This window comes from Pinus tabuliformis, chromosome 7, assembly GCF_031772625.1.
Source record: "Pinus tabuliformis cultivar Carrire ecotype Pingquan chromosome 7, CPIR1, whole genome shotgun sequence".
Classification (NCBI taxonomy): Eukaryota; Viridiplantae; Streptophyta; class Pinopsida; order Pinales; family Pinaceae; genus Pinus; species Pinus tabuliformis.
In genome coordinates this window covers 1318527516-1318599604 of record NC_142293.1, presented here as the reverse complement: position 1 = coordinate 1318599604, position 72089 = coordinate 1318527516, and the positions used below count along the sequence as shown (strand labels likewise).

The window sequence follows — 72089 nt, the reverse complement described above, 5'->3', positions numbered from 1 at the left end:
ATGAAAAGCATCTGATGAACCCGTTGAACAGTTTTACACACGCTTTTGTAATCTTGCATATCGATTCCTCGAAGATGATATTGATTGGGAATTTCTTGATGGAAGATTTGAGTATCTTCTTCACATATCCAAACCCTACTTAGCACACTTCGGTGATGGAGCTGCTCAATCACAGGCAGGCATAGTTGTTAACACAAGTGATTGTTCGCCTTCACCTCATCAAATAGCTACACCACCGCGCAGTGATTTGGGAGATCATGCACACACCTCTATTGAACTGTCACATCCTCCCACCCCACCTACTCTTGATATCTGCATAGATTTGGCTTGAAAGCCTATTGCTTGTCACATGGATTCATTCCCTCAACCTCCATCCTTGTGTTCTGTTGATCCTCTGATTGTACTGTCTTGTGTTCTACCATTCTGGACTCCTCACCTGCTTTGAACGACGATCAAGTTGTCCACAAAGTTGGTGTTATGCAGCCAACTTGTGCCATCATTCATGATGAGTGTGTGTGGGAATCTACAGAATAACTCGTGATGAAGGACGACTCCCCAACAGCCGTGCCTCATCTGCTTGATCCTGACATCCCTTTTGATTCTGTCTATGTTGATTTCCCCTATGAAAACCCATTTCCAGATGTTTCTACTTCCGATCATTCACAGGACACGTCGGATGTCAGTATGTCATTACAATGAGGAGAGGACAGATCTTCCTCAAAAAATCCGTCCAATCTGTCATCTATCTTTCCTGAAAACACAGAGGGTGAACATATTTGCTTCCCATCTACCCCTCTGCCTGATTCATCAAATCATGAAAATGCCGACAAACATCCTGAATTTTCTAATATTGGTTGTTGTGATCTATCCACTTCCTCATCCAATCACGATGTTGATTCAATCATTGTTAAGTTGTCCAAGACATTGGTCTACGATGATCTATTTGTCAATGAAGTTGAAACCCCGCAGGCTGTCAAGGCGCTTCAGCCCGAGCTAATGGTTATGTCAAGCCCTCGCTGTCCTGAGGTTGGTTTCACTTCCAGTCAAGAAATTGTTGAAACATTTAAGGCTCCTCATCACTCTCTACTTTGCATTGAAGGTCAACAAAACACCTAGATTTCGCTTCCTCCACTCGAACTACACGATCCGATCGCTCATGCATTGGAGGAATCTTACACAGCAAGCACACATGCACAACGTAAGTGGTCTACCTTTCTCACGTTTGCTTGCTTGTAATAGTCATGAGAATGCATACCCTCGACATATGCACGCAGTGTAGCACAGCACCATGGCAAGTCCATAGAGTGCATGTCATGCACTTTCACTCATTTTTGTTTTGTGGATGCTTTTAAACTCGAAGTTTTTTTTTCTTCACTATTATATCTTTCTTGTTTGCTAGTTCATGTAGCTATCTTGTTCGCGAACCAAGCCTTCACTAACATGGGTCAACCAATGCGCGGGTGGCTGCATTGGAAATATCACTTCACATGATCAAGCCCATGCATCTTTAGCTTAGGAGTAGGAGTAGTGTTTGCCTTCAAACGGTTTGCTTCTTACTTGCTTTGTTTGTTTGTTTGTCTTCTTGCTTGTTTTCTTACTCGCTTTACTTTCTCTTTCGATTTTGCTTCTGCTTTTCTTTGTTGTTTGTTTGTTTCATTCATAGGTTAGTTTTGCGTGAAACCAGCTGGGTAAAGTACAAGAGGCCTTGAGAAGCTACCAGTACTTGGTTATCTGTCATCCTACCTCTGTATGAATAACTTGTTATTTTTAGTCCATGATACGTCGATGGAAAATACGTACTGTTTGAAGTGAACCTTGGTGAAAACACCATGCTTGCACGCTAACTAGTGTCACCTACTCTAGTCGGTTGGTTCTAGGTTAACCCTTGTCAGCTTAGTCAAGCAAAGTAAGGTGAGGGGGAAAACCTTAACAAGCACGTCAGAGGTATAATAAAATACTTCTTTGCAGGAACAACCTATTCTGATCTCAATAAGTCAGGATCCCTCTTCCGCCTCTGAAATCAATAAGTGATATGCACAATTATGAAAAGATGAAAAAAAATTGAAAATGAATAAGGTGAAATAAGAGAAAGGCTTCCTGCATAGAGAGGTGATACAAGTAACTCCTCCAAGGTACTGACCAAGCTCGCAGGCAGCGGAGCCATGCTTGTGTTCCTATGTGACTCCACCAGGGTACTATCCAGGCCTGCTGGCAGCGGAGCAACACCAAAGATGAAACTAAGACTCTGATGACTATACTACTTGTGCACCAATATACCCCTCAACCCCAATCGAAACAATTGTGTTGACTTGGCTTGGAATGTGTGTCAATCGACCAAGAGCTTGGTAGATGCTACATCTTACAATCAAGCAAGTGTGGAAACCAAGACAAACTGAGAACTGAACAATACTTTTGGAGGTGTTAGACTTGCTTTTCATGAACAAGGTCCATTCAGAGAGCTGGATTTCTACCAGTGTGTCGCCAAGTGTTGTAGTGGCTACAACCACCCTCCAAAATTTTGCCTTAGCTTCGTTTTGGAGCCTCCCTACCAACCTTTCACAGTAGCATGTCTTGCTTCGTCAAGTACACAAGCTTCATTGGTTTTCTTGCAGAATGACAGCCTGTCCATCAGAGCTTGTTGCATTCCCCTCACAGGTTGTTCCTCTGGACTTGGTCCAACTGCAGGCTAAGCAGCTCCCTCAAGAAATTGCACAATTCTGGAGGGCAACCAGCCTTCCCTCTAGAATGTGTGCAATTTTGTCTGGCAGCCTGTTGGGCTCCAGAATTGCACAATTCTACCAATCAAGCTTCATCCAGGAAATTGTGCAATTCTTCCCAGCAAGGTTGCTCATCCCAGGAATTGTGCGATCCTGGGCAGCAGTCATCTGCTCTGCCCAAAAATTGCACAAATATCCTGGGAAGCCAGCGCAGCTCCCTCCCAAAAATGCACATTTTTTTGCTCCCAACTGAGCAGACTATTGCATGTGCAGTTGAGTTGACCGGTTCCCTCCGAGACCAAGAAAAACTGACTTGCATGCATGGGTTGCTTCTCCCAAGGCAGCATGCAAAGGAATCCCTTATTTCAAGGATCTATGTTTAGTAGTTGGAGGTTACATGCAAGGATCATTTCAGAAACCTCCCACCAAGTGTCGCTTTCCCTAGATTTGTGGCATGCACATCGCAACTTTGATTTTATCAAATCTCATGAGCCAGACGCTTCAGAGCTCATTCCTACCATCAACCTTGCAGCTCTGACATACCACATTGCATCTATGAGTCGTTGGCACATTAAACTCAGCTATTTTGGGGTAAGCCCGCTTTCCATGTCTTGTGTTGCATTTTTGGCACTTTTTGTGTTTCGCTTTGTATGCATGTTGTCTGCTTGATTTCAATGAGTGATTTCAATCATTTTGATACATGCTAGCTTGTACTAGCACCGTGTCAGTTTTCGTTAACATCTCACTGTTGTCGCATGCATGAAACTGTTTTTCACAAACCCTCGCCGATTCGACGACTCGCCTCACCCACATGCACGTTGTTATGTTTTTTGAATCTGTCATTAACAGTTTGCATGCACGATTATTGACTTATGCTTACACTCAGTATCACCATGCATTCCCATTCACATTCACTTTCAGTTGGCTGTCGACAAGTCTGGGCAGCCTTGGCCCGGACTCTGCCTCACCAAGAGAGCATTACGCAATCCTGAGAGGGAAGGCTTTGTCTTCCTCTCAGGAAATGCACATTTCTTCCCAATGACTGTCCTCTAGTCTTGCATTGCGCAATTATGAGGGACAGTGACTACTGGCCTAGAAAATTGCACAATGCAGTCACTGAGCCTACAACCATTTCCAGTTGAGATTGTGCATTGCTTAATTCCAACAGTCATCAGCCAAACTGGACTGTACATTGTGCAGTCCCAGCATTCAGTCAGCCTCCCAGCAGCCAGACTGTGCCTTGCGTAGTCTTAGCAGTCAGTCTCCCGACCTCCCAGTGGAAATTGTGCAACCTTCATGATCAGTCACACAGGTAATTGGAAGTCATTTCTCAAGTTCATTTTGGTTTTCGACTGACAGATTGCTTGCCATGAGTGTTGCCATGTCTCCAGGTATCGCAGGTGTTCATCTTCCTCTTAGCAACACAGGTACAATGGTTTCTAGGAGAGCAGAATCAAAGACATCATTCAGAGCACACTTGGGGATGCAATCGATCAAGTGTCTATGGACTTGCCTACCCACGAAGACATCAAGTTGTTCGTAGACAGCACCAACATCACAACAAGCAACACAATGAACAACAGCTGAAGGCATCATACCGGATACAACGAACGCAAGAGGAAGGTTGTTGACAACACAGAGGCGAAACAAAGTTGCAAGCTCAAGTAGATCCACTTGTGATGAAAGCAACTTTGGAGACTCAAGCTATGAGGTGACGACGTGACATGAAGATTGCGCGAAGACAGAGAACGGAATGGAGAAAGAGTTCCATGTGTTGAAGCAACATCTCAAGGAAGAATAGGAGTTACATAGATGAGAGAACGAGTTGCAGCATGAACAAGTATAGCAGCAGGCGCAACATGCACTCACAGATGAAACTACGCCCGTACAAGTTAAAGATCCATCCCAATAGTTGGCATGGATGATCTGAAATCGATAAAAGGTATTACAGACTTATGTGTGGAGTTGTCTATATTACTTAGTGTAATGGATCGATAAGATTGTGAATAACACAGACACTTAAACAATTATAAAAACACAATCAGACACATCAACACAAGAAAAATTGATAAAGGAGTTCACCAGACTTCCTGGCTACATCTCCTGGTCCTAGCTTCCAGTGCTGACCTCTTTATTATGTCTTCAAATGGTTGTTACAGGTGTGAGTTCAAAAACAGAGTCTCAACACAGAAATGGAACTCACCACCATGTTCCGCTCGAAACTTTGAGTCAAAATGAGTATACACATGACCGTACTGGTCACCTTGACCTCCAAACCGCCTGGAACGGTTCACAATACACTCTGAACACTCCCTCTCAACTTTTCTGTGTTATGGCGTTTATATAACACGTACAGTTACAAATTATGCAATAAACATGGAACAATATGTTTATAATAGAAATAGGCTATAAACGAAAGGACTAGTGGATGCGGGTGGACCCCGACCGTCCAGCCTTTCCCTGGGACTGATCTCGAGAACAAACCATCCAAAAAACCTGCACCGTTGATCTGTCCTTTACCATCCAACAGCTGTCGCGTGGTTTCACGCTCCAACTAGCACGTTCGCTATTTCTCTGAAGGCACGTGAAAAGGTGGTTTTCGGGAGGCTACATGTCACTCACTGAGTGGAATCGCGTGCTCCCTGTCCAAAACCACTTCCTGCCTTGAGGGCACGCGATAAACCATTTACCGCCCTCCTGTCGGAACTCAAAGAGTTTAATTCTTTTTGTATAAATATATCGTGTCTGTTTTTCCAGATAACTTGCCTGCATGTTTCGACGCGATATGTGTTGATCTCCTTTGATTGGACGATCTCCGCTCTTGACCACTATTCCTCATCACCTAAGGTCTGAACCAATCGTAAACTACCACATCATCTGCTGCACTGACATCATCAGGTACCTACGACTCTTTCCCGGGTTGCCACATGTCCTGCTGATGTAGGCTTTGACTCTTTGACCTAAATCTTTGATTAGCTCTAGTTTTCTTATCCGAACTCGGATTTGCATGCGGTTTGCACCATTAGCGTTGTTTTCACAAGCACTTCAACCTTATTCCACTTTCACCTGTATTTGAATAATTTATATCTAGAGGCCATGTTGGATCCATTTTGGATCAATGAAGCAGACATGGTGAGCAGTGTTGTTGATCGCATGCAAGGGAATTCAGCAACATGCATGTCATCATGCGCACACATGCGATCCCACCTGTCATGCCCCTACACTTGCGGTAGTCTTCCAATCGCTTGTAGCAAGGTGTGGCACCACCGAACGCTTTCTTTTCACCAATACTAACATTCGTGGAATACGCCTACTTCCACTTTAACATTACTTAGTTTGTGTTTCGCAACCAAGTAAACATGCAATTATCCTTTATACTTAATGAAGCCCATACTCATTCATTATCCATAGCAATTATAACAAGAACATCAACAATTGCAACAAGTATAAAGGGGAGGGGCAACTCCCCGTAATGTGAGTCTGCCCGACAATATATTAAGAATATCAGTTTACAATATACAAGTGTGTCTTGGCCAAACCAAGTCTCACACTTAGCCAAATTTACAAAGAGAGGCAACCCTGCCTTTTTACAACATTGTGCACCTCTTGCACGAAGGGCGGTGCTCACCTGAGCCACCTAACACCCTTGCCAAGTCCTACACAAAATCTGCACCTCAGAACCAACCCCGGGCACACCTTGCCCAACCTTCGTCTAAACCATCAAGTGCGAAGTACCTCTGTGCGTTCTACAAGCCTAGCGCATGAGCTATGCGCTTTACCCCTGTAAATCTGCGCACTCTAGACTTGCTCACTACCTTAGAACGAAGTAGCTTGAGATGAATTGATGCAAATGAGCTCCAACGCTCACTTATATATACACATTATAACATGGGGCCATATTGGGCGGTGGCACTCCAGGCGACCCCCAAACCATGGCAAACGCACCCATAAAACACTCCTTTTACAGTTGGCCATGCCTCAACGCAAGCCTCCTCCAAGTCGTAGTATAAAAGCTCCATTCGTTCCACGCATTTCCTAAGTGTCGCAAGTCACCACTTCTTTCGTCGCATAGAACTCGCACAAACGTCGCATTTGTCCGTTCAGCGCGCGTCCGCGCCCTCGTGCATGGCGACTTTGCCCGACGCCCATCACAAAATCGCCCGGAGGCCTTACATCCTCCTCCACCTGAAATCGTTGTCGTCCTCGACAACATACCATCCCGATAGCCATCCACCGAGATCATCACTATCCATGATGTCGACTTCTCCACATAAGGCAAACATCTCTACAACATATGTAGACCCTTATCTCCATCATGCCTCGACTTAGTGACCAACTGCCACCAAGCTCACCATACCAAGGTATGCACCTCAACAGTATGCTCTCCATCAGATGTCATCTCGATCCATGATTACCTGACCCTTTTGTCTTCATCATGTGTCCCCATGTGAACCTCTGTCATGATACTCCAACACAATGCTAACACATCTATGTACACTTCCAGACCCCATGTCTGAACTAGTCGGGTGATCAGTCCAACTATCACGCTCAAACAATGAGAGTGAACATCCTCATGCCATCATTAGTTTTTCCTCAAACATCTGCCACATCCTCGACTCATCAAGAATCTATCTCCATAATCCATGCTCAGGTCCATGGAACTCCATCCACCTCATCTGCAACATGTTGTCCATGATGTTTGGTGTCAATGTGCTATATGAAATCAACCACATCTATCCCAACATCATCATCTATGTGTGTGTCTCCTTCATATGAAGAGACCTTCTCCTCAAATATCGACTCTCGATGTGCCACATCCAGGCCCATGAAGCAACCTCCATCATATCTGCAATGTGCCATCCCTCAAGTCTTCCATAGAAACAAGTATGCACTTGTCTCATCTATCCATGTGCCAAAAGTAGTTGAGTCTCGGCTCAACCCATGCCCAAGTCAAGGCATCATCATCATCATTGTAACTCCATCACTCCAAAGTGTCTCATATCGATCCTCCACATCAAGTCACTCTTCCAAGCCATGCCCATACATGTACTTTGAAAGTATGCATCCCATACTGCATCAAAGTCTCTTGACCTCAGCTCCTCAATGCATCAAATCCTCCAAGTCCACCATGTATGAAGTCCCTAAAAGTCACAACAATCTCATGTCATCATGAGCTCCATAATCAGCTCACAAATCCATCCAAGTCCATGGCCTTGTTGTACATAAGTGCACAACCTCTCCATCGGCTCATAAGTAATAAGTCTCCATGTCACACTAGCAAATCCATCTGCACAACATTCCTACCTTGGCACTCCTCATTGGATGTCCATGACACCTCTACAAGTGCTCCCACATAATGTCCCTGCATAAGACTGCCATGCTCCATGCCTCCAACCTGATGTCCATGACTAAGTTTCCCATGTAGTCCAACCAAGTAGACCCATCACAACAATCGGTCATCCTCATCCAAGTCTACAATCTTCAGTCTAGTGAACTCGGTCACCCAACCATATCATCATCATTATGAGTCCCTTCCATCATAGCTCCTCCACCTAAGGTACCACCAAGACTATCTCTTGGTCTTGGCCATGAGAAGTCCACCCAAGCATCATCATACCTCAAGTGTGTGCCCTCCTCAATCTGTCCATGAGTCATGCCGGGCACTTAGCCAATCTTCCATGTGGCTAAAGCATGACCCAATCATCCACAACGATCATCATGTTCCTCCCTTGTCAAGGGCTACCATAAGGTCACAAACAACCCCAACAAGTCCTGCAACAATCAACAATCCCTGCTTCTCCATACAAGGTCTCATCCTAGTCATCCATGGCAAGATCCTCCATAGCATAGGCAAACTGGCTTTGCCTCTCCCTGCATACAGTCCATCTACCAAATGCTCAAATGAAACACAAGTATCAATACTTACTTCATCATGAGGCTCCTCCAAATGAGTATCCTCATTCATCCATGTCCGCAAACTGCACGATCCTGGTCCAACTTGATCATCCTCAAGTTCATCCTCCATCATGGTCATGTCTGCAACATCTTCAACTATCACGGCTTCCTCTTCCTTGTTAGCACAATCTGCAACTTCATCTTGCTCCATTGTCCAACCAAGTTGAAGAAGCTCTTCTTCAATATTCCTTTCCAAGACTTCAAGTTCCTTTCGGATCCGGGGCTTCTCTTCCTTTAACCTCTTCAACCCGTATAAGGTAAGCAAGAGCTTCCTTTCACCTTCTCCCAAACTTGCCATGCCTTTTCGTTCAGCTTGGTCCAAGTACTAGCTTCACCTCTGCTAAACCTGCTTCCACTGTCATCAACTTCCAAGTGTATGCACACTTGCTTCACCCAGCTTCCTGCAAGACTTCTCCAAGTCTTCAGACCTGCTCTGATACCACCTGTCACGAAGTGCAGGTGTGTATCAGCTTCAACGCTTCAACACCAGCACCAACTCCCCGGAACCTGGCTCTGATACCACCTGTCACGCCCCTACACCTGCGGTATTCTTCCAACTGCTTGTAGCAAGGTGCGGCACCACCGAACGCTTTCTTTTCACCAATACTAACATTCATGGACTACGCCTACTTCCACTTTAACATTACTTAGTTTGTGTTTCGCAACCAAGTAAACATGCAATTATCCTTTATACTTAATGAAGCCCATACTCATTCATTATCCATAGCAATTATAACAAGAACATCAACAATTGCAACAAGTATAAAGGGGAGGGGCAACTCCCCGTAATGTGAGTCTGCCCGACAATATATTAAGAATATCAGTTTACAATATACAAGTGTGTCTTGGCCAAACCAAGTCTCACACTTAACCAAATTTACAAAGAGAGGCAACCCTGCCTTTTTACAACATTGTGCACCTCTTACACGAAGGGCGGTGCTCACCTAAGCCACCTAACACCCTTGCCAATTCCTACACAAAATCTGCACCTCAGAACCAACCCCGGGCACACCTTGCCCAACCTTCGTCTAAACCATCAAGTGCGAAGTACCTCTATGCATTCTACAAGCCTAGAGCATGAGCTATGCGCTTTACCCCTATAAATTTGCGCACTCTAGACTTGCGCACTACCTTAGAGCGAAGTAGCTTGAGATGAATTGATGCAAATGAGCTCCAACGCTCACTTATATATACACATTATAACGTGGGGCCATATTGGGCGGTGGCACTCCAGCCGACCCCCAAACCATGGAAAACGCACCCATAAAACACTCCTTTTACAGTTGGCCATGCCTCAACGCAAGCCTCCTCCAAGTCGTAGTATAAAAGCTCCATTCGTTCCACGCATTTCCTAAGTGTCGCAAGTCGCCACTTCTTTCGTCGCATAGAACTCGTACAAACGTCGCATTCGTCCGTTCAGCGCGCGCCCGTCGTGCGCCCGCGCGCTCGCCTGCGCCCTCGTGCACGGCGACTTCGCCCGGCGCCCGTCGCACCATCGCTCAGAGGCCTTACACCACCAATTCAACACACTCACTAAGGCAAAGACAAGAAGCAAATCCAACTGGAGTTGAACATGCAGCTGACAACTGATGCACATGACCACCAACACACACTAGAAGATCAACACAGACACTATGCATTAGTGTGTTGCCGATTCGGCCACACCCAAGAAGACCATGTGCATGTTAGCAGACGAGTTGGATGGAGGAGCCACACCAATGCACCGGATGCAATGGAGGCAAGAGTTCGCTTCAGCAAGATGTCACCATGGAGCGCATGCACACCATCACGGATGGCCAAGCTTGGCATCAGCTCACCACCTTCACCATCACAAGCATGTCAAAGAGTTGGTCTCACCACAATGGACCGAGTGCCAATGATGTCTTGCATGGCTTTCTCAAGCCATTTTGTCTCACATGGGCACATGTGCATTGTAATGTAATGTCTTGTCAAGTGGAAGTTCAAGTGTCGATTGTTGGATGTAACAGCCATAGAGTAGATGAAGAGTCATGAGGGTAGATGAACTGTCACAAAGGGAAATGTCAATGGTCACCCCACCCTTTGCTATAAATAGAACCTCATAACTCATTGTAAAGGTTTTTGGTCAGCCAAGCTTCTGATAAGACTATCTTGGAGAGAGCTTGGACAGTATTGTAACGAACGTTGGCTTCTCCACTATGCAGAACTAGTATATCTCTTTGGAGGAGCAGGCAGTTATGACTGTAATGTTCCGATATCGGAACTAGTTGTTGGACATGGATGTATTGTATGACTGGAACTTACACTTCTTAATATAACAGAGCCAGCACATTTCATGCATATGTTGTATTGTATTCTATGCTATCTAGTTTACTCTAAATGATATATGTATTTGTTTGCTTATGCATGCATGTATGGACTATTTTGTATAAGTATGTATGAATCTTTCTGAAATGTGTTGTTGGTTTAACCATCACTTTGGATTGCTCGCTAACTTGATTTCTAGCTTGTGATGCATCTTCGCTCGTGTGTTCCCTTCCAAGCTGCGTACTATTACAGGTTTCCAAGGGGCACACTCACCTCACCCTCAGTGTGTTAGAACCTCTCATGCACCTTCCTTGACTTACTGCAGTTGTCACACCCTTGCTACCAATAGGGACATCTTACTTGCCTATGTGCGAAATTGCGGTCAAGGCATTACCATACGACCCACTGTTGGGACTCCTACACCAAACGGTTTGAGGTCTAATTGGGACTTGTTACCAGGGAGATCCCCTTACATGTTGGCGGGTCCAGCACCATCAAAAGGTTGATTCAAAGAGGGCCAAAGCCCACGAGGACACAATTCCACCATGTATATAACTCCTACTTGGTGGAACTATTATTCATGTCTTGGTTTCTCATCAAAGTTTTCGTTGGGGGGGTGGGGTGTGGTGTCATTAGAGTGCCCTTATTCCCATGGCAACATATAATGTGCATGGGAATACTACACTCAAAATGTCTCATTTTAAGTGATCTATACTAAAATACAACAAAATACTAAGGTAAAAAATTCTAATCAATATGGTGAATTTTAGGGAGTGAAAACCCATGGGGCCATATTTCCATCATGGGCGTACCATTCACAATGGTGGAACTATAATCCATCTTGAAATTTTGACTAGAGCCTCATCATAATTTTCATTAGAAATAGAGCGATTTGAGTTACCATTGTCCCATGCCAACACAAAATGGTGTAGGATAACTAGCTCTCAAAATGTCTCGTTTTCATTCATCTATATTGAAATCCAATGAAATGCTACAATGGAAGTTCTATTTGATCCAACCATTTTATTTTTTTTAACAATTTGAATAGATTCAAAGTAAGATAAAACCATTGGAACTATAGTGCCATGGACATAATTCTCACTCTAGTGAAACTATGATTTATTTTTAAAAAATGATTATATTCTCAACAAAATTCCCATCAAAGAATAAAGATATTTTAACGCATTCCCCCTATCCCATGCCTACACTCAGTGGCATAACATAATTAGTCTTAAAATGTTTGATTCCAATAATCTATATTAAAATGCAAGGAAATATCAAAATTAAATTAATTTGATAATTTTTAATCAATTCAAAAACGACCAAAACCCCTAAAACCGCCGTGAATAGAACTCCAACTATAATGGAACTATGTCGGATTCAAAGTATTGAGAGGCGGGGGATTTGAGTGCATCTTATCCTATACCATTATAAAATAGCATAAAAGAACAATCACTTAAAAATGCTTATTTTAATAATTTATTTCAAAATAAATCTAAGTATTAAAGTTATGGTTATACTCAATGTTATTATTTAAAAAATAATAATTACATTCACCGAAAGAAAACTAATGTCACTTGAAAAAAACCCCTGGTAATATAATTAATATTACAATTTTGACAAAACTCTTATCAAAAATAAATAAATCATGTAACTTTTATATAATTGTGGTTCATGTAAATCTATAAAAGGAAAATAATTTATATACCCATTGTGATACTATGATTCAATTTAAAATATGACTCTATTATTATTAAAATATTTAATAAATAAATTCCCAATTTTATTATTATTAAAATATTTAAAAATAAAATTCCCTTACCCTAAAAATTATCTTCAACCTTATTTCAATGAATTATATCCATCCAAAAAAGCAATTAAAAAAATAAATAACTAACATAAATTGATTAAAAACACAAAACCCCATATGTTGGAAAAAGAAACCATACAACACCACTACCATCTTAATTTCTCTAAAATCGGATAAGAATTTATTGAAATTACAAGTTTGATGGGTAACCCTGCACAATCGAAGTGCCCTAGAGATTTTTTTGTCAGAGGTCGCATTTAGACAGTGTGCCAAAGTCTTTTAAATTAGTATTGGTTTTATCCGCGCTTCAAAATAGCTGACATGCTCTTAACGAAACAGATTCTTCTTCCCCTGCTCATGGAACCCATTTTAAGGTCTCCCTAGACAAGCAAATTCGGGCTGCCTTGTTAAGAAGCCGTTTTGCTGAAACAATTTTGAAAGTTAAAAATATGTTATATTAAATATCAAATTAGGTAACTTAATTGGTTTTCTCATTTCTGCATACACCAGAGTGGCTGTAATCTCACTATGGGACTGTGTGCAACCTCAGGAACCTGTTCTGCGTGAGCCTCAAGGGTTGTCATTAATTATGAACCTGTATATGTATTTTTGCACAGCGTACACCACAAATCAAAACTGAAATGCTATTCTGGTGGACTGATATTTTATATATATGTTCATTATCATTGATTTCCTTTACCACCAGGTCTCTGTTAGCCGTTATATTGTCGTATTTATCATGACTCCATTGACAGAAAAGTTGGACTCCTCTGGAAACTTCTCGCAGAATGCAGGCCGCAGCTTTCACATTATAATTAGAGGAATAATTTATGGAGGATTTGGCAGTCGATTTAGCACATGACTGAATTTGGAGGAGCAGCTGGGTTTGAATTGGCTGGAGGTTTTTGTCCAACCATTGAGCAGCGTGGTGAGCAGTGTGGTCAGCAGTATGAGTAGAGCAGAGTAGTGTGAGCAGTGTGGGCAGCAGTGAGAGCAGCGAGCAGTGAACAGTGAGCAGTGAGTAGTGTGAGAGCAAGGAGTTTTTATGCAGCAGAAGTATCAAGCAGCGAGCAAGCAGCAGCAAATGCATTCAAACATGACAAAGGAACCAGAAATTTCAGAACATGTGGAGACAAATGATTTAGGACAAGTGAAAATTGCCTCATCTGCCAAAGCTGGGAAGTGGGTTTGGGTCAATGTCAAACAATATCGAGGCATTTTAAAATGAAGAATAGCCCATCTAAAATGGGAGCAAGCAAAGAAGAAACGGTCTCAAAAGAAAAGTAATCGAGCCCTTCGCAAAAAGCACTCAAACAAGTCTCCTCCACAAGCACGTGGCAACAAGAAGTCCAAAGGAAAAGTCATTGATGATTTTGCCTTATATAGTCCCACATCCACACCTCTCACCTAGTCATCTGATCTTTATGTGAAAGAATTGTTAAATGCAAAACAAAGGTTGGAGGTTTTAGAAGCTAAAGGGCAGGAAAGAGATCATAAAATTCATATAATAACGGCTGAGAACAATGTGTTAGCAGAAAGCAATAAAATTTTAAAAGAACAAGTGGCATTGCTACAGGAATCTCTCTTGATAGGGAAGATAGAATGGCAACACATGAAGGCAGATGTGCAAAACATAAATAAATATATAGTGGAAAGTATAGAGGTGGTGAATGTGAAATCATCCCAGGATAAAGGGAAAACGATTGCCCAAATAAACAACCATGAAGAGAACACGAGAGAAGAAACAAAAGGAGATTCCACCAAAGTTTCCAAAACTTGGGCTCAAGTTATTAGCAATTCTGCTAATAAGGAAGGAGAAACAAATATTCAGGTTGACAACATGCAAGATAGTGAAGGCAAGGAAAGACAAAATAGGGCAGCAAACATAATTATTAAAGGGGTGAAAAACTATGGGAAAAATGAATGTACTCTTGACCTTGCAAAAGACTTCTTGAAAGACAAGTTGCTATGGCAAGGACAAATATGCCAAGCATGGAGGGTGCGTAAGTTTAACGGGGAGAGAGCCAGGCCCATAAAAGTCATTATGCCTAGCTTGCGTGATAAATATATTATTCTAAGCAAGAAACATCTCTTGAGGGGTTCTCGTTTTTTCCTAGAAGAAGATTTAACTGTAAAACAACAGGAGGAAAGAAGGGAGGAAATTTTAAAGGTTAGGGCAGTGAAAGATGAAGGAAAGAGAGAATGGATTTATAAAGGCAAAGTTGTGATAGCGCAATTTGGACCTCCTTCCATAACAGAGCAACGAGATGGTAATAAAGAAGAGGCAACAAACTCTTCAACGGGAAATCAAAAAGCAAGGTCGGTATGGGAAAATAGGGACAAAGACTCAAATGTGAATCTTGCATGTCAAAATAAATAGCAATCAAGTCATACCCAGGTTTCCTTAAGATTAGTTTGTTGGAACTCCAGAGGTTACCCATGGAGACGAGGACCTGGGTTAGGGCCTATTACAGAAAATAGAGACATAATTTGCCTCATAAAAACACATGAGCATGAAGGGTGCAAGACACCTTTGTTTGAAGGATACTGGAACAAGGCAGCAAGGAATGGCAAAGGGCACAGGGGTATCATGGTTTTAGTAAGGGAGAAAGCAGGTCGTCTTATTCAATTAGAAAAAGAAGACTCAAATAAGTAATTCATTTGGTTTAAAATATCAGAAAATGGAAACCACATCAGAATTGCAGCGTGCTATTTTGCGCCATAGGTTTCAAAAATCTACAAAGGTAGAGGGCTTGACCACAAAGATCCATTTGCAGCTTTAAAAGCAGATATTGCAACATATTCGTAGCTAGGTGAAGTCCTTATAATGGGTGATTTCAATGTTAGGACTGCAAGTTAGCAAGCTAGCATTCTTTGTTGTAAAGATGATTGTGACCCTATTTGGCTTACAGAAGAAAGTAATCATCAGTGGGAAAGAATTTCAGAGGACAAGGGCTGCAATCTCTTTGGTGAACAATTGCTTACTCTATGTGGGGCCTTTGATTTAGTCATTTGTAATGGCTTGACTAGATGGGAAAAGATTGGTAATTTCACTTGCAGGACTTACAATGGAGCAAGTGTGGTAGATTATGTAATTTTCTTACATGGTTTGTGTGAGAAAATGGAAGAAGTTTTGGTTGGAGATCAGCTGTGGGATTTGAAATCAGATCACAAGCCAATTTATTTATGTTTCTCTTGGATTGGAAAAAAACAATTAGAGTAAAAAATTCAGCATGTCCAACAAAATCTCCCACAGGGCAGAATTCTTTTGATGCCAGAAAATTGTAATACCTTCAAAATGACGCTAGAGAGGCTCTTTGAGAATGAGAAAATTACAATTCACAGCCTTCATAGTCATGAATTAACACATTTAATTCAATGCGCACTTGCAAAGTGCAAAAGAACAAACTTTAAGAAGGCTTAAACAAATTTCTTTCTGGTTAATGCTTGGTTTGACGAGGAATGAAAAAGGCAAGGAGAATGTGGAAAGAGTCAAACAAGGATAACATAAAGCTCAAATCGTACAAGCAGTGATTAAGCAAGAAAAAGGTTGATTTCATGGTTTCAAAGAAGGAAGAACTAATCTTCCTTGGGAAAAATAATCCCAAATTATTTTGGAAGGAGCTCCAACCGAAAAAGATACAAATTGGAAATAATATTATAGCTTCTAAATGGTTTGACTATGCAAGGCAACTCTATGAGCAGGTTCCCAAGGTTGACCCTCCCCCTTGGTCAACACTGATACTGAACTCTTCACGGTACAAGAGGTAGAGATGGGTATCAAGAAGTTGGGTGTTGGAAAAGCAAAAGACTTAGCTAAACTCCAAGCAAAATATCTAAAGTGGGGCTCAAAGATTCTTGCACCTCACATTACAAAAATCTTCAACAACATCATACAACAAGGGCTCCCCACATATCGGTCAACTAGTCTGGCAATACCTCTTTTCAAGAGCGGTGACGTCAATAATCCCTCCAATTATAGGACCATCATGATAAACCCTTTGTTTGCAAAGCTATTTGGAAGCATGCTAGAAAACAAAATTAGCAAGTGGGTAGAAGAAAGAGATAAGCGTGCTAAAGGGCAAGCAAGTTTTAGACCTAAAGATTCCACAGTTGATCATTGCATAACTTTAAGGCACATCATTGAAAAAGTTTGGGAGAAAAAGGAAGAAGTCTGTTGTTGCTTTGTTGACTTCAAAAAAGCGTTTGACTCGGTTCCTAGGGATAAACTTTGCCAGAGAATGGAGGAACTTGGGGTTCCTAAACATTTGAGAGCAGTTGTGCATAGGTTGTATGAAGATGTGAAAGTCAAAATTAGAACTTCAGCAGGCATTTCTGAAAGTTTTAGAAGCGATATCGGGATCAAGCAAGGTTGCCCACTGTCTCCTACCCTTTTTGGTTTATATACCGACAAGCTTGAGGAGTGGTTAAATTCGCAAGGGGGTGATGGTATCTATTTGTGCAAGTTTGTTATAAGGCTTCTTTTGTATGCAGATGACCTTATTCTGATTGCTAAATCGGCTCTTGGTTTGCAAGAGCACTTACTATCCCTTGAGCATTTTTGTAGAAGTGTGGGGATGCAAGTTAATATCAGCAAAACGAAAGTAGTGGTCTTCTCTAAGAAAAGAAAACATACCCAGAATCAGTTCTACTTTGAAGGCAACATTCTGGAAGAAGTTGCAGATTACAAATACCTCGGGATTGACTTCAACAAAAATCTAAGCTGAAATGGTTGTAGAAAGAAAATAACTTTGGGGGGTTGGAAAGCATGTTATGCTTTTCAAAATAGGTGTAGAGAGGCAGAGTTATGGGACTGGAAGACCACTCAAACTCTTTTTGGGCTTCTAGTGATTCTCTATGGTTGTGAACTGTGGGCTAGCAGTACCTCCAACATGTAGTGGAGACAAATTGAGAAAATTCAGAAGCGTTTGATTACAAACAAATTTAAGATTAAAAGTGCAGTTCCTTATGATATCTTGTTAAGTGAAACAGGGACCGCTCCTATTGAAGCAATTGCTATGGTGCGAGTCATAAGGTATTTAAAAAAAATTGAGCAAATGAAAGAGGGTAGATGGCCTAAGGTTGTCTTTAATGATAGATTGTGCGAGAGCAAAAAAACTTCGATGTAGCAAAATAACAAATGGTTTAGTAAATGGGATATTTGCTTGAACGCATGTCCCATAAACAACAAAGAGATAAAAGCTTTTGTTATGGAAAAGTTCCACAAACGTACTTGGGATAAGGAGCTAGGAAGAAAGAAAAATTACTATATTGAAGTGTTTAATCCCACTCATAATCATCAACCAAAAGCATACATAGAGGCCAATATCTCTTGGAGAGCCAAAATTCTTATTGCTCAATTAAGGACTAATTCTCATCAACTTCGTTGTGAAACAGGGCGCTGGAAAAGGCCAAAGGAAGTGTGGGAGGAAAGGGTATGCATTTTTTGTTCTTCCAGAAAAGTGGAAACAGAAAAACATTTCATTTTAGAATGTGAGGCCTTCAAAGACAACAGGGAAAGTTATGCAGATATGCTGGCAGCTAGCTCTTGGGATAATCTATTTAGCGAGGGGTTTGTCAAGAAGTTGGGAGCATTTATTGTGAAGCTTCACAGAAAAAGGGCCGAATACATCAAGCAGATGAAGAAGCAATTTGTCCCATAGGCTATCTTTAGCCTCGTGGACGTTAAAATAATTTCTTTCTTTCTAATAATAATATAATATTTATTTTTAAGGTCACGGCCAAGCCAAACACCAAATTGGTGTATGAGACCCCCTTGTTTGTGGGACAAGGGACCCACCTCCACGCAGCGATTTGACTACTAAGTCTATGAAGGCATACATACATACACCCCCTTGTTTGTGGGACAAGGAACCCACCTCCACGGAGCGATTTGACTACTAAGTCTACGAAGGCATACATACTCTACCCCCTCTGGTTTTGAACTTGTGACCTTTTAGAAGGAAACACATGTTCTTAACCATTAGGCCCACTCAAACTATATACCATCAAAAAATTAGTTTAAATAACACAAATCAAAATTTCCACCTAATTCCAAAAAAATCTAAAAAATCACATTAAAAACAACTCCCAAAATTTTGCCCCTACCCTATTTAAGTGAGGAGACCTCCACAAACTGTAAATATCATCTCTTCGGCAATGGATACGGAGTTTGACGCTCATATCTATGGCCCTCGCGCGAAATTTGAGGGTTACAGTGCTTTCATTCCCATGGAGGACGAAGAAAAAGAAGAACATCCCCAATCTCGCTCTCACCGCAGAGAATTGGTGGAAAAAATGTCGTCATACACAGCGCCCAAGCATCTCATCTCAGAATTACAGGCCGTCCATAGAGAAGAAGACGAAGAAAACGACAACAGCGGCCAGATTAATAAAGCTTTTGGAAAACGCGAGCGTATAATTGACAGAGAAAACGATTACAGAAGACGCAGGCTTAACAGGAAACTATCCCCTCCCAGGCACGACCCCTTTGCTGCGGGCGAACGATCTCCCTGCGCTGACGTTTCGACTTATGCCGATGTTATGCGAGAACAGGCCCTAATCAGACTCGAACACGAAACCCAGCGGCTTATTTCCCAGAAGCGAAAACAAGAGGGTTCTGAATTTAGGGGAAAACAATCCGAGACCAAATTTAAGAGCCACGAGAATAAATCAGGCGATGTAAAGGAAATTAAATACAGTCAGGAGAAGAGGAGCACGCACTCTTCCAGAAGAAGGCATAAACTCTCCCATTCATCTAAAGACAAGTGCTCTTGAAGAGATTTTGTATTGCATTTGACGAATACCTTCTGGGTAATTCCAGTTCCTGTTCTATCGGATGTTGAAATATGTATTTCCAATGTAACCCAGGATTGTTTTTCGGGTCGGGTCTAGGGTTTTTCGGAAGTGCTACCAGAGAGTTGTCATTATAGTGACAATCGTGTTTTGTCCACAGGGTCTATATCTACACCTGTAATAATTTATTTTGTATCTTAGGTTGCTATTGCACAATAGCTTGATCTGGTTCAGTATGCAGTTTCTGTAATTGTAATTTTAGGGTTAGGTCGATAAAAAAAGGGCTTCACACCCGGATGTATACAAAGGAGATGACATTCAACACCACCAAAAAGTAGATGCAAGCAATGCCAATAACTAACATATTCCAGATTGGCCTCTGTGGCGCTCAACTACACTAAGTTCTTTGTGTACAAAATATCTCGTTTTATTGTTTCTATCGCACTGCTCTTTGTAGGCGGAACACGACTTCTCCACTACAGCCCTACTCTTCCCAAAAATAGAATGTTCTGCAGCCTTTTCAATTTTAGCCTTTTACTGGCAAGCATTTCACAAACAAATCACAATATTCTCCTTATTTGGTTCTTCACATACAAGAGCCTCTTTTGGTTAGCCGGATTTCTTCAAATCTGGTTTTCATAGAAGCAGCAATGTCTTTTCTGAAGTGCAACGGAAGTCTCTTCCCAACAGTTTTCAGCTGCTCTTCACAGTGAAAATTGTTACAGAAAAAATTGCTGCGGCACATCATAAAAGTTCTTCCGAAAACTAATAATAAAACATTTGCAGCTACTCTACAGTACACAGATATTTATCATAGTGTTTTCATTTCAGGTGTGCGATCACAGGCACAGCTCTCATTTACCTCCGATGGCTTTTGCTTTTGCTTGGGCCATAAAATAGTCCTCCAAATAAACACTACAGCAGTAAAATACACTAACACTGCTTTGGTCATGATTGGGTGAATTTGGTTAGATGGAAACCCATTGTACACTGGAATGTAAATGTGTGGCATGGTATGCAGCTTTCCATGCAGATAAAAAATGTGGGCGTCTGACATATGTTTGCTGAAGTGGTTAAACTGGTTAGGTTCAAATGGGAATCCATAAAAGTGGGTTGCCAATCAACCTTTCACAACAATGGAGAAAGCCCTAAAAGCCTTATTTAGGAGGAAACCTTAAAAGAATAGGCGAAAGCCGCCCATTATCAATGTTGTGTAAAAAAAACAACAATGAATTGAAAAAGAATCCTCAAATTCACCTGAAAAAACAAAAACACTAAAAAGGGAAGGGTGTTGTGGTGGGGAGGGTTAAAAAGCCCAGGAAAATATTGTTGTCTTCGAACAAAGTGGAAACCCCTTGTTTCAAAAGTAAAACAGCCCTAACCAGTGCAATATTTCAAAAGCTCCTCTTCAATTCATGGAAAAGGATGAAAAACTGTTAAAGGAGGATGCTATTAAGGAGGGGATGAAAAGGCCCTAGAAGTATGTTGATGTCCCAAAAAGCGTGCTAAAACCCCCTGGTTTATGACCTACAAGAACACTAAAACAATGTTGAATAGTGAATGTTGAAGAGTCCATGCTAGCGTTCATACCATGTTAAAATGATTAAAAGAGAACGTGGATCTATAGTGAATACTTTGGCAAACCCTTATTCAACATAAACCTTGAACATAAATATCACATCAAGAAAAGTGAACTAGAGATATGGTGTCCTTATGTGAAAAAGAATCACCAATAAATCCAATATCAAGTTACAAATGACTAATGAGTTGTGAATTTATACGCAATTTATGAGGTCTCCTCTCAACCCAAGTTACAAATGACTAATGAGTTGTGAATATATACGCAACTTATGAGGTGTCGTCTCTTCCCATAAGATGGTTTAGTACCCACATAAATGTCTAGGTCAAACTTAAGCCATCTCAAATAATACACACTAGATTTGTTATTAAACCATAACATAGTAATACAATAATGAAGGCACTCATCGTATTTAACCATAACGTCAAATCACCATTGTCATCATTGCAACAAGGAGAGTTCACACTCGCAAATTTTGTAATATAAACAATTATCATGTTATGTGACTCAACACCCATTAGGGTTTTATCATGTTTGTTTTTATCTTTGAAAATATTGTTATGAATGAGTAACACAATCACCATTGTCATCATTACAACAAGGAGAGTTCACACTTCCAAATTTTGTGCTCTAAACAATTATCATTTATCAGGTTATGTGACTCAACACCATTATCATTTATCATGTTATGTGACTCAACACCATTATCATTTATCATGTTATGTGACTCAACACCATTATGGTTTTACCATATTTGTTTTTATTTTTGAAAATATTGTTATAATGAGTAACCATATTTGTTTTTATTTTTGAAAATATTGTTATAATGAGTAACACAATCATCATGTTATGTGACTCAACATCATTAGGATTTTATTATATTTGTTTTTATTTTTGAAAATATTGTTATGAATGAGTAACACAATCATCATGTTATGTGACTCAACACCATAGGGTTTTACCATATTTGTTTTTTTTGAAAATATTGTTGTGAATGAGTAACACAATTATCATGTTGTGTGACTCAACACTATTAGGGTTTTACTATGTTTGTTTTATTTTTGAAAATATTGTTGTGAATGAGTAACATAATAAATATATATTGGATATACATATATTTGAACAAAAGAGACCTTGGGTGTTGAGAATTGGACACAAGGCATAAACCATGTTCAATGTTATCATATATACCAGCTTAGGTCTATTTTAATTTTGGATCTACCAAGTGTCAAGTGGGATCAATATATTTTCACTCTACAAGAGATTTGCACCTCAGATTTGATCTCTAGATCTATTTTAATTTTGGATCTACTAAGTGTCAAGTGGGATCAATATATTTTCACTCTAAAAGAGATTTGCACCTTAGATTTGATCTCTCTCGGTTAGATTTGGAGTTAAGATGGATATAGGTTGGTTTAATTATTATTTATAATTATAGTTATTAATTTTATTATTATTTTATTTTTATTTTTATGTAATTTTACCACATCCAAATGTTTTAATTAATAGTTGTAAATTATTAATTTTATTATTTCATTTTTTTCTATCCTTGTGTAAGTTGATTGAGTCATAATGTTTATAGGACATTAGAGGACATTACAACATCTCTTCCATATATTACAACATCTTTTCCATACTGGGCTGAAGAACACATTTTGGCAGAATCAATTTCAATATCAAAATATGGTTTAAAAATCTTATGGCATGGAAACGTTGCAATAAAGAACAACTAATTGAACTTGACACGAGAACCAAACTTTGTGAGAGAGAAGAATATATATAACTTATATTCCAAGATCTTAAAACCCAACGAAAATAAAATAGGTTGTTTACATTGCAAGAAGGTATGTTACATTATGATAAAGAAAATTGTGGGTTTTGCATTCCAAGAAAACATTAATTGGATTGCTATATTTTTGTGTGATAAATCAATCAAACCAGTAGTAAAAATTATTAAAAAGTTGATTAGAAATGGTTTTTTCAATTAACGACTACAATTACTTGAAATATAAATATATCTAAAGAAACAAAGGAGAACTTGAAACCATAATACCATCCTACATAAATTAGAGAATAAGGTTCTTGGAAAAAACAAGTCCTTGGAGAAAACAAGTCCTCATGAATGTTTTTGATGAATGTTGTGCTATAAATGGATTTGTTCTTGAAAACACAATTCAAATGACTAATGGATGAAATTGTGAGGCGATAAATGGATTTTTTAATAGTTATGTTTTATTTTGTTAAAAAACAATTCAAATGACTAATGGATGAAATTGTGAGGCTATAAATGGATTTTTTTAATAGTTATGTTTTATTTTAAATGTAAATAAATTAAGATTGTTGCAAAATATACCTAAAATGTTATAAATGTTTAATTTAATATTAAGAAATGATAGTTTTGGGATGTAGTTTACTTTGCAAAGTATATAAGTGTTTTAGGTAAAATATTATGAAGTTTTTAGTTTGATCCCCTAATTAACTCGTGTTCATATTAGGGGTAGGCATGGTGCATATAGTGGTCAAGCTGGTGGAAAATAGAATCGACCCCATGTCATGCAAGTGTTCTCCTAATTAACCCATGTTCATATTAGGGGTAGGCATGGTGCATATAGTGGTCAAGGTGGTAGCAAATAGAATTGACCCCATGTCATGCAAGTATGAGACTATCCCATATGCCAATCCCACTAGTCATATATATAGAGAGAGAGAGAGAGTCTGGAAGAAGATCACCAAGTACAATAAATACTGCATAAATACATAAAGATAGGAGGCAATGTAGCTTTAAAGATGTGGGTCATGTATCGCGTACTTTATAAATGTAAACAAGGGGAACCCCACCACCAAAAATACACATTCTAGGTATAGAAGAGAAAGTGTGATTATGATTTAGTATACCTTATAATGACAAAGGCCATATTTATTTATAGTAAGGTCTTAACTCTAGAGATAATGGACTAACACATTATCATTGTATAACAATATGGTTAGGCACATAAATAACCTTGTTACATTAAGACCCCATGGAAGGGCTAACTTATATTTCATGTGTGATGTTGTTCTAGTGGTGTAACATTCTCTCTCTTCTTTATCCATCTATATTTAACTCTTACTAGCATTGATCTTGGATACTCGAATGTTGCTAAAAAAAATTGGTGATAGATATTTACATAACTTTGTCAATTTGTTGCAGTCTATGGTTTTTTATAATATCTTATTATGTAATCATCCTCAACTTTTGATTCTAGGAATGTCATTAGCTATGTCATCTACGTTTACAGAATTGGGGATGTTGATGAGTACTTTCCTTTCTTGCAGACTAACATGGTAATGAGGACATTGATGCAATTTTATTTTTGATGGTTTTTCTTCATTGTCCATAAACTTTACAATATCATGGTTGAGCCATTGTGCTTAGTCTTTGATTATGTTAGCTTTTGAGGAATACTATCAAGTATCTTATGCATTTCAAATTTGGCCTTTGTGTCCTCATAGTGGATGTTAATTTCTTCAACTATTTTCAAATGACATTGTTTTATCTTCTCTTCTCCTTTGAAGCAAAATTGTGATATTATCCATCAATTTCTTTTGTTTTAATTCAATTTCTATTTTTGTTTCCATTTTGACTTCATTTTTATTTAAGGTTACTTTGTCATTTTTCATATTTCCTTGTCAACACTCACATCATCTCTTTTGCTAGAAAATTTGATGTTGTCTCATGTAGACATTACCTTTCAAACTTAACTTCATTAATAAGGGTTCAATTATGGTCACTCAACTATTATGTTTCATCATCTGTCTTTGCAAGTTCTTCCTTCTTTAATGTTTTTTCATTTCCTTCTCTTGAGTTTTTAGCCTCCTTTAGAAGCTTGATCAAGTGCTTGCAACTTGGAGATATCTTAACATATTTCTTTGTAAGTTTAACTCATCTTCGTCTATCAATAATTAAGATACTCTAGCATTGTTCTTAATTTCCCATGTGTAGTTTAGTTTGTTATAGTTTAATTCACTTCATAGATCTTACAATACTTCGTTATCTTAATTTTTGTTTTGTCTTTGGCTATAGTTATGCACCAAGTTAGCAAAACAAGGTTAAGCATGGCATGTCTTTGAGTAAGTGCAACCTAACAAATTGCTACAACATCACTGAAGTGCATGCCAAAACTAACCACAAGGTGTGCCCGTAATTAGACAATTCTTGGAATAAAATTTCTTGCACACAACTCCTTTCCTCATAAATTTATTTAATCTATAACTCCATGTGAGAATGAACCCACTTACTTAGGATTTATTGGCCCCATAACAAATATTTTATTATTTGGTGAAGCTTTATTTGAATATACTCTAAGGTGTACCACTTGCCAACTTGTGATAGTTTCAATTACTGCAGAATAACATTTAATAGGCTTAGAAGGAACGTTGAAATCAAACATTGTATTTCTACAACATTTTTTTATTGTGGAAGTATCCTTTCTCTTTTAGGCGAACCTACTTTGTTTTGAGTACATCTCTTATGACAAAGTGGCATAAAAATTCCTAACTGGAATTTCAAAATTCATACTTCAAATTATAGTTGTTATTCATGCCAGATATAAAGATCCAAATTTATGTTCGTTGATGCTTGATCTCTAAAATTGACTAAGTAATTAAGGTTTTCCTTAGATTTTGGAATCACTAAGGATTGGAAATATACTCTATAAATGTAACCATGTAAACCTATGGGTTCTTTATTCTTAATATATTAATATTACTATTACTTAATTCTTACAAATCTTGTATTTACTTTTATATTTCTTGATTTTAGAAATTGTCTTAAGAACCCTCAAAGTGAGGGCCCACTCTTGAAGGAAAAAATGTACCATATTCCTTTGATTATAAGTGTTTTGCTTAACGTCAATGTGTTGTTGAACATCTTTCATCATTTTATGTAGGTTATACCCTTTACATACTAATTTATGCATATTAATTCTTTTGTATACATAACATTACTTAACTTTGCATTTTAATGGTGCAACAATTAATTTCATTTTTTTGTTATGCTTTCTTTGAATTTTGTGAAGTATTTTTTTTTACCAATTATGTCAATAATTTATTAGCATTTCTTTCTCTTTACATAATTGATGTTATAAGTTGAATGGATATTTTTTGGTTTTACCTCGGGCTTTTCATTATTGTAGAATTGCAAGCCCATTGTTAGATTAAAGTTCTTCAGACTAACTCTATACAATTGTTATAGAGACTAAAAGAATATGCATTAATACCTTCGAACTACTTTAATTGATGAACTTTTGCTTGATAATTGTCAAGTATGGGTCGAAGAATATGTGATTAGCTAAATTAATTTAAATAGACTTAGTCATTAGATGGATAAAATAGCTCTCATTCAATAAAAGGTTGATATTACATATACAACATATGGTATTTTCAAAAGTTTACACACCCAAGTTGAGTAGAATAAAGTGTGTTATTCATATTTTGTAGTTTTGAGTAGCACTAATCTATTAGAATAGCCAAGGGCTATCAAGTTATATGCCAACTTCAACAACAATCTTTCAGGATCAAGCAAAATAGATTATTCCTCATCCCTCTTCCACTTCAATGGCTTGTAGATTTCTAAGATGTGTGCATTAAAGTCCAAACGAATGCCCATGCACACCAGTCATAAGTGATTTGAATGTTTCTCAACAATGTAATGTTTCTATTTTTCTATGTAAAGTGCACTATTAACAAACATGTTCTAACTTTATGTTAATGTGTATTTATGTATTTGATCGATGTAGATAAATAATACTCATTGAAAACAATTATAAAAGTGATATACACTTCAACACTAATTATGATGAAAATCAAATACATTTTAGAGGACAAAGAGATAACAAACAATAATCTATAAAAAGCTTTTAATAGGCTAAATTAGCTATATCTAAGACTCTTACTCCTCCATTTGGGCTTTTATCATTCCTTTGTCTCCTGGACTCTTAGCTACATTAGCTCCTCCTCTCTAGCCTTAGTGGTCAATGGGGTTGCCTCTAATCTGAATTTATGAAGGGAACAAAGTGAAATACAAATTTAAAACCAAAACATAGAGATACAATGAAATTGGTATTCAATTAATAACTAGAAAATGTTGACATTGTATACATGCATAATGAAAGCAAACTAGCCCAAACAGTGGTAGCTTATCTTTGAGAAGAGATGTGATGGATATGAACCTTCCTAAACTATGTTACAACAAGGCTCACAGGATTTTTATTACAAAGAAGTAATGAAAACCCTAAACATCCAAAAATCTAACCCTAGGAGATGAAGTGCCAAAGGCTTATGGGCTTTGATGGGGTGAGTTGGAACCTCAACTTCTCAGGGTTGTAACTTTGGCATACAATCTTCATTTGGCATGCACAATGTCTCATTGGAAAACTATATCCAAGTAGTATATTTTTTTTATTACAGACCACATCTATGATTTCCGTTGGCCCGTTTACCCAAAGAAAATCGTTTAGGTCCTTGAAACGGTTCCAAAAGTTCAAGACCTAAAAAGTGATAAAAATAGAAAACTACCAAAAGAGGAAAATTATGTTGTGAGCTAGTGGAATAGGTGGGTGTCCACCAATATCCACCTGGATCATCCTCTCCCTTTTTCAACCCTGAAAGTGGGCTTTGCCAAGACCTTCCTTTGTCCCCACTTCTCTTCCTACTTGTGCCAGAAGCCCTCCATAAACTTTTCATTGATGCAAAGTATAGGAACCCATTAAAAGTCAATTTTATTAGCTAGCATTGTTTTACATCACACACCTTGTTTTTGGATGATATTCTTATCTTTTTCGATGGTAATCTTGCTCATATGCATTCCTAGAAGGATATATTGGAAACCTTCTTCTCATCCACTAGTATGGTTATAAACCACAACAAATCTTTTCTTTATTAAAGTGGCCTGATAGAAACTAAGGTGTCAAGCATCAAAGACACCCTTACTACCTACTCTCAAAAGCTTAGTAGAGAATTAAGATTTTTGGGTTTCTTTCTCAAACCAAACAACTACCTTAAATTTGACTGACATTGTATTTTGGCAAAGTTTGAAAAAAGAATGTGCTTGGTGAAATAAATGGATTTATTGAGCACAAAGATTGTTTTTTGCAAATCAGACATAGAAACCATTATGGTATATTGGGCCTCGCTCTCATGGATCCCAAAAGGCATCTTGCATAAAAGAATACAAATATCTTTGTGCTCCTTGTGGGCTAGTAAGAGTGAAAAGAGATTCGCATTGATGGCATGGAATTCAATTGCATCTCCAAAACTTTTAGGAGCATGGGGGCTAAATAACCTACATTGGTTCTCAAAAGCCTTAGTTTTCAAAATTGTTTGATGCCTCATTCGAAGATGGGGATTATGGCCATAGGTGATGCATCAAAAATATATTCATCTAGCATCCCTTTTGTACTGGATCATATCCTTGGTTGAATCTTGAAAGAACAAATGTATCATTCGGAAGGAAATCATTCAAGCTTTTCCTCTTATACGAAGTGGCTTTTGATAGAATATGGGGAATGACATAAATGTTCTCGTAGGAAAATATTTGTGGATACGAAGTCAGCAAAAGCATATCCCATCAAATCCATAGGTCTGACTTCTAAATGGAAATAGTTTTATACTTCAAATCAAATTTCAACCAGAGATTTTTTTTGTGGTCAGTAGAATTGGCTCTCCAATGGACTTAAATCCAAATGGTGAGTATGTAATAGAATGGGAGAATTACACTAGAGTGTTGAAACAATCCCTAGTTTACCTTATTCATATTAAGAATCTACTCATTTGGTCTCTCATCCCAAATGGATCATATTCTCCAAAATTTGGCTACTTTATCATAGCCTAGTAATCTGGGCCTGAGGAGCCTCCCTAGTGGGGTAAAAAAATGTGGAAATAATACTGCCCACCAAAATAAAACTTCTAATGTGGCTGCTTATCCAAACAAGGCTCCTACCTAGGGCATTCTTCAAAAAATATATTTCTCCAGCCCTAACCATTGCTCACTATGTCTTTCAGATTATAAATCAATTGTGCATTTATTCATAACTTGCCTTTTTACCCAGATGATATGGAAAGTAATTTAAAATCGGGAAGGCTACTCCTATCAATGGCAAGGTCAATGAATATTGTATAAAGTCGTTACTATCTTCAACTTACAAACTACACCATAAATCTCTCACATGGGTGATTTATCGAGGCATTTGGATCAATAAAAATCAAGCAATATTTGACAATCAAGGTCCTTATTTCCTAAAAATCGCAATGCGTAGTCTAGTTATACTAAACTCTTTAGGTTATAGACCAAAAATTTTACTAGCTATATCATAGTCTTAAGTGGAAATACAAAAAAAATCTCCTTTGGCATTTTTTGATGGTGCCTCTCAATTTGATCCTCCCAAGGGAGATGGGGGTGGTATAATTTTTTAGATAGCTCACACTTTTTTTCCTTCTCTTCAAATATTGGCCTAGTCTACAATAAATTTTTTGAACTCTTTGCCCTCAAACTTCTCATTCAACTTATTATACAACATAAGATTAACTCTCTACACATTTATGGGGACTCTATGGTGGTTAAGGGGATGCAAGGCACAATTAGAATCAAGATTTCTTCCACTAATATATTAGAAAAATATTAAAAATAAATCCATTGTTTGCACAACGCACTTTTGATCATATTTATAGGTCAAGAAACACACAAACAGATTCACTCTCAAAATTTGGTTTGGAGTTGGACAAAGGAACATCGAAAATCATTAAAGATAAGGAAGGCCAATAAACCAAATTTATCCTCAACCTTTAGATCTAATTAGTTTTTTTCTTTCTTTTTCAATTTTATCATTTGGTATATTCAGATATATTTCTATAATATTATAATACCCATAATATATTACTTCATTCACTAGATATGGGCTTTGTGACATAGGGTTTTTGTAGGTATGAGGCATAAGGATTTCTGAGGGTCAACAGTGATGGGTGCCTCTCTCAACTTCAAGGTGGAGGTAGTGTCCCTCTAGCTCTGGCTATTAGGCCACGAGGCTCTGACTCTCTATTGTCCCCAATGCATGACAAACCCAACCTCGGCATCATCTTGAATATTTGATCTCAATAGGTCAACATATGGGTGATGATTCGAACGAGCTCATTGACTTTGAACTCAGTTCCCCTTATGGTATTATTTTCTAGTGATGATCCAAATATCAAAATCCATCTTCTCACGATGTTTATGACACATCCCCTCCCATGTGGCAAGCTGCAAGCATCGCTCCTCGTGCATTCACATGGAGCCCTCCCCTCATCACATGGCCTCCTCGATTTGTGCTCCTCCTTTCCCTCATGATCCCTCGATCCCTGATCCCCTGTGACATTTGTCTTCAATGTTCAATGAGGTAGTGAAATCTTAGCTTCCAATCTACTCCCCCCAACATGAAGGATTTGTTGATGTATTTTGCATACGCGATCTGGTAAGCATGATTTTGGGAAAGGACATTCCCACTTCACGAGTGATGGATTGTGATGGAAAAGCCTTGGTGGGGCAGTTTTGGGTTATAATTTGCTTAGTTTCATCTCTAAAGCAATGGGTTTCTACTTCATAAAAACCTCTGCTAGAATATTACTTGGTGGTGCATCTCTTGGCTCGTTGCTAGTTAGCGTTTGTGTTTAGGACAGATATGGACAACGCCCGTATCTTGGAGAACAAATGAAGTTGGGGGGAGGATGGCATGTTGTTGAAGCCCTAGACAATTTCCTTTGATATGGAGAAGGAGCCTATCAAGAATTTATAGAAATGGGAAATTTTGCCTAGTTTTTCTCTACATTTTTGGAGCCTAGAAACTTTTATTGCCATAGGAAACAAGTTGGGATCCTTTTTTGGAGCGTAGGATGGATGGTAAGCCAAATATGATTGTCGCATGGTGTGGATTCAAGTAGATTTAAACTTGTGTCTAGGGTTGAGAGCATAAGTGAAGCTTTGCATTAATGGGGGGTGTGGTCACAGAGAGTCAATCACTAGAAATTTCCTTTCAAATGAAATCGATGTCGTGAAATCGGGCACCTAATAGAGGACTATTCATAGGAGTGAAAATATTTTCCTCCATATAAATGGATTGAACCTATACTCCCATTGGTAAGTCCTCTACTCCCCATATTTTTTACTTTTTTTACCTTCTCCCCTTTTCTCGGTCCCTTCTCCCTACCTGCCCTCAACTAATGATATTTCCTTATTCTCTTCCCATGTCACCCCTCCTCCCCTAGTGAACTTGGGGCTTGCCCCCCTTTTCCCCCCTGAAACTAGCTCTCCTTCCCCCCTCTATTGAGGCCCTCTACCCGCCAAAGCATCCACCGATGGCTTGAGTAAAAAGAAAAGTTTATGCTTTGAGGCCTCAGAAATGTGCCCCTTAAATTCTTCTGTCATATGGAGGTCTTGTCTAAACGACTCTATGCCTATCCTAGTAGGCAAGAAGTCTAACCTTCACAAAGCTCAATGTAGAACCTATTATTATATTTTCATTTGTAACTACATTTTTTTCAATCAAATTCATAATGAAATATACCAATTTAAAAGTATGTGCATACCTAGTTTTCCTAGTTAATGTCAATCCCCGGATGACATAGCTTTGTGGTGAATCTAAGTCCTATTCTTTTTTTAAGTTCAATAATTGGAGGGGAAGCTTAGGAAGCTAGATCCAAATTATAGCTCAATTGAGGGATGTTGGAGAATGGTTAAAGGTTGGAAGTTATGGCTTCATGTATAAGGAAACATAGACACAAAACTAGGCTTCAAAGTGATAGCGATGGAGTCAATTTCAATAGTGAAAAAACCATTACACAAGAGTAAGTGAGCATTGCTTTTGTGAAGTAGTCTTTCCAATTTTAGGTAATCCATTGTTGAAAACCCTCTAATCCAAGCCACATACCATAGAATCTATGATTGAGATCATTACATTTATAACAATATCTACTCTAGTGAATCCTCTTTGATAGGAATACCAGAGATGGTAATTAACTTTTCCTCTTTGAGGAAGTTGAAAGGGTTTAAATCCATAGAACTATGACAACAATTTGAAAATTCCTCTATGAAGGATTTTGGGGTGGCCAAGGCTTGCTTGTGTCAGAAATGTAATCTAATAACAATTTTTAGTAGAGAAATTCAAATGCTATTTTTAAAGGATGGGATATAGGGGCTTCATCCCACAATCCCTAATCTAGGAGGGCGATCCATGGCAACAAGTGAGTAGAGAGTGTGATGGATAGGGGATATCCTAGACATATAAAGGGGGTACCGTGATTACAAGCACTCCTCAGCTCATAATCATCCCCAATGGAATTATATTTATAACCACAAAATTATAAAGTACTAAAAGACTAGATTAATTTGGCTCAATCTTTATCATTTATTGTGTCGCAACATTTATGATTTTGATATCATTCATAAATAGGTCATTACAACTGCTACTATGAGCATTCACATTGCGCATGTGACATATTAAATAATAATTCAATTTAACTTGTAAAACCTAAAATTGAGTTCTAACTTTTAATACTAAAACGATACCGTGTATATCTCTTACAAATAAGGTTTCTTCCTCGATTATATTGACCCTTGAACATTTACATTGCTAATCTTTTTTGTGGCTCTAGATGAAAAACAAAAAATCTAGAAAGTGGTGATATTGTGATCTTGATCAATCCTATAGCCATTTCATTAAATGCTTGGGAAGTGTATAACTCATGATCACAAGGATAATTTTCTATATTGCAAAAATGATGGATATTTACAAGAACCATGGAGCATTCCCTTTTATGAACAATCTCTGCAATGTTTTCACAATTAAGTAATAGTATTTGATTATTTTTTGATATTACTCAATGTAGAGCCCCTTCCAATGTATTGACCTGGGGTATCAAATTTTAAAAGTTACTCATGTACAAGAGTTATTTGTTATGTAACCAGATCAAAATAGCACAAAATCATAAGAAAAAATAGATCAACGACTACATAATAATCCACTTCGAGGGGGAAACCGCCCTTTACATTACATAAATAAACAATTCTTGGATGATTCAAATGTCAAGACCTCTTTGGAACATATAGGAGTCTAAAGGGTCAAAATATAATTAGGGACTACATAACAATATTAATGTTGGGGCTCAACAATAACAATAGTTAGTTTCTATGGGGCACAACAATAACAATATGGGGGCTACACTAGTATTATGGGGATTTAACATGCCCCTCTCCTTCGAAAAAGTGTTGTCCTCAATGCTTGAGTAGTTTTGAATGCTTTTGTATGAAATACTCATCCTCCCATGTGAAATCTTCAACAGGTAAGTTCTTCCACTTAATGAGATACTTTGAAATTGATCAATTATGTAGTTGTCAAATTCTTGTTTTTGTTATTTGTTTAGGCTCCAATATGATTTTTCCTTGTTAAGATATGTCTGAAATATAGTTTGAACTAGGAGCTTGTCACCTATAACCTTCTTTAGGCATGAAACATGGAAAATTGGGTGTACTCGCGAAGATGCAAGGAACTCCAATTTATATGCCACAGTACCAATCTTTTGCAACACCTTGTAAGGGCCATAGTAATTGGCTGATAATTTATTATCCTTCTTATCTTGCTTGAGGGAAATTTATTTGCATGGTTGTAGCCATAAAAATACCCAATCACCCAAATCAAAACTTCTTTCACTATGATGTTGATTTTCCGGTTGTTTCATTCAATTTTGCGCCAAAGTCAGGTTATCATTTAAGAGTTGGAGAACTTTTTGTTGATGCTCGACGTGATCTTCCACTACTTGAATCTTAGAATTGTCTCTAAAAGACAATGTGATGGACAGTGGATGATATCCATAAATCGCCATAAATGGGGTAATTCTTTCTGCGATATGGAAGGAAGTGTTCTACCACCATTGCGTTAAAGGTAAACACTTGACCCATTGTGTTTATTTGTCATATACAAAGAAATGAAGATATCCTTCCAAATATTTGTTCATTATCTCAGTTTTCCCATCAAATTGAGGATGACGAGATGAGCTATGATATAATTGAATACCAAGACAAGAAAATAATTCAGTCCAAAAATTTCGAGTGAAAATGGGGTCTCTGTCACATACAATTATCTTTGGGTTTCCATGTAGTTTTTGAATTGTTTCCACAAATGTAGTAGTGATTATATTGGCTTTTAAAGGATGAGATAGCGCACAAAAATGTGCATACTTGGTAACTTTATCAACTACCACCATGATGACACTCTTTCCTTCGGACTTGGGTAAACATGTGATAAAATCCATTGGGACCTCCTCCCAATGCTGATTTGGAATGGCTAATGGTTGTAAAAGACTCGAGGTCTTAATTGTCTCAACTTTATTTTGTTGGAAAACCAAATATTCTGCCACAAACTCCTGAATATCAGATTTAAGGCCATCCCAAAAAAAATCTTCTTGAACCTATGAAAAGTTTTTAAAAGTCTTAAGTTCCATCCTATAGGAGAGGTTTGCAATTCCAAAAGAACATTTTGTTTGAGTTGGGAGTTCTTACATAGATATAAGCGATCTTTGTACCATAGTGATCATTTTTCCAAATAAATGTATTAGATGCATACATTTATTATCTTCCCAAGTTTCCCATCGATACCCCTTAATTCAATTTCCTTTCCTTCTCGGAAAAATTTCAAGAAAAGTTCTTGAAAATTAAAATATATTGTCTCCAAAGATTTTAACCATTGGACTCCTAATACAACATCAGCACCACCCATTAGAATGGAGAGCATTGGACTATTCAATACATATTACCCCATGGTTAGATTGGTATTATGGCACTTCCCTGAGAAACTTATAGTTCCTCCATTTGCAACCATCACTTGACACTTTGGTGTTGGACATAGAAAGCAATTCAAATTCTTGGCTATCTTACAATGAATAAAATTATGGCTACTACCTGAATCAATTAGCACTATTACTTTTTTCTTCTTGATATATCCTTCTATATTGAGCATTTGAGGAGTGGATATTCCTTCCAATGCATTATAAGATATGGTAAGATTAATTTCTTCTTTTTCAACCCCTGGTTTTGGTTCTTGGTGTATATCTTCTTCTTTTGATGTTTCTTCTTCCTTTTCTTCCTCCTCTTCACAATCTATGTAAAATAATTTCTTCTCAACACACTTATGACCTTTAGTGTATTTTCTATCACAACTATAACAAATCCCTTTTTCTCTTTTTTCCTCCAGTTGTGGTGGTGTCAACCTTGTAGGTTGTGGAAGGCTAGGAGCAACAACACTTCCATTTTTATTGTTGTGAGTGGTATAACTCCTTGTTCCCATAATTTTCTTTCAACTTTTCTTGCCACCCTGAATGCATTCTCTAATGAATTGGGTTCCCAAAGGCGAACCTCATGTTGGATGTTATCCATTAAATTCCCTAGGAATACATCAATTAGATGCTCCTCTGGAATATCAGTTACCTTGATATTCACTCTTTGGAAGTTCTCAATGTGCTCCACAACTGAACCCTTTTGTTTGAGATTTATCAATATGCTAAAGAAGGTATTTCTCTTTGTATCGTCATAATGTGCTATCAATTCGTCCGTAAAATTTTTCCTAAATTACAAGTGATTTACAAGAACAAAGCCATTGATACCACACAAACTGATTGGGTTATAAATATAAAGATGCAATACGTACCTTTTATATGTGTTTCACATCGTGTAGATCAAATAACTGCTCCACCTATAGTATCCATGTTACCGGATCCTTACCATCAAACTTCCCCATATCAATATTTGGAATATGATTGGTATTCAACCCAAATTTAGAGTTTCTAAAATCATAATTCACATTCCATTTGTTCTCATCATTGAGTGTCGTGGACTACCTTGTCACCCATAGGAAGTCTTTCTTGTAGCAGTTTTTCAATCCTTCCTTCAAACCTTCCATGTTTGCTTTTACATCCACTTTTATGTTTGCTTTCAAACCTTCCATTTTTTGTTCTAAACCATCCATCTTAGCTTCCAATTCATTTTTGGTTGCTCTTTGTGATAGCAAAAATTGTTGCACTTGTTCCCATAATTTTGATATATCATGTTGCATTTCTTCCTCTTCTTCATTCATATTAGTAGAGATTTCCATGGGCTTAATGGGTGTAGAATTTTTTGGTTTGGGAAAATTTGGAACCAATTAATTATATATATGCTTCATTATTCCCTTTGAATCACTTCAAACTAATTTTTCAAACAAAGTTATGCAAATTTAGAAATACACACATTTTAAGAGCTTGATTTTATGTTGGTTGATAAGGTTAAACTTGAAACTATTGTATCTCTGTGATTTCAGCCTCCAAAGGTCTGAAATTTTTTCCTAATATATCCCTCTGTGTCTTCTCTCCAATGCCACAAGTTATACTTAGAATGGATTCTTCAAGATAAAGTTATGCTAAATCTCCCACGATGACTTGACTATGGACTGGTTTAGTATACCAAAATTGTACAAGATTCTACGTGTCACTATTTCAACATTTAGCCCTGAAACTCATATCTGAATATCTATAGTCTGTGCAATTTCATTCAATTTTTACGGAATTCAAATCCGATGCTCGAGGAGAAAGTTATGACTATTTCCCTAGGACGCATGTTTGAGACTGAATTCTGGAGTATACATAAACCCTGACTTCCTTGGCCCATATCTCTTAAAATATAGCGAAACAAGGTCTAAAATTATAATCAAATGTTCATCAAGATTTCATATCCACATGGTAACAATTTCACGGTTTGAAGCTTGATAGAAAATAAGTTATAGCGAAAAGTCCATGATTACATGTTTGCAGCAACAAAACCCTAGAACTAAGAGCTCTAATACCAAATGTTATGTAACCAGATAAAAATAGCACAAATATGATAAAAATATATCAACAACTAGATAATAAGCCACTTTGATGGTGAAACCTCCCCTTACATCACATAATTGAACAATTCTTGGATGATTCAAATGACAAGACCCCCTTGGTATATAGGAGTCTACAGGGTCAAAATATAATTAGGGCCTGCATCAAAATAATAATGTAAGGGCCCAACAATAACAAAAGTAGGTTTCTATGGAGCACAACAATAAGAAAATGGGGGCTACACTAGTATTATAGGAACCTAGCATTATTCAACTTTAAAATTTCGGAAAACATATTTTAAAACTATAGTCTATATAAATCCCACAATATACGAATATTCCACCTTCCAAGAAGTTTAATGAAATTAAAATATCTTGAAAATTGGGTACCCTACTATCTAGTTTGAAAGTTAGGAATGCTATAATGTAACAATTATTTAACAAGAAATAATTGTCATTGACTTGACCTACTCTTGGTTATTGATAAATTGGTCAAATATCACCAACTATCTTCAACTCTAAACTCGTAAATCAAACTTGAAACTAATTTACCTTGAATGTTAAATCACTCAGGTAATTGAACTATCTGTTTCATATATTTGAACCACTTGAATCTCCCTTATCACTTCAGGCTTCTCGAACTTGATGATTTTGGTGTCATCAACATTTACCATAACCTCTTTTACCAAATCTGTGGTCCATTCAATAAGACTAACTAGGGCATCGTTAATATGTCTAGTGTCCTATATTGAGGAGAACACAATCAAGAGGCCACTTTGTATAATTATAATTTCTAATGCAATCAACCACATGTTATCTAATTAGAGTTTGAGATTAATATAATTATAGATTGTACCATGTGCTCTTGTCATTAAGATGTCATTATTTTATTCTAATATATTAATGATGATGTTGGGTTCATATTTCTTTTCTCCCAATATCCATATTTTTATAAGGTGATACTTTATGTTATGATACCTTATTCCAAAAGTTTGTGAATTTCATTTGTTATATATCAATACCTTTGATTTGCATATTTCCTCTTTAAGAATTTTTTGTGAGGTGGGCACATGGGGGCTTTGGCTTCCCCTTGAATTTGATACCATTAAAGGTTAAATTGTCTTTAGTTTTGAACCTAAGCACATCCCTCATCATAGTTTTTTTACATAAATCCTCCATTTGACTATTAATAAAACATTATTTACACTCTTTAATACATAAAAAGCAAGTGAGACATGCAACAACCACAAGCACTAATAAAACATAACAAAAAATTTAAAAATGGGCTAGCTTAGACCAAAACACTTGAGAACATCTAACCAATAACAAAATAAAGCATAGTAGCCAAGTGTGGTTCACAGACGCTAGTGATTGGTGACTGTTACATCCATGGAATATTTGCACCAGGAAGATCCACCCAAAGGGATCACTTCCTATTGGATCAACCATGGAGCCTAACCCTGATAGTGTCAAGAGAATTGGACCCGTGAACTCTCAATATCAAAGGTTCTTTAACAACAGGGAATTGACCAATTGAGCTAACCCTCAGGGCTCATACAACCTTATATATATAATGATAAACATTGATTTCCATTAGTGACAGTTCATCGTGATCATTTAAGGCAAGGCCCCAATTGGTAACTATGAGAGGAAATCAACCTACTACTCTTAATGGTACATGTGTGTGTGTGTGTGAACATGTATTATATTTGTACTAGACAAATTTTAATTTCATATGTTTCAGGTGAATTAATCTAAAATTATCAGTAACCCACTTTATTTTATTGTGATGGAGACTTGGTCAACTTTCATCATTCTTGCTTAAATTTTACAATATATATATAGTAATACAAATTAATATACAACATGTCTCATTTTCCAATAATCTTGCTTGTAGGTCTACTTTTGCTCCTTTACTTTGATTGAGTTCTTATATGCTATCAGTGGTGCTCATGTCAACCAATATTTGTGGGTTTATCATGGGCGTCATCCTTCCAAAATCCTTTCAAATGTTGCAACTCACAATATTTATTCAAGCTCTCCAATCTCTTTTTCATTGAATTTATTTCATTTATTCCTATAACTTGAGGGTTATTATTTCAGGTGTAAACACATGTTTCTACCCATGTCACTTAAATCTCATGGTTCCTCATAAAACTCTAGTGAATAGAGAGTCTCCCATGACTCCGACATTTCCAAAGCCTTGGCTAAACAAATGCAAGAACAACAACAATTATTGTTAAAAACCCCCATTACTTAATAAGAACATAAGTTATAGGCTCATTGGGGGAATTTTGAGGTCTAGAATGGGCCTCCTAAGAAAAATGTACAACCAAAATAAACTTTATAAGAACCAATAGGATTCAAGATGATTATGTCAACCATGGGGGATGATTCACCATTTTTGGAGTAGAAAAGTAAAAATATTAAAAAATAATAAAACTATTTTTTCAACTCATATTTTCAACTTATCTCCATAATGTTTTACTCAAATTTCAAGTGGGAGTACTCGTTGGATGCAAAATTTAATTCCTCATCCAAGGAGTACCCATGTTGCATACTTTTAATGGGCCCTGCTACACAAAAAATGAGAAATACATGAAAAAATGTGATTGCAATCACGTTTTTAATATATTTCTCATTTTTCATGTAATAGGGTCCATCGAAAGTATGCAACATGGGTACTCTTTGGATGAGGAATCAAATTTTTCATCCAACGAGTGTTTTCGCTCGAAATTTGAGTAAACCCATATGGAGATAAGTTGAAAATACGAGTTGAAAAAATAGTTATTTCTTTTTTCCCTCTAAAATTTGATGATGTAATCTAATCTTATTTTATTATTTCCACTATTATTTTATAATTTCCTTAGGAGGCCCATTTTAGACCTCAAAACTCCCATAATGAAAATTATGCATGACATAATGAGCATGTTTCAACAACTCATCACAAATCAACAAGATGCTCAGTGACAACCTCCACCCATTGTTCACTAGGTAATTCATATTTTTCAAAGGATCTTAAAGATGGACACTATATTATTTGTGCAGAAGTTCAAGACACTATCATGACTTCAAGCTTAGTTATTGGATACACATCACAAGAACTTATTACGAAACTTAGTTAACCCAAGTGAGGTTACAAATTTTATGATCATTGAAGTACACATGGTGTATTAGATCCTTACATGGCGTAGACTTGTATTTCGCATTTGGAGTCCTACAACCAACCTTTGACTAACACTTGGGTGGAGATCAAGGATGTTGTTCACAAAGTTTCTACACTTTGACTTGGGATAGTTCTTTAGAAAATTTATTGACATCTTCAACAAAATTCATCTAACAATTTATTATTGTCTTCAACAAGTCCATCAAGCTCGAGATAAGAGACTTTAAAACGCATTTTCAGGGTGAGTTCATTTATGGGTTAGTATCTCATTCCCTAGGGGATACATTCGAATTTCTTATAAAAAGGAGGTCCATGTGCCTAAAATAATCCTATTTTTCAAGAGAAGTAAATTTCCTCTTCTCAACCCTCTATCACTTTCACGGGAAAATCCATAAAAATTGTAAAAATTTACCCCTCACAACACAACATCTTCCATTGTGAAACAAAAGAAGAGGAAATGGTGCTTTGACAAAAAAACAGATGGGCATTCCAATAATGAGTGCAAGGGGCTAAAATCATTGAGAAATATTAGGACCTTCTCATTGAACAACAATAAATTATCAAAGACATAGTTGTAGAGGTCACCAAGCCAACCTCTAGGACTCTCTATTTTTTGTTAATGACCATATATTTCTTTTGAACAAAAAATGGTATATTGCATTAGCAAAGCCTATGCAAAAACATGACCAAATTACATCTTGGAGCTTACAGCACCAACATTTCCCAAAATTTTCACACAGAGAGCCTACATTTGCCAATTTTTCTTATCAAGGACCAAAATACAAAATAACAAGGAGGTCTATGTGTGTACTCCCTGTAGAAAACACCCATGTACTTAAAAAAAAAAAAATTCCATATCAAGCCTTACATTATATGTATATCATTAAAAACATCTAATGTATTTAATGTCCACAAATGTTACCACATTCAGAGTACGCAAATTCATTAGAGGAGAACAAACTGAGTTCGTTGAGGATGTTGTAGGAAAGGTTGGGTGGACTTCCTCTTACTGCGAATCTTCCAACTAACTTCTCCAATTGTATATTTCATTAGCTTGCCTTTGTATTAGGTGCTAATGTTCTATCATTATTCCCATTAATGTCATGAGTTGAGAAGTCAATTGATCGATCCAAATACTCAGAGCCAAGAAATGATCCTGGAATATGGCCACATTGGTCCCAGAAGTTGGGGTTGTCTTCGACTGGCCTGTAGGGCCACCGTGTCCAAAATCAATGGTACATTTTGTCTCCCAACACATTCCTTCTTGCAAACTCAATCCAAATTTCCTTATTTGTAGCGATTGTTGAACTTCTCTTCTCCAATTGTTGGAATTGGAACATGTGATGGAAATAAAAGGAGAGGCCTCATCATGGGAGATCTCCCAATTCCCAACATTATTTAATTTCCTCTCCAAGCCATGTGAACCAGGTCAACCTTCCATGAAGCTCACATGGCTATGAACCATCCAAATAATTTCATGGTGTTGAAATGAAATCTCCCTTGCTTACAAAGCTCTTTATCCCAAATCTCATACGATTGAATTAAATCCAACCCTGATTCAATATTCCCATTACACTTCCCCATGTAGATCATGCAATTTTAAGAGAGATTCCCAGTAGGGTTCTTAATGAATTCATGATGCACTAATCCTAGGCCACCCATTGATAACCCCCCCTCAATGTGACCAATATTTTAGACACCTAACTGGCTAGTCTATCTCCATGAGCCATGTCACATGAGTCAAAGAATCAAGTGGATTTGGGTGGAACCACTCATGCACAATATTTCAGGAGGATGTAAAGTTGCTTGGTTGGTCATACTCCAATGTGTTTAGCTCTCGTAACACATGGGTGGCTTGGTATTATGGAACACAGGATAGGCTTCATTAAATCCTATTAAATATTATTTTTAATTATATGTCCAAGGGAGTGGTGTCAAGGTTTATGTGCCTTATAATGTTATTTAAATACTTGATAATATATATCTTATGAATTGAGGATATCTTGGTTAAATTGATGCCTTGTAACAGTGTGTCAGCTTGGCATGGTTGTTTGAAGTTGTCCTAGGATCTAGGAATAAGTTAGTTCGGTTTTTCCTATGGGGTTGAATAGCAACATGATCCCCTCCCCCCAACTTGGCACCACTATGACCATATATTACAAAGAGAATGATGAAGAAGTGTTCATTCAAAACTCTCAAACCAAGGAACAATTTTCATCCATTGTTATCATTAATTGTGGGCAGAAGAATATGGTATCCCAACAATTAATAGCAAAGCTAAAGCTACCAAGAACATCTCATCTTAGGTGGATCAAGGATTATGGACAACCTACCTTCATTATTTGGAAGCATCCCATCACCCTTGTTATTGAACCTTTTTGTGACATATTGGAGTGTGAATTCACTCATCTTCACTATTATGACTTGACCTTGGGTAAGTCCCACCATTTCATATGATTTTGGCTTACCTTTGATTATCATTTACAATCACAAGACTAGATTTATTGGTAACTTTGCAAATATCCATAGAAGATTTTAGATAGTTAATTATGCTTTAAAATTTCACACAACATGTTTTAAAACTATACTTTATGTAAATCCCACAACACATGAATATTCCACTTACCAATAATGTTAACGAAGTTCAAAATATCTTGAAAATGGGGCACCCTACTATCCAGCTTGAAAGTTAGGTAGGCTACATTGCAACAATTCTTAACAACACATAATTGTCATTGCCTTGACTGACACTTAGTTATTGACAAATTCGTAAAATAACACCCATTATCTTCAACTTTGAACTCATGATCAAACTTGAACCTACATTACCTTTGATGTTAAATAACTCCATGTAATTGAACCTTTTGTTTCATCTATTTAAACCACTTCAATCTCCTTGATCACTTCAAGCTTCTTGAACTTAGTGATTTTGACATCAACAACATTTCCCATTGTTAGGCTAGGTTTGGTAACTCCACAAAATTGTCATTTCTATTAAGAATAAATTTAATTTTTACACATAGAGGAGATACTCTTGGGATTCATATTGAAATATCTCTTAATATTCTCATTTGTATGTACATATTTACAAACTATTTTCCCAATCCCTAAGTATTAGGTGTCAACATTCCCCCCTTAATTTGAAGGGATGTTTGTAAGTCCAACCTAATTCTGAATCTTTCAAACTTTTCTCTTCCAAGCACTTTGTTTAAGGTGTCTACAATCTACTCATTTGTGGAACAATGGCATAGGTGAATAATCTTAGCCTTAACATGATGTCAAATCAAATGAAACTTTGTATTGATATGCTTCGTTTGATCATGGAACTTTGGATTCTTGGCCAATTTTATTATAATAGTATTGACAATAAAAATAGAAGTAGAATGCACTTGTTTTACTTGCAAATATTCAATAATTTTCCTCATCCACACAATCTCCTTGGTTGCTTCTATAGCTGCCATGTATTCTCCCTCTATGATGGAATTTGTTGGAACTGGTTGTTTGTGTGACCTCCACAAGATAGTTGATCCAAGACTCATAACATACCCTGAAGTAGATACTCCATTTTCTTTATCCATATCAAAGTCTGAATAAGAGTATCCAATCAAGTTGAAGTCATCCACCCATGTATATTTGAGTCCAAAGTATTGAGTTCCCTTCAAGTACCTTGGAACTCTTTTTGCAGCAGATCAATGACCCTCACAAGGTTTTTGCGTAAACCTAGAAAGGATTCCAACGACAAATGAAATGTTTGGTCTGGTACTAGTGAGGTAGTAAGACTTCCTAAGAGTTATTTGTACTGAGTTGCATCCTCAAATTCATTTCCTTATTTGGATGTTGTAAGGACTTTGGACACCACATATCTCCACAATGGTATGATATTGTCCACTTTGGGCTTAAGCCCTCATGGATTTGCTTTTGGACTTACCCCCAAAGGCCTCATACCAATGGAGATATTTGTCCATCCTTATATACCCACGATCCTTCCCACTTCTAGTCAATGTGGGACTTTGGTTGTGTACCCAACAATCCTCCCCTCGAACAAAGGACCATCGAGCCTCCCCTCAAACGATTATCCATCCGCAGGATTCTCCCCTCTCTACCAACCAGGATTCTCCGCTCCAATGCGTTGGAAGCACATGCCTTACATGGTAGCACCACCTGTCTCGAGAGCTTGCTCTAACCGAGCTCATCCACGGATCCCATTGTGATATTACCGGGGCTCACCACCTTCGTTCGGCATTCCGAGGATTCATCCACTTGGCTAACTTTGAATCTGGCTCTGATACCACTTGTAAGGACTCTAGACACCACATATCTCCACAATGGTATGATATTGTCCACTTTGGGCTTAAGCCCTCATGGATTTGCTTTTGGACTTACCCCAAAAGGCCTCATACCAATGGAGATATTTGTCCATCCTTATATACCCACGATCCTTCCCACTTCTAGTCAATGTGGGACTTTGGTCGTGTACCCAACAGATGTGAGCTTTAAATTTTGTTCCATTAGAGTAGTCAAAGGATTGCATTCAGCCATGCCAAATTTTTTCAACAAATCTCCAATGCACTTCTTTTGGGAGAGGAATATAAACTTCTGATGTTGGGTTACTTCAATACCCAAATAGTAGTGAACATATCCCAAATCTATCATCTCGAATCCTTTCCTCAATTCTTTCTTTTTGGATTCAATATAATTTTCATTGTTCCCTGTCATCAGTAGATCACCTACATACACCACAAGATAGACAATAGTTTTGCCAACTTTCTTGACAAATAAAGTTGCATCATCAATATCATAGTGTTTCAAATTTAGTTTCAGAAGATTTTAAGTAAATTTCTCATACCAAGCTCGCGGTGCTTGTTTGAGGCCATACAAGGAATTGATAAGATTACATACTTTGTGCTCTTGTCCCTTCACAAAAAATCATTCTAGTTCAAACATAAAAACATTTTCTTTCAAATATCCATTCAAGAAGGAAGTTTTACACCCATTTGGTGGACTTTCCATCCATTCTAAGTTGCCAAGGCAAAGAGAGTATGGATGGTATCCCAATTTGTTGTGGGGGGGAAGTCTCCTCATAATCAACCCCTTCTTTCTATGCAAATCCTTTTGTCATGAACCTTGATTTCTGCTTCTCAAGTGATCCATTTGGTTTATACTTTCTCTTGAAGACCCACTTGCAGTTGATTAGTTTGGTTCCAAATGGAGGGTCCACCAACTTCTAGGTTCCATTCTTTATCAAAACATCATACTCTTTTAGCATTGCTTCTTATGCATTGCTTCTTTACATTCATCATGAGAAGCATCTTCTTTAAAGGAATTTAGCTAAAAATCAGTAGACAAATTTAATTCACACTCATAGGAAACATCGATATTAATAGCACCTCCATTTTGTCTAGTAGAACTTCTTGTTCCTGCCTTTCCAACCTCATCAGGATGAACGCTTTCAAGTGTCTAAGTAATCCATTTTGGAGGACCTTTCTGAGATGCCCCAAGTTGTTCAGTTGACTAAGATGGGGTTGAATTAAGATTTAGCCTTCAATTTCTCTCAATCACATCACTCAAAGTGTATTCTTAATCAATGGTTGGAGCTTTATGAGGGGGATAGAGTGCTTCAGAAGGATATCCCATGGATTGATACAAGATATGGATCCCCTGTTCAAGATGTGGAATCTCATTATCAAATTCTTGAAAAATATTTTGCATTCCTAAATATGTCCAATTAATCAAGTTGTTGCTCAACAACATTGTCAATCTTGGAAGATTCAAGAAAAATCACATCTCTAGACAATATAAACTTCTTATTTACTTCATCGTATAGACAATATGCTTTGGAGGTATCCAAGTACCCCAATAAGATACACTTTAGACTCCTTGCACCAAGTTTGTTTCTGTGTTCCTTGGGTATCAAGGCATAACGTGTGGAACTAAAAACCCTGAGATGCCTCACCGAAGGAATGTGGCCATGCCACATTTCATAAGGAGTCTTGTTTTTTAGAGCATGATATGGACATATGTCTTTAATATATACTACACATAGAATTGCATCAGCCCAGAATATCATCTTAACATTTTTGAAAAACATCATTGAATGAACCATATTTAAAATTTCCTTATTCATCCTTTCAACTATAACGTTTATTTGAGGATTATAAGGCACAATTGTTTGATGTTGAATCCCATGTTGGAAAAGATAGATTTCAAATTGATTTGAAGTATATTTTTTTCCATTATCAGTACAAATAAATCTAATATGAGATTGTGTATTGTTTTCAATCCATGCATGAAAGTTTTCAAAAGTTTCAAAATGATTTATATTTTCTCTTCAACAGATATATCCAACACATTCTGGTGTAGTCATCAACAAAAATCATCATGTATTTATTTCCATTTGCAGAAGGAATAGGAATATGGCCACACAAGTCAAAATGAATCAATTCAAGCTTTCTACATGCTCTGGAAAGAGAACCATGAAACTATTATTTTCTATGTTTTCCTAAGATATAAGCATCACATTGCTTCAATTTCCTATGAATGGTTGGAAAACTGGTAACACCATTTCTCTTTAATAAATGAAGATTGTCATAGTTCAAATATCCAAATCTATCATGTCATAAGAGAAAGGATGACAATGTACCTTCATCATACTCATAACAGTATGCATAGTTATGTGCATGAGTAGATGTTCCTTGTAACTTCAAGAGTCTTTCTTCTTCTATTCTTTTCATGACAAGTGAGTTGTTTAATTATTTTCTCACATCAACTTTTCCATCAAACATGTGAATGGAGTATCCTTGTTGGTGGTTGTGAACCAAGGACAGCAAGTTTCTCCATAATTCTGGAAGGTATAGAACATGGTGTAGAATAAATTTAGGAAGACCAAGTAGTTTGAGCCTAGTGGTGCCAAGTCCAAATGGCTTGAGTTTTGATTTATCTACAACGTAGACTGCTCCATCTACATTGTCATTGAAGTCTTCAAATAAGTCCTTATAAAAGTTCATGTGGAAGGTTTCTCTTGTATCAAGCAACCATGCATCTTTCCACGAAGCAAGAGAAGTATTAAACAAGTCTCCAGTTACTCCAATATTGTAATGTGCCACAATATAATGAGCAGATTCATGTGATTTACCTTTTCCTAGATCTCGTGATTTACCTTTCTCTTCATTTCTCCCCCCTTGTTAATGTTTTCCCCTGCCTCTATTTTTCTTCTTTCAATGTCCTCTTCTGGAACCTCTTCCTCTAGAAGAATATGGTGTCTAATTCTTCTCTTTCTGTGCAAGGCAAATAGATTCTTCAAAATATTGAGAAATTGTCTTCCTCTTTCCAAAACCTTTATCTCTTTCTGCAAACTTCTCCAAAAGAGAGAAAAGTAATTTCTTTAAGTTTTCCACTATCTTGTAATGATTCAGGTAGTGGGAATATGTGGGATATAGCGCCTTAATGAAATTTGTGAGAGAAACATCCATTTTAACATTGGTGTCTTCTACATCATGCATAATAGATTTGATTTCAAAAGCCTAAGGCAAGGGGATCATCATCTTTCAATTCAAAATTGAAGAGCTTGATCATTAATTGAACTGCCTCAAGCTCTGAGGGTGATTCATATAAGTCTTATGGCTTCTCTAAATTACTAAAGGCATTGGTAAATGGTTCAATGTGACGACTTACCTCTTCATTTACTAATGCAACAATCGAGGCATAGGCCTTTTTGTTCTTGTTTTCTCATATGGCGAGCTCTTTGCCTGAAGTGGGCTTTGTAGGTGGATTCATACCTTCTCGTTCACATACTCATTTCCATAGTTCATTGAAAATGAGGATGTTCTTTATCTTTCTAGACCATTCATGGTAGTTCTCTTTGCTAGTGAGAACTCCTCCAACTATTTAGATGAGCGAATGCATTATGAAATGAAATTTTGAGTTGGACCCTAAATACTTAAAATACTTTCAAAAATAATATTTGACAAAAATATCTCAGCAAAGACTCATCATACAAGTTTTTCTTCAAATTAACCCAACAAAATGATGTCGCCTCTCAATATAGACCAACTTGCATATACAATTGGACTGACCGACTCTCAACTTGATGTATGAATAAACTGACTCATGTATATATGAATGGACCCTCAATAATGATTTAACACATGTATAAATGGTTTAGCCTTCAAAGTATATGTATAAATTATACTACCCTTAAAGAATATTAATTCAACACATGAATTATACGACCCTCAACAGAGTCCATTATTCAACCACATGACACATTTCTCAATGCACATAATTCAAATCTCAACACACATAGAATGTCAAACTACGCACATAAGCATATATAACTCACTACTTCAACATTGCATTCAAGTTGTCATGCGCAAGTGATATCGTGTATACCCTCAAAGAAAACGTAGCATAACCTTTAATTCTTCTTTGGAGATGCCTTATGCAATATGCAACATCCATGGGGATTTGAACATAAATATGGGGTTTCATATCTCCGGCCAATACAACACAAAAGCATACTATTCAATGCATAGAATGAATGCATATATATTTAATAGAGAGATGTAATTGCTGAACTTCGGGCTGCATGAAATGAAACAAGAAAATGTCCAACGAACTTTGAACATTTTATATGAACCAATGCACAAACTTCAACAAAGTTCATCCAATGCATGAACTGCAACGGAGTTCAACCAACGCACGAACTCATGCTCCAACATTCAATACGACTTTTGTTTTACAAAATGCACCAATTGATTGAAACTTTGCACATAGAATATGAATCGACGCACAGGGAATAAGGATTGAGCATGTACACCGCCCAGAACCAAAATCAAAATAGATTCAACTATCCATATCTCAATTGCGTAGAGAGAAAACAAGAAGATTTCAACTCATAGGTCAATCGTACAAAGAATGCTCAAGTTCTAGTAGGCACATAGAAAGAATAGGGCAGAACTGACAGGAGTTATAGTGGCAAAAGAATGCCAAATTTGGACTTGTGGACTTGCACTCCAATACCATGTTAGGCCAAGTTTGGTAACTCCCCAAAATTTTCATTTCTATTAAGAATAACTTTAATATATACAAATAGAGGAGAGGCTCTTGGAATTTATATTCCAATATCTCTTCATATTCTCATTTTGTATGTACATATTTATAAAAAAAATCCCTATCCCTAAGGATTAGGTGTCAACACCCACAACCTCTTTTACTGAATCTTTGGTCCATTCAGTAAGGCTAACTTGTGCATCATTAATTTGTCTAGTGTTCTTTGTCAAGGAGAAGACAATCAAGAGGTGGCCTCTCCCTAACATAAACAATTCATAATACCTTTTGGTTTGTGTAATTGTATTTCTAATGCAATCAACCCTAGGTTGTTTAATTAGAGATAGAGGCTAATAAAATTATAGATCATGCTATGTGCCTGTGTTATTAAGATATCATTATTTTATGCTAATAAGTTAATGATGATGCTTGTTTCAAATCACTTCCCTGCCAATGTCCATATTTTCAAAAGGTGATACTTTATGTTATGATATTTTGTTCCAAAATTTTATGGATTTCATATGTTAAATATCAATATGTTAGCTTTGCATATTTTCTCTTATTGATAGGGATATATGCCCAACAATAGTTATAGGTCCCCTCTCTAGTATGAAGTCCCAATTAGACCTCGCATCATTTGGGATGAAAGACCCATCTGGATTTTGGCTTTGTGGCCAATAATAAGATTGAGTGCCATGTGATATGGAAAAATCTACCCAACACAAAAGATGCAAGAAATGGAAAGGTATATTACCTAACTAAAGAAAATTACAACTATTATATCCTAATTTAATAAAATCAATGGTGAGAGAACTATTAAATGAGCATATTGTAATGCTAAACAATGGAAGAAAATAGTTGGTTGTTTTCTTAGTGCAAGCAATGTCAATATTATTTTAATTTGTTAAAAATAGAAAAGTTAGTATATAATCCAATTAGCATTTCTTCGTTTAGATATGAAGACAACTACAAAGGAGAGACTAAGATTGTAAAACGTACTAATCAAAAAGCATATAAGTCCACTAGTAACCAGTTAACAAGCTAAAGCAAGCATAAGCATACATGAAAATTACTATAGAAAAGTCACTAGTAACACATGAACAAATGCAAAAATTTCAATCTATCTTCCTTCATGGCTTCCTAACAATATATCATTATATTATCCATTACATAAATTGATTAAAAAGTCATTTTTTCTTTAATTTTAGGAAACCCTATAGATACGAAGGTCATTGCTTCATGGGACTTCTTGAACACGCCTAAGAGCGGTTACAACTTTTCCACGTATTTTCTTAGTCCTATCTCAATTTGATACAAAATTATTACAATTTTCAAAAATAGTTGAATGACACCTATTACAAGATCACAACCCCTGAGATGTCTTGTAGATAGGCTTCCCATATTTGATAGTGAGAGGAGATCATCTTAATCCTGTTGTGCATCAGTCCTTCCATGGCTACATGGTACTCAGTAGTGCTTTGTGCAAAACTTTGGACATCCTTTTCAAATGAAACCAAAAAGAATTTAGTTTACTCTATCGCTTGGTTGGTTCTGCAATATGTTGTTTCAAGGAATCCTTGGTTACCCTGCTCATGAATACGTTGAGTGGGAGTTCCCATCCATCAAAAGCTTCATCTGATTCTTTGTTACTTCAATATTTGACTATGCTTCTCCTTAACCTCCAATGGATGTTAAATTTTTTATCTTAATCAACCTCTCTGCCAAAGAGTAATTTCTTTGGTAGAGAGCCACAAACTGGGCTATGTCATTTTCTAACTTTTCCTAGGCCTTGAGGGCTCTATTGACTGTTGCGTAATCATATTTAATTTCCTCCTCACTAATCTTGGGTGCTACGAGAGGAGAATATGTACATTTTAGTGGCCACTACTTGAGCTAGTGAATCACGGTTAATACTCCTTTCAATAGTATTTTTTTTTCCATCACCTTCTCCCATAGTGGGAACAACTTGGCAGAAGTTTTATGCTTTTGTCTAAGGCACGGATAGACTTGCTTCACCATTACTTTATATGATCCATGCACTTTAGCAACACAAGCTTGATAATATTCCAACTTGGACTTTTCTAGTTTCAAAGCCTTATTATTAGCTCTGAGCATACGGTAATGTTTCTCCAATTCAGTGTTATGAAAAAAAATATGTATAAAATAATACAAAAAATGTAAACAATAATAATAAATAATAATGACTAATTAGTTAGTAACTAGTTAATGAAAATGTATGTTCCTAAGGACATGGTCGTTGGTGAAGAGGATTATGCCTATGGTATATAAGCAGGCCCTCACCCTCATTGTAATCGTCTCATCAATTCTTTTATATTATCTTCAATATACAGTTACTTATCCTACAATGGATGTTTTAGTCTTTGAAGTATTTTGAAGCTTACTTCATTGTATATGCGAACCTTGTTCATTACATTAGTATCAGAGCATATCGCTGAAGTATTTAAAATTTGTTCATTACATCTCTATAAGAGCTTGTGGAGTTTCTCCATACTATCAATTTGTGATTTAAACCTTTGGCCATACATTTAAAATAAATAAATAAATAAGAGTTGAAAAAAAAACAAACAAACAAACATATCAAAAATAATTATTAAAAAGAAATCTATAAATTAAAAAATAAACAATATATATATACACGAGAAGACAAGATTATAATAAATTAAAAGTTCAAAACAAACAAACAAAAAATTAAAAGCACACACACCCGCCTACACCATCCTTCGACATCTCGTCAACCGCTGCACGAATTCTTGCCCGTGGCTATCAACTAGCAACTGTTGTGTTTCTCGTCGCCCACCTATGGCATTGCAACCCCTAACCACCTTTTAAATTACCAGAAAAACACTAACCGTTGCGAAAACACATACTACAGCCACTCCTCTACATTAGCAGCTACCTTCGTCTTTGTCGCCTTCCTCACAGCTGCCACCGCCACCCAAAAACTGGGACGTCCTACCTGCATCAACTAACCACTGCCTTATGTTGCCATCAAAGCAACGAATCATTGTTCGAACACCATCGCTCAACCTTGAATTCTCCTGTCTGCTGACAATCGAACAAGCATTCATTTCTGCTTCTGCATCTACACTCATCCAAGCCATCCCTGCACCTCGTTCAATACCGTCATTCATTGCCATTTTTTTTCCAACAACCGCCACATTTCCGCTATGTAGCAGGCGATTTCTACAAATTGTTGATTCAATTGATGCCCTTTTTTCGGGCTTTATCTGCATGTTTGGTTGTCGTTTACCCCTGTTCATGCAACTGAATTAAAAACGATTATTCAAATGGAAGGGAGAAGAATGTCGCGACCTTGATATATGAAAAGGCATGATTTAAAATTTTATTTAAAAAAAGTTAAAAGAAAACCAATAGGATAATATTAATCCCTTACCATATATATAAATACATTCTAAAGAACTTTCAAATAGTAAAAAGTGAAAGTGAAGGGTACACACAAAAAAATTGTAAGTTTGTTAGGACTTTTCGATTTTCTAATTTATATGTCCATTATTCACCTCGAGGGGAAGGTAGCACAAGATTCGAACCCAAGATCTTCGGTTCCGTGAGACTTCATTCCACAGCCACCACTACTTGAGCTACCCGAGGCGAACAAAAAAAATTAAAAATATAAATGTAATGCACTAATTCTTATCTTTTTACGACTAAAACATTTTTTTAAGTCAAAAAAAATAGTATATGATATATAAACCTTAATATAAAATTTATATATACATAAGGGTGATTTAAATAAAATATTGCCTGTATTCAAGCTTCTGTGATCCATAATAAATTAAGTAAAGTCTTTTAAATAATTTTAAAAAATTTACTCTCGATCGAGATGAAGAGCCGGGTAGGTAGAGATGACAGGAGTAATCATAGCACAGAGAGGGCAGGTGGATGTGACTCCTGGGAAAAGGCGGCACCCCCAACAAAACTAATGAGTAGGAGGTCATCCCAAGCCTCAAGGCATCGTAGTGGCGGTAGTGGTTTGCAGATGAGTAGAAGGAGTGGAGACGGTAGTGGCAGAGAGAATAGGATGGAGAGCAGTTTTTATATGAAGACTGAGGGAGGTAGTTGTAAACATATCCTGTTCAGGGCGAGGGAGAAGTAGCAAGATCCGCAACCAGAAGCTCTCAACAGGGAGGTCGGCATCCACGGGTATGTGTTTACTGTGAACTCTGTTTCTTTTCCATATTGCGCTATTATTAGAATGGAGATGTTTAATAGTTGTGAAGCTGGGGAGGACGAGAGTTATGAGAGCCCCTCTGTAATTCTTGGAGAAGGTAATAAGGGATTATACTGGGCGGGAAATTCTGTGAAAAAGGAAAGTGGTCACAGAGATAATAGTGGGAGAAAGCATGAGGGATCCCGTGACAAGTATCCCCAGGATGAAGAGGAGAAGAAACCTGGTAAGGGTGACCCGAGAATTACTCCAATTGCCCATCATCTGGTCCGTATGGCAGAGGGTATAATTGAGTTTTTTTACCCGGATGGGCGAGAGCAGAATCAAACATATGAAAACAAAGGGAATTGTAGTAGAAGCCAGGGATTATCCAAAGGAGTCGAGGCAAGGGCGGATGATGAGAAGCATATCCACAAACTAACTCCTGCAATTGATGAATGTTTACAGGTGAGGGCAAGACAAGGGATGGCGCGCTCGGGCCGGGGAAGAGGTCGTGGCGGTCGGGGTCGCCCAAGGCAGGAGACCTAGGGTGGTAGGACTGCAGACTCATCAGGTGGACCGCGCAGGGGAAGGAGAACGACCCTGACTGCGGTTCAAGAGGCAGCCCGTGCCTATCAGGAAGGGACCGATGAAGATATCAGGCGCATTATTCAAAACATGGAATCCAGCATACTAGAAGAGCAGTCGGGTTCTGAGACAGAGGAATTAGCAGAAGAGGTGACCGACCCGGGCAATACTAGGGGCAGGATGACCCTGTACAGACAATCCTTGCATATCTACTGGGTCCTTAAGCGTTTGTTGGCTAAAGCCCTTGAACAGGTGGCTAAGGAAATGGCTGAACTTGCCAATGGGGTGCCTAATATTCAGAAGGAAATGAAGAATTTTCAAGTTATCATGATAAACCAGAATAACAAGATTGAGGAGATGTCTCAAATCCTGTCCAGGATGGTTGGACGTGGCCCCAACCAAGCTGATCAGGTGCATATGCCCATGGAGATGGACCAACAAACAGGAACCAGGGGAGAATGAGCTTCTGATGGCTCGATGTTAACTGTTTTGATTTTCTTTCTTTGTTATTTGCATGCGTATTAGTAGTCTGATAAGTAGTTTCAGTTGTTTGGTGTATGTAGCCAATATGGACAGATTAGCAAAATTTTGTTTTTGGAGTGCCTATAACAATCTAAGGTGGCCAACAGACCTGGTTTCCCTTAGGGGCAGGGTGAGGCCACCAGAACAATGTATATGGTTGCCCTGTTTGATATAATTGAAAAGAAAAAAGACGGTACTACCTTTACTTACAAAAAAAATTAAAAATTTTAAATTTGTAATGATTTAAATAAAATATTACCTTTTATGTAAGGGAAAAAGAACAATAAAATTTTTTTATTATCCCTACAGCGTTGAAAGTATAATACGCATAAACATTGACTATTAATTAATTCAAATATGACAAAATATATATATATATATATATAATTCACATTATCAAATAATTTATTTTATTTTATTTTTCATATATTTTAATTTTGTTTTTATGTACACTTTGATTTTTGTTTTTATCTACAATTTGATTAGTTATAATTTTTATGGTCTTATTGCATAATGATAATAATGTAACTTCACAAGCGGATAATTCAATTCATAATGATTACCATCCTGACCAATCTGCAAATTCTAGGTACAACCATTACCATTCTCGCTGCGGAAATTCCACATTTGATGCAGATTTTTGGGGATTGAAATGAGTACATAAGACATCCAAAGGTTAAAATTAATGCGAGTAATTTTAACTTGTTACACCGAAGGTGTTCTCTTTTGAAAGAGAACACCACCGACTTTCGTCTACCTTTTCATTTTCTACTGTTGATTAGAAAAACAGTTGTCATTATTTTCGAGGGTTGATTTGACTCCATTTTAATATGTGGGCAATGTTGAGTCGAGACGACTGCACTCAGTGAGAATATTATGCAATTGATGCCACGTCCAACGTTTCCCAACAAGAAAACTGGCCTCTCGTCTGCACAGTTAATTGATGCCACGTCCAACGTTTCCCAACACGAAAACTGGCCTCTCGTCTGCGCAGTTAACATGCCCAATGGCACTGTCCCCATCTTCGTGAATCAAATACAACTGCAAACATTCCAAATCCCTACAACTGCAAACATTCCAGAGCCCTTTCAAATTCCTTTGTACCTTGAGACCCTCTCTCAAAATCTCCAATTTATGCAAATGGGTCCAGTGATTAAATTTGTAAACCTAATTTAATATTTGGAAGCACTGAAGTTGTGCCTACGTAGAAACAAAATTACATGATTAAACCAAGATACAGAATAATTCACCTCGATATTTATTGGTACCAACATTCTTAAGATCACAAGTTATTCTACGTTAATAACGAGATTTGCCTACTGTTTGCAATATTGAAATAATCCCAATGATAGCGATTTAAGAGAATAATAAAGTTTTCTTGGTTTGAAATATTGAAATACTCACGTGATATAGGTTTTCAGAAAATAATAAACTTTGGGCAATCCATATATAAATGTGAACTTATTGTGATACTTTATCTGCATAAGTTCAGAATCATTGCACTTTAGGAAATATTTTGTAGCACCGGCATTTGAAAATGAAAAAGGAAAGAGTCAATGCAAACAATAGCCAGAAGTATATGTCCATGTCCAGATCTGTAACCTCATAAATATACCAGTTCTGTAACCTCATAAATATAGCCAGAAGTACTATTCGGCCGATCAGAGACTCTGTAATTGATTTTTTTTAATTTTTGTGTTACGTGCGTCTTTTCGTAGAACATTTTATGGAATGTCAAAAGAGAATTTGGCTTATCACACAGTCTGATTTATCATAATCATAATATTTCCTCAGAGTCGAAGCCTTGAGTTTCACTGTGTTACCATTGGTTTGTTGAAATCCGCTGTAAGTATCATAATTGAGAGGTCGTGGCAAGAGTTTGTTTATTGAAATACGCAAAAGGTGCCGCAAAGTTAGAGGTCATGGAAAGAGTCTGTTTATTGAATCCGCAGTAGGTGCCTATAGCACACATTCACCATAAAAATGCAGAAGTTGTGTATGGCTTAGTTAGCTAATGGCGAACAGAACCTGGTAGGGACCTTCAAACTTTGATGATGAGAACTAAGTCGATACAGAACTCGTGCAGCTGGCTCGTTGCATTCACGCTCTCGATAATCGCCACCGTTGTTCATCGTTCTCTATTTTCTACCTTGTTTTCTTTTTGGCAACTCTGTATTTCACCGATTCATCTCCATAATCATTTGGCGGTTCTTAATTTTTGAAATTGTGGAATGATTGACCAGATTTGAGGAAAACCGGCACTCGATAGTACCATAGGAATTTTATTCATCTGGGGCTGATATTGAAGCCTTCCGGGCTTTGACGAACCTCCTGTGATTAATTTATGTTTCAAAACAAGATTTGAAGTTCTCAGTATCTTGTTTAGAATTTTAAAAGTGGTCCTGTGTATGCTTCATTGTTAAATTAATTAAGCAACAATGTTGTGAGGGCTCATAGGACTGGTATTTCAGTATTTGTTTTAAACTCTAAGATGCTGGAGTTCTGAATTTTATTATTATTATCAATATAGAAAATTTAGTGTTTGTTTTTGATAGTATGATAAGTCTACTCTGTAGTGATTCAACAGAATTACATGCCATTAGGCAAGCCAACATTTCTATATTTGTACTCAAATCCTTTTGTTTTGAATGAATTTCCATTTCTTAACTGTGTTTGAAAGTTCTTTCCTTAGCTCCACAAACGAAAAGAGAGTTAGAAGATCTATTTAAATCCCAAAACAAAAAACATAAATGTGAAATCAAACTTGAAAAGGATGGAATATACAAATCATTCATCCAGTTCTTTTGAGGTTGAAAATGGTAGGTTGTCCGATACCGCTGTTCAACGCTTGAGTTCGTTGAGTTAATGGTATGCATCACATGGGAAGCCTGCGTAATAGCAGAAATGTTTAACCATAGCCATGCGAGAGCTATGGCATGGATCAAAAACCGTCCAACCGATGATCCCATTCTGCAAGCAGAGCCAAATATGGTGAAAAAATATCTGCAAAGTACCACACACGTGTCTTTCTTTTATAGCAACAGGCAGTATAAACAATTCCAAAAAATACAAAGAACTTCAGAGAATACGAGTCAATTAAAATGCCCACAACAAATCACCCGTATTTTTTCACAAGGCGGAAGAAAGTGAAAGGATTTTGTTTGTTATTTTTAGCGCACACTGAGATCGACGATGTTCTTGAGGCTTTTGCTACGCAATAGAAATCCCTATGAACTAGCATTTGCACCAGATGTTGTAAAAGAAACGCAGTAAGGCATAAAGTGCGGAAGAATAACAACATAAACATGTGAATGGACTACTTGCAAATCTATTCCAAACACCAAAATTTCAGCCTTTTACTTGCAAATGGCTTCCAACTAACAAAATTTCAACTTTTTACTTGCAAATTGATTCCAAACACTAAAACTCCATAAGCCGGAATAAATTTCAACTTTTTACTTGCAAATTGATTCCAAACACTAAAACTCCATAAGCCAGAATTGGTGATTTGAAATGAAAAATGCGAACAAAGAAATGATGAATGACTAATCTTAAGACAAGTTTCTACATTGAAATCGCAGAATGGGAAATCGTGTGGGAAGCAGTGGTGGTTATCTCTACATCAGGTAGTTGATTTATAAGAACATCATCCCCATTAAAGGCAGAAATTACCGATGTCATAGGCACAACAGCAAGTGCTACCAACAGGGCATGCATAACAGTCATCGCACTTTGCTGGAGGTGTGACTGGAGAGGGAGGGGAAAAGTATTCAGACAGAGATCACACTGACTTTTAACCGGAGAAAAACCCTCAGGAATTGAACAAATCCAATTTATATTCATAAAAGACATGCATTTGCACGCTTGTCATTTGTGGCTTCCAGTTTAAGTTTCTACAATGATATATTGTTAATTCTCTGTTCGGCTTGGTCTCCATTATTCACGCACCATTTTTGCGTTTTCAAACTTCAGGGAGATGACAAGTGTAAAAGAAGTCTTAACTATCAAACAAGGTAAATGTAATGTTCAGTTCTCTCAAATGTACTTTAAATATCACCCTATGAAGTTGTCACCAATTTGAATGAGATGGGTATGTCTGTTGAACCTTAATTTATATAATTTCTGAGAGTGCTTTGAGACACACATGGCTGGTTTTCTGCATCATTATTTCATCTTTTACAGCAATAAAACCTCTTATGCTATTTCATCATAAAGCTGCGCTTGTGCTTCATATTTTTAGTGAAAATGGCAAAACAAGGAGTAGACAATGTGGAAGAGTTGAAGGAAGAGATTTATAATGAAGAGCTCCTGGACTATGAAGAAGAGGAATTGGACGCACAAGCATTGGAGGAACATTTTTCCACTGATGAAGCCTCCAAGAAAGGTTATGTGGGATTTCCCACTGAAGCCAGAGCTCCTTCGAGCAATTGTGGACTCTGGATTTGAACATCCCTCAAAAGTTCAGCACGAGTGCATTCCTCAAGAGATTCTGGGCATGGATGTACTCTGTCAGGCCAAATTTGGAATGGGTAAAACAACAGTTTTCGTGCTTTTAACTCTGCAGCAGATCGAATCCACAGAAGGCCAAGTCTCTGCCCTAGTTTTGTGCCATACTAGAGAATTGGCATACCAGATATGCCATGAATTTGAGAGGTTTATGACTCATCTCAAAGAATTGAAGGTTGTTGTATTCTATGGAGGCCTGCCTATCAAAACTCACAAGGAAATATTAAAAAATGAATCCCCCCAAATAGTTGTTGGGACCCCTGGAAGGATTCTGGCATTGGCAAAAGACAATGATCTCAGTCTGATAAATATAAGGCATTTTATTCTGGATGAATGTGACAAATGCTGGAATCTTTGGACATGAGGAGAGATGTATAGGCCATTTTCAAGATGACCCCTCATGACAAGCAGGTCATGATGTTTTCAGCCACACTGAGCAAGGAAATAAGCCCTGTCTGCAAGAAATTCATGCAGGATCCTATGGAGATATATGTTGATGAGGCCAAGCTCACACTTCAAGGTCTAGTTCAGCACTATATAAAACTGGCTGAGGTAGAAAAGAACAGGAAGCTGACTGATTTGCTGGATGTCCTGGATTTCAACCAGGTGGTTATATTTGTGAAGAGTGTGAAAAGGGCTTCTGAGCTATCCAAGCTGCTGGTGGGGTGCATCTTTCCTTGCACCTGCATTCATTCTGGAATGCAGCCGGATGAAAGACTGATGAGATACAAAAGTTTCAAGGAGGGGAGTAAGAGGCTTCTGGTTGCAACTGATCTGGTAGGCAGGGGAATTGACATTGAAAGAGTTAATATTGTTATCAACTATGACATGCCTGAGTCTGAAGATACTTATTTGCACAGGGTTGGAAGGGTTGGACGGTTTGGCACAAAGGGTTTTGCAATTACCTTTGTCTCTTCTACTTCTTCATCAGAGGAGGATGTGCTGAAGCAGGTTCAAGAACGTTTTGCAGTTGATATCAAGGCACTCCCAGCACATATAGAAGCATCAACATACATGCCATCATGGCCATTGAAATCTGCTCTGGTGTCTACAATAATTATCCTTCTCATTCATCTCAGTTTTGGCATGGTCTAATTTTGTTTTCTATTCATAAAAACACAGCAGATTCATAAAATTGAAAGGAACAATGGCCATCAAGGCATTTGTAGACAGACCATCACAATTTCAGTCTTATCCACGACTAAGATGTATTTGGTTTTTCTATGAGAGCCATGCATGTTTTCTTCTATTTGTCCTAATTATACAAAAACCCATGTTTTGAGCTACAAATTTTACAACAAATTTGGATTTAGTGCGATTAAAAAGCAATCGATGGGAAAAATGATCATATTATCAAGTCATCAATGTCTATAATGGTCAAAATTGAAGATATATGTCTGGAATATCCCAAAAATTTACAATAAAATCTTTGAAATATGCACATCAAGGAGCTTCCTTCTCACTAGTTATTATGAGTGGAACTTCAACCAATCTTGCACCCTTGCAAGGAATGTTCAGTTAGATTTTGGATGAAAGTAGTCATGTTATTCCACAGAAGCATGTTGTGGATATTGCAAAAGCCAACATTACAATGGTTGGATTACAAGAGGTTTCAAAACCTTGAATTTTACCTTTGCGATGTCTTTAGTTTTGTAATGTCATCTAAAAGTATAATGAAGGAAAGTATCCCTCATTCTTCTTATATTGGGCACTCCACAGATCAACATGGATTAGAAGCCACCTCTTAAACCACGGTCTACTGAATTAATATTGAATGTGCAGGAAAGAGCAATTGATGCTTCTAGACATGCTATGCTGATAGCGAAAATGAGCATGGAAACAAACATTGGAGATATTGACAAAACTGGTCGATTAGTAGAGGAACCTGTAACGCTTGAAAAATCGGCTCAGCTTACTCCGGAGGCCACCTATTATCGAAATCTTAATGACTTAGCATTTGTTATGTAAAAAATTATCGAAATCTTAATGACTTAGCATTTGTTATGTAAAAATATAAACTATATTTTTTTAGATACATTGCAAGTTGCAGCAACATTAACAGCTTTCGATTTCAAATTCTCTATCTACTATTGCTGGGCAGCAATCTAGAGAAAACTCTGTACCCCAACATCCAGTATGTTTGAAACCTGTTCGGATCAGACACTGATGTATCCAGGGTAACGTTAGTGTTTTCTCTTTATTTTCTAGTTTTGAAAGACATTTTGTTTATTCATTTTTTTCTTCAATGATTCTTTATATGTCACAATTCTTCTCGATTATTAGTTTCTGACTTGAGGTAAAATATTATGCCCGAAAGTCACCATTGTACAAGTCACTTTTCATCTTTTTAAAAAAACCTTCTGATTGTGATTATGTTCTTTTAGGTTTTAGTCTCTAAAGCTCTTCCATTGGATCCTTTATTCAACGTGCAAGTTGGCTCTCTGATCTGCAGTACATATTTTTTATTTATTTCATGAGTGCGCTGTAAATCCGTGGTTAACATTGTGTTTCACACGAATGGGCAAAAATAAGATGTAAGATGGTGGCATTTACAATAATCTTGTATGCATAAACAATTTGACAGAAAACAGGTTTCATACAGATCCATCCTACAACAGCTCTTTTGCAATTACCTTTGTCTCTTCTACTTCTTCATCAGAGGAGGATGTGCTGAAGCAGGTTCAAGAACGTTTTGCAGTTGATATCAAGGCACTCCCAGCACATACAGAAGCATCAACATACATGCCATCATGGCCATTGAAATTTGCTCTAGTGTCTGCAATAATTATCCTTCTCATTCATCTCAGTTTTGGCATGGTCTGATTTTGTTTTCTATTCATAAAAACACAGCAGATTCATAAAATTGAAAGGAACAATGGCCATCAAGGCATTTGTAGACAGACCATCACAATTTCAGTCTTATCCACGACTAAGACGTATTTGGTTTTTCTATGAGAGCCATGCATGTTTTCTTCTATTTGTCCTAATTATACAAAAACCCATGTTTTGAGCTACAAATTTTACAACAAATTTGGATTTAGTGGGATTAAAAGGCAATCGATGGGAAAATTGATCATATTATCAAGTCATCAATGTCTATAATGGTCAAAATTGAAGATATATGTCTGGAATATCCAAAAAATTTACAATAAAATCTTTGAAATATGCACATCAAGGAGCTTCCTTCTCACTAGTTATTATGAATGGAACTTCAACCAATCTTGCACCCTTGCAAGGAATGTTCAGTTAGATTTTGGATGAAAGTAGTCATGTTATTCCACAAAAGCATGCTGTGGATATTGCAAAAGCCAACATTACAATGGTTGGATTACAAGAGGTTTCACGAAAACCAAAATAGTCCAACAAACTATCATGGGTTTGAATCTCGAGCTCTGGAAGAACACGGAGGAAGAGGATCTCCGCAGAGTCTATTGTTATCGGTGTAGGAGGATATCGGAACCTTTCGAAGCGGGATCCCATGCGGAATTCTTACCGACAGGGAATTAATGGGGCCGCCTATTATATTATTGGCCACTGAAAGTCTCTGCAAATTGACCAGACCTCAAAGGCGCAGCTTCTTCAGCCTCCTGAGCCTCCCAAATGACAAGGGAATAGAGCCAGCAATTTGTTTCAAGGCGCCCATTTCCAAAATTTCACGAAACTGGAGATCTCCTGAGGACTCCGACAGCGTGCCCTTCATCTGAGTATCCGATATGAAGTCGCTCCTGGACAGAACACAAAATGAGGTAAATAATTATTGCATTTAAATAAAAATTTAATAGACATCAAACATTATGAAACTGCAAATTCTGGCTTCAAGGCATTCTGCAAGAGTTTCGGATGAGTATCTTTGACAAAAATGGCTCCATAAGGGCTCGAAATTGCATATGATTGGAAAGTGGGTGAAAGACAAAAGAAATGTCCTAAGAATCCAAAACTTATCTTTACGAGGAGACCTCCAAGGAGAGAAAGGTGAAAATCAACCTAGATGTTGCATTTACAGTAACTCTTATGGCCTAGCTACTCTAGAAGAAGTACTTGCTACACCACTTCTTTTTAATGTTTCTAATGGCACCCTGTAAATTTTGAATGGACATGCCAAATAACTAGATAATTAGTTGATAAATGACTAATTAAATGTATATAATGGCACCATGTGAATTTTGAAGAGACATGCTAGATAAATAGATGATGATTTAGTTAATGAATGACTAATTAAACATTTATCCTTCAATAAGAGCTATAAAAGCATACAAATTAGTGTGATAGAAAAAATTAGACCAAAAATAGCTAGCAGAAAATGCCAGTAAAAAAAATATAGCTTCTGGAAATACCATAGAAACAACCCTACAGATCAGAAAGTTTCTTTACAAAATGCATTTCCAGGGCACAAAATGCAAATAGAAACTTAATGTCTCACCTAACATAACAATGATACGAATGTTCTAATTACTAGAAGAAAAGAGTTCAGAAGGCTTTTTCTCACTCCTGTTCATAATACATATTGTACATTTGCATACCAGTCCAAATGCATGGTAAAAAGTTGTCATTTTGACAGAACAGGAAAAAGCACATAAAAAATCTGGAAGCACATGAATTACAAAACTACAAAAGTTGAAAAGGATGAAAAAAATAAGCAGCAACATAGATACAAAACCATCTTCTTATATCGCCAGTTACTACTAAAAATACACCTAAACTTATGCTAATATATTTGAACATTTCATTTAATTAATTTTTATATTTAATCTAGTACCTTGAGTCCTGGCATTTCCTTCCTGACAACATGTTACCTTCTATCAATCTATGGTACTTGATAGCACTCTAAAGAGGAAACCACGATAGATGGACGAAATCAACTATTCACCATGCTAGAAGCAAGACAGTAAAATTCTCTATGAGTCTTTTGTGTATCAGGGGTTTGCTTCTCCCACTGTCCACACAGGCAAAATATTGACTCTAAAAAAATACAGAATGACCCTGCCTTTTTCCAAAACGCAAAAACCCGTTGCGATTTTGAATTGCATCAGCAGTCCATGAACGTTGAGTTAGGCAGTTTTTGATGAATTAATCCTCAGATATTTTCATTTCATAAAATAAATGAACAATAAAACATTCCCTCTTGGGATCACATCATCACAGGTGTCCTTTTGGCTAAAGATAAAGGTCAATAATTTTCAGGCATGCAGATGTTTTTACTGTGGCATCAATAGCAAATGCTTTCCACGAGTAAGTTCAGCCATGGATACTTCTCAGTTGGTTTCAGGGAGTAATGCAATCAAAAGGCACCTTAGAAAAGAGGTTACTATGAACACAAAGTTCAACAGAATTAGCCCCAAAATAGCTAGAAACTGCACATATTGACCCAAAAAATATCTTCCATGTCTTATCATCCATGGTAGCATCCTGTGAATACGGGATTTGAACAGATCATAATTATACACATGTTGGGAATGATAAATTTCTGATGGAATGTTTTGTGGTTTTAAAGTGAACTAATCCAAACTTACAGATTTCACTTACAACGTTTTTCCCCTGGATCTAGCATGTGCCAGAAATAGGTGAATTTCAAAACTACAGGAAGTATGATTGGGTTAAGAACAACATTTCTGTACCAATAAAAAAATGATCAAATACGTTAATGATTCAAACAGGTAGACTTTCAACCAAAGGCATGGAAGAAAAACTATTGAGAAGATTATTCTTAACCCTGATTGTTTATAAATTATTCTAGGCATAATAAATAGGGAAGGATGAAACACACCCATGGAGAAAATCCAACAGATTTGAATGCAACACAATGATTATGTGCATTTAATGATCAAAACAGGAAAGGGAGTAAAAATCAGAGATAAAGGAAAATATAAAACTAAAACAAGAAGTAAAAACAACCAAAGTAGAAAGAAAAGTCACCAAAGTTTATGAAAAGCCCAAGCCCGCTAATATATTTCTTCATATATATGTAGGCTTGAAAAAAGAAAGAATAGAATAAATAGGACTTGCGGCAGATAATTGCCCAATTTAGAATGTCTAATTTGCCTGGAACAGAAAGTTTCAGGTCACAGAGTTATTGCGTCCAAATAGGAGATTTTGATGACAATACCAGAAGCATTTACATGGAAAGAACAGCTTTTTGTCAGTGCATTTCCGCTAATCAAAAAATCCAAAGAGATGTGCTCTGTCTGAACTCTGAAGCCTACAACGAATGACAATTCTTGATGTCCTAATAACTTGATTGAAGCTCAATAAGCACACATCTGAGTCAGTTCTTCCAATTATCTGAACAAAATGATTTCTTTTATAATTGGTTCATTCGCAATATATAGGTAGCCCTATGATGGTGAAATATCACAGTAGCTTTCAACTTCAAGTTTGAAGAGAGGCAAGCCTGCCTGACGAATGCACAAAGGATCATTCATCTTGGCTGCTTAATTCACCATTGCACTAATTAATAATGAATTCTTCAACTGCAGAACTTCTAAAGCTAAGGTCAGAGTTTATTGCACATAGAAAGTACGAAGACTAATAGCACGTTATTTCCATATTCTCAGAAATGAAGTAAGATGTGATCTCATGCTTAATTCTTCGAAGATGTTAATAATCAATTGATAGAAACAAGTTTGATATGCTTGCAATCATCATGGAAATGCCCATCCAAAACAGACCCCCACTTCAAGAAATCAAAACAAAGACACCATAAGCAGGCATGCGGCAGGCAATCAAGAAGAAATATATTAATCCCAAAAGATAGGCAGCATTAGCAAGACTCGGTTCATTTCTACTCAAGCAGATGGTTATCCCAAATTACTTCTCAACAACAATAACAGTATAGATCTCTTAAAAGCCCCAGATGAGAACACGCAATTGATATCTTCAATTCAAACGCGCGCACACAAAGCTGTAGGAACTCAACCACTCACATCGCTAGCGGTGCATCTGAAATGGAAGGTGTTGGCGCATTCGCATATCACATAAAATTCTCTTCACATGCAAAACTGCTATTCACATGATATCTGTTGTCATGAGAATCCACGAGTAAGTTCAGCCATGGATACTTCTCAGTTGGTTTCAGGGAGTAATGCAATCAAAAGGCACCTTAGAAAAGAGGTTACTATGAACACAAAGTTCAACAGAATTAGCCCCAAAATAGCTAGAAACTGCACATATTGACCCAAAAAATATCTTCCATGTCTTATCATCCATGGTAGCATCCTGTGAATACGGGATTTGAACAGATCATAATTATACACATGTTGGGAATGATAAATTTCTGATGGAATGTTTTGTGGTTTTAAAGTGAACTAATCCAAACTTACAGATTTCACTTACAACGTTTTTCCCCTGGATCTAGCATGTGCCAGAAATAGGTGAATTTCAAAACTACAGGAAGTATGATTGGGTTAAGAACAACATTTCTGTACCAATAAAAAAATGATCAAATACGTTAATGATTCAAACAGGTAGACTTTCAACCAAAGGCATGGAAGAAAAACTATTGAGAAGATTATTCTTAACCCTGATTGTTTATAAATTATTATAGGCATAATAAATAGGGAAGGATGAAACACACCCATGGAGAAAATCCAACAGATTTGAATGCAACACAATGATTATGTGCATTTAATGGTCAAAACAGGAAAGGGAGTAAAAATCAGAGATAAAGGAAAATATAAAACTAAAACAAGAAGTAAAAACAACCAAAGTAGAAAGAAAAGTCACCAAAGTTTATGAAAAGCCCAAGCCCGCTAATATATTTCTTCAAATATATGTAGGCTTGAAAAAAGAAAGAATAGAATAAATAGGACTTGCGGCAGATAATTGCCCAATTTAGAATGTCTAATTTGCCTGGAACAGAAAGTTTCAGGTCACAGAGTTATTGCGTCCAAATAGGAAATTTTGATGACAATACCAGAAGCATTTACATGGAAAGAACAGCTTTTTGTCAGTGCATTTCCGCTAATCAAAAAATCCAAAGAGATGTGCTCTGTCTGAACTCTGAAGCCTACAACGAATGACAATTCTTGATGTCCTAATAACTTGATTGAAGCTCAATAAGCACACATCTGAGTCAGTTCTTCCAATTATCTGAACAAAATGATTTCTTTTATAATTGGTTCATTCGCAATATATAGGTAGCCCTATGATGGTGAAATATCACAGTAGCTTTCAACTTCAAGTTTGAAGAGAGGCAAGCCTGCCTGATGAATGCACAAAGGATCATTCATCTTGGCTGCTTAATTCACCATTGCACTAATTAATAATAAATTCTTCAACTGCAGAACTTCTAAAGCTAAGGTCAGAGTTTATTGCACATAGAAAGTACGAAGACTAATAGCACGTTATTTCCATATTCTCAGAAATGAAGTAAGATGTGATCTCATGCTTAATTCTTCGAAGATGTTAATAATCAATTGATAGAAACAAGTTTGATATGCTTGCAATCATCATGGAAATGCCCATCCAAAACAGACCCCCACTTCAAGAAATCAAAACAAAGACACCATAAGCAGGCATGCGGCAGGCAATCAAGAAGAAATATATTAATCCCAAAAGATAGGCAGCATTAGCAAGACTCGGTTCATTTCTACTCAAGCAGATGGTTATCCCAAATTACTTCTCAACAACAATAACAGTATAGATCTCTTAAAAGCCCCAGATGAGAACACGCAATTGATATCTACAATTCAAACGCGCGCACACAAAGCTGTAGGAACTCAACCACTCACATCGCTAGCGGTGCATCTCAAATGGAAGGTGTTGGCGCATTCGCATATCACATAAAATTCTCTTCACATGCAAAACTGCTATTCACATGATATCTGTTGTCATGAGAATCCACGACTAAGTTCATCCATGGATACTTCTCAGTTGGTTTCAGGGAGTAATGCAATCAAAAGGCACCTTAGAAAAGAGGTTACTATGAACACAAAGTTCAACAGAATTAGCCCCAAAATAGCTAGAAACTGCACATATTGACCCAAAAAATATCTTCCATGTCTTATCATCCATGGTAGCATCCTGTGAATACGGGATTTGAACAGATCATAATTATACACATGTTGGGAATGATAAATTTCTGATGGAATGTTTTGTGGTTTTAAAGTGAACTAATCCAAACTTACAGATTTCACTTACAACGTTTTTCCCCTGGATCTAGCATGTGCCAGAAATAGGTGAATTTCAAAACTACAGGAAGTATGATTGGGTTAAGAACAACATTTCTGTACCAATAAAAAAATGATCAAATACGTTAATGATTCAAACAGGTAGACTTTCAACCAAAGGCATGGAAGAAAAACTATTGAGAAGATTATTCTTAACCCTGATTGTTTATAAATTATTATAGGCATAATAAATAGGAAAGGATGAAACACACCCATGGAGAAAATCCAACAGATTTGAATGCAACTCAATGATTATGTTCATTTAATGATCAAAACAGGAAAGGGAGTAAAAATCAGAGATAAAGGAAAATATAAAACTAAAACAAGAAGTAAAAACAACCAAAGTAGAAAGAAAAGTCACCAAAGTTTATGAAAAGCCCAAGCCCGCTAATATATTTCTTCATATATATGTAGGCTTGAAAAAAGAAAGAATAGAATAAATAGGACTTGCGGCAGATAATTGCCCAATTTAGAATGTCTAATTTGCCTGGAACAGAAAGTTTCAGGTCACAGAGTTATTGCGTCCAAATAGGAAATTTTGATGACAATACCAGAAGCATTTACATGGAAAGAACAACTTTTTGTCAGTGCATTCCCGCTAATCAAAAAATCCAAAGAGATGTGCTCTGTCTGAACTCTGAAGCCTACAACGAATGACAATTCTTGATGTCCTAATAACTTGATTGAAGCTCAATAAGCACACATCTGAGTCAGTTCTTCCAATTATCTGAACAAAATGATTTCTTTTATAATTGGTTCATTCGCAATATATAGGTAGCCCTATGATGGTGAAATATCATAGTAGCTTTCAACTTCAAGTTTGAAGAGAGGCAAGCCTGCCTGATGAATGCACAAAGGATCATTCATCTTGGTTGCTTAATTCACCATTGCACTAACTAATAATGAATTCTTCAACTGCAGAACTTCTAAAGCTAAGGTCAGAGTTTATTGCACATAGAAAGTACGAAGACTAATAGCACGTTATTTCCATATTCTCAGAAATGAAGTAAGATGTGATCTCATGCTTAATTCTTCGAAGATGTTAATAATCAATTGATAGAAACAAGTTTGATATGCTTGCAATCATCATGGAAATGCCCATCCAAAACAGACCCCCACTTCAAGAAATCAAAACAAAGACACCATAAGCAGGCATGCGGCAGGCAATCAAGAAGAAATATATTAATCCCAAAAGATAGGCAGCATTAGCAAGACTCGGTTCATTTCTACTCAAGCAGATGGTTATCCCAAATTACTTCTCAACAACAATAACAGTATAGATCTCTTAAAAGCCCCAGATGAGAACACGCAATTGATATCTTCAATTCAAACGCGCGCGCACAAAGCTGTAGGAACTCAACCACTCACATGGCTAGCGGTGCATCTCAAATGGAAGGTGTTGGCGCATTCGCATATCACATAAAATTCTCTTCACATGCAAAACTGCTATTCACATGATATCTGTTGTCATGAGAATCAAGAAAGGGCATACCTTGTCATGAGTGCACAGGCAAGCAATGGCAATGGCAATGGCAATGGCAAAGGAAATTGGGATCGAGACGTGTTCCTCTGCACTTGCGAACATATGAATCCAACTCCAACCATTTGCGTTCGTAACAGCCTGCCTCAACATTGACTTGTATTTATACCAAATTATTGACTCCAGATTCTGTAGATCAAATTCACTGTTGGGCATATAGCTAGTCGGGTGAGGAAAGATAGTTGCACAGAAAAAGATAATTAATCCAGAGACCCAATAGACGAAATCACAGAGCGGAGCGGAGATGGATGTGCAAGCCCAATAGCTAGCCCATCTATGTCAAAAGTCATGTCATGAGGAGGAGGTGGGTGGGACTAAGTTGTGTTTGCCTATATAAAACAATTGCCCGGATATTTTTGTGGCGACTCGACCATTACAATCTCGGCCACTTTCCCAAAGTCCGAAGAAATAAAAAACGCAGTCTCTGCAAATTGACCAGACCTCAAAGGCGCAGCTTCTTCAGCCTCCTGAGCCTCCCAAATGACAAGGGAATAGAGCCAGCAATTTGTTTCAAGGCGCCCATTTCCAAAATTTCACGAAACTGGAGATCTCCCGAGGACTCCGACAGCGTGCCCTTCATCTGAGTATCCGATATGAAGTCGCTCCTGGACAGCAGCCCCGGCAGCAGAAGCCCCCTTGCACGCCCTGTTTGTCTATTGCAGGATACCCCTGCCACTGGCAGTAGTTGGAGCCGTTCCATGACCGCAGGCGCCTTGAGGTGTCATCGACAATCCGTGCCTTAGAAGTGCAGCAGCGCCTGGAGGAAGTAGCGTAGCGTCGAGCAAGGGCAAGCGGTCGATCTGCTAGGTCGCATCGTATACCGGTATGATCAATTGGATGGGTAAGATCATTTTCATCGTCTAACACTTAAATCAAAGGCTCAGAAATGTACACGTCATCAAAGAGGAAAGTTAATTTCAAATGGAAACGCCTTACGGCGTAATTACAGACACATGTTTTTTCTTAAATTTGTGACCATCAAGGAGGAAGGGTTGGTTCTAGGACATTTTTTTTTTTTTTTTTTCAAAAGGTGGAAAAACCTATCAAACTCAGTTTGTCAAACCAACAGTGAGGACAGCCATCTCTGGCTGCTATCCGCGAATGTCAGTTGACACATCACTGTTATCAAGGAAAACCACGCCACCTGAAATAACCCGCTGGTGGTCCGTAAGGGAGCAGGCTTTCACCCCTGCCAGATGCCTCTGGGTCTTGGGCCGTTAACCTGTTTCCTTACGTCCGAGGAAGACGAGCTCTTAGCCAAGCAGAAGCAGGGTTGGTTCTAGGACATGTAGCAGATGTATCTGACTTCTTTTGTGTTTCATTTGTTTTTTTAGGTTTCATATTTCCATGTAAATTGATTACAGTAAAGGTGCCAATTTGAACATTAGTTCCATAGATTAATGGGATTTCTTGATCATGATTTTGCCAATTTGAACACTAGTTCCATTTAATGGGATTTCATGATCATGATTTTTATGGGAGGGTAAGTCATTGGATGTTTTAAAGCCACGAATGTTTTTCCAGAAACCAATTACAAATTAAGATGAATATTTAATACAAATTGGATGGTATTGAATGGATAACTGGTCAAAAATAATGTTTTAGTGATTCTTATTTGTGAGTTTTACAGAATTAGAGATGGTTATATGCAGCGAACTGACATTGAAAAGTTTCCATGTGTATTTATGCACTTTTTTGAAGTGAGTATATAAGTCATTGAAATAGATTGTAATCAGGTTTAAATATCACAATTTCTTATTTTATTTGATGAAAGATCTTTCTATTTGGAATTTTACATTCTCATATTTTATCAAGATATTTTACAATACTTTTATTTTAAATTATGTATAGTATTGAACTAATAATATATATTTTTTTACTATTTAATGATGGATGAAATTATTGGTGGTGTTACATTCAATTTAAATAACCAATTTCACTATTTTGACATATCCAAGGAAATATAATGTCAAGGGAATTATAATTCACGAAAAAGTATGGAGGGGAATTTCAGATTACACACAAGGAGGCTCTTAAGTGGGCATTTTAATAGATGTAGTTTGTGTTAGATATAGCTTGGAGATGCATTTCTCTAGAATTTTCCTCAACTAATCATAATGGAGGGATATCTATAAGAAATAACTTAGATTCCTTACATTTAGATCTTGTGACAAATTTTTCATCACAATGATAATAGACATTGAGAAGTTGATGTTCTATTGCTTATGTTGGGGTTAACTTGTTGGTTGAAAACATATGTCTCTAGTGTGTTTGTGTTGTTGAGTTGTAGAACCAAATTAAAGATAAGGTTCAACCTTTATTTGTTTC

At 37.2% G+C, this 72089-nt stretch overlaps 1 protein-coding gene, 1 long non-coding RNA gene and 1 pseudogene across 2 annotated transcripts; 2 read left to right on the top strand and 1 right to left on the bottom strand.

The window, feature by feature from the left end:
* The first annotated feature begins 18891 nt into the window (after positions 1–18891).
* Positions 18892–19548, top strand: LOC149252419 (uncharacterized). Its single transcript, XM_089456662.1, has one exon. It carries the CDS (start codon positions 18928–18930, stop codon positions 19543–19545), a length of 618 nt encoding a protein of 205 aa, XP_089312788.1. The 5' UTR covers positions 18892–18927; the 3' UTR covers positions 19546–19548.
* Positions 19549–58848: 39300 nt separating this feature from the next.
* Positions 58849–61880, top strand: LOC149252418 (DEAD-box ATP-dependent RNA helicase 15-like; annotated as a pseudogene).
* Positions 61881–62174: 294 nt separating this feature from the next.
* On the bottom strand, positions 62175–70606 carry LOC149252417 (uncharacterized). The gene is made up of 2 exons (XR_016266943.1): positions 69714–70606; positions 62175–62782 (listed from the first exon to the last, which is right to left on the bottom strand). It is a non-coding gene; the product is annotated as an uncharacterized LOC149252417 (long non-coding RNA).
* Positions 70607–72089: the final 1483 nt, after the last annotated feature.

Bases quoted from the DNA above. Each gene is read 5' to 3' on its own strand.
- LOC149252419 (XM_089456662.1), top strand. From the start codon at position 18,928: ATGGATACGGAGTTTGACGCTCATATCTATGGCCCTCGCGCGAAATTT.